The sequence below is a fragment of the Callorhinchus milii genome, unplaced genomic scaffold, assembly GCF_018977255.1.
Source record: "Callorhinchus milii isolate IMCB2004 unplaced genomic scaffold, IMCB_Cmil_1.0 Scaffold1, whole genome shotgun sequence".
In the NCBI taxonomy this organism is placed as follows: domain Eukaryota; kingdom Metazoa; phylum Chordata; class Chondrichthyes; order Chimaeriformes; family Callorhinchidae; genus Callorhinchus; species Callorhinchus milii.
The window spans coordinates 9705454-9777542 of record NW_024704742.1 but is presented as its reverse complement, the minus strand read 5'-3'; the positions used below and the strand labels follow the sequence as shown (position 1 = coordinate 9777542).

Here is a 72089-nt window from a genome sequence, read left to right as displayed (position 1 = left end):
AGACCCTGTTACACCCAGATGTTTTTTCTACAGTGCATCGATCATCAACTGAAACCTGTGGAAGAATGATAATAATTGCAATTAGAAGCACTCCATTGTATTCAGAACAAGTGTTTAACTGTACTTAATTGTCCAGAGGATCGGTGTGAGCGTGAGCGCCATTATTTTCATGGCAGATAATGATCTGACGCCATGTTCAGTGCGACAACTTCGTAACATGGATGGAGTGAGGAGGTGAAATGCACCTCTGGCAGCTTGTTTCAGTTCCTCTGTAGTCTCATGTTGCTGTAACAGGGGGTAACAGGACTTTGTGGACACCCTGTAGAACCTGATATTGTATGGAAGGCCTGATACATACATTGTTTCATTTAGAGCAACAATAGAACCAATTCGATGTCTAGAGACAAAAGCATGAAGTCCTGCAGCCTGAGGTAGGTGGACGATACAGTGGGTTTTTACTAGGAAGAGGAATAAATCTAGACCCAAATGGAATTTCAGTCGCAGTTTTGATGTGAATCACCTGTTCTCCCATATTAATGTGGAAGAAACTTCAAAGAATACAGCACTTTATCACGTTGTCAAAACAACTCAAAGCAAGGCAGCAAAAGGCAAAGTGGAACAAAAAATTGAAACACAAAAGCACTGGGAAAAATTGGGAAAAGGTATCACCCTTAGAAATCGTTTCACTTTCACTCACTTGTTACATCAAACATCAAACCCTGACTAATAGGATTGAAAATTCTCATAAAATAAACTCAAGAATAACTCCATTTTCCAAACTTACTTTACTTCGCTTGACCACTTTCTGAAGAGTCCAAACAAGAAAGCTCTAATGAACACAGATTCATATGAATGGACACATTGCGGCTGTTTGGACATGATTGATGGAACAAGAACAATATCCAGACAGCACTTTGCTCTGGTGCAGGAAGAAAAGAAGAAAGGGGGAACCAATAAAATGTGCCAAAAAGGAAAAATCTCAGGCAGCCTGAGATTATTTAATCCTCTGTCAAACGTTGATTATATCAATGTGTCTTCATCAAACTTCATCAGAAGTATGAAGGTCAAACAAAACAGAAATCTCCTGACTTATCTGTTTAGTTTGTTTACTTCAGGCAGAAATCACCAGTGTTACAGATTCTTGTGCATTAGGATACTATCAATGTTTTTCCTATGTGTTTCCTAAAAGTCTGTAAGCAATCCCAGAATTCTGAGTTGCTTGAGTTGACCAAACGAAAATCACGGAGATTCGTGGATTTGTTTCCTTCAGAAAAGCTGCAGGTGCATGAAGGCCAAGGACAGTTGAAGCATGTTTACAGAAGTTTTCTTCAACATCATTGTGGGCAAACAAAGACTTGTTTGAAACAAGCTGTTGGAATTTTCTGAAAGTTTGTCCTTAGTTTGCAGCTGGTGTTTCTAACAACACATTGAACATACTGGTGTATGTGACCATAAAGGTATAAATAACCAGAGTTGTTTTGGGTTATATCAGAGACGAGAGAATAGACCAGCTACCCACAACCAATCTCGAAGAAAGTGGGATACACTACAATCAACATGGATTGACGCATGTTAATAAGTCAATTCCTCATCAAAGCCGGTTTGATCAACTCATTGCAGTGAACTTTACTAACCTGTCATAAGCATTGATTTGATAAAACCATAACTTTGACATGCATCGCTTTACTAATCTTTTGCTACATTTTACTACTTAATAATGAAATTTGTGTCAGTTCATACTTCACCACAGGGTCATAAATTTATGAAAACCTCAGCACTGATAATTGGAACTGGATTTCACAAGGATGAACAGCTGGTATTATTAATAGTAAGTTTCATTACATCTGCTAGATTACTTTTTGTCACATTTTCACTGTGTATGTTGCTGTGCTTAGAGTAAGCACATTTCTTGGTTCTCTTACTTTGGAAAAAGTAGAATTTTTAAAAAAAGGAGAAAAATAAATCTAGGCAGAATTCCACCTGGGCCTAGAATCACACTCTTTATGTGGCATTTTATAAATTACCCTGAATGTGGCAAGTTGTTCAATTCAGGGTTAATGAACAGAAAATAGGCTCCAATGTTAAAGTTGTATTTATGAATTTGCCAGATTATGAATGTACCAAAATGCTAGGAAAATGGAATAAATCCAGACCCTGGTGGAATTTCTAAGGTGAATATTACGTTCAACATTAACCAGGCAATGTCTGCTTCTAGTGGGATTTCCCATTATAATAATAATCCTCCTTGCATTTGATATAGCACAATATCATATCATTGAGATGAATCAAAGCGCTTCACAGGATCTACTGTAAAGTGAATTAACTGTATTTTGTGGGTGAAATGTGGTAGCCAGTTGTCCTCAACAATGACCTGCAATTAGCCATGGAGTGAGTGACCAATTTTTATGTTGAGGGTATGTTGGCCAGAACATCAGGAAAGACTCCCTTCTCTTTTTGAATAGTGCCATGAGATGTTTAAAATCCACTTAAACAGGGCAGATGAGACCTCAGTCTAACATTTCATCTGAAAAACAGCACCTCCGACAATACAAACACCTCACTCCCCCCAACAGCACTTCATTGGAGGGTTAGCTTAGAATATGTTCTTCCATGTCCCGACATGAAGCTTGAACCCACAACCTTCTGACTCAGAGACAAGAGTGCTACCAATTGAGCTAGACTGACACACAAACTGTTTCTCCCAGAAAGCGATCCGCCAATCGACTAACCTAGCAGTAAGGGTTCCTACTTAGTGCTCGGTAAACAGAGCCATTTGGAGTAAGGAAACTTGCCACCTTAGCGATTTGAAGCCCAAAATAACTTTTGCTTCCAGGCCAATACAGACGATGTACTTTTTCTCAAGACTTTTTAAAGCCACATAAAATGGACTTGTGCGACTGATGAGAGCGTTGGTGCCTGTGTTTTGCAGCTAAATGTATTGAACCATTTAATAGCCTGCTGGACTACATTAACTAGCGTTTTAATCTGACATTTATGTGGCAGCTCAATATATTTGTAAGGATTATTTTAATGTTAAACCAGATGAAATGCCAGGATATATGTTATAAGCTGAGATATGTGTCATATAATAATTCTTGCATTTGATATAGCGCCTTATCATATCATTGAGACATCTCAAAGTCCTTGCTGGAGGTTACTGTGTGTTTTTGTGGGCAAAATGTGGCAGCCAGTTTGTGCACAGCAGTGTCCCACAAACAGCTGTGAAGTGGATGACTAATTTACTTGGCATTCACTTCAAAGTTCCAGAGTTCCATATATGTGGAATTTTCAATCTGCCTCGGATACTCTTAAGCATAGCAGTGGGGTTTCTGCATGCGTCAGATACCTGGTTGACCAAATAAACCCATTTGCATTACATTTTTAAAAAATCTTGAATGTTACCTTCATAGAAATTCTCAATACCTGCACGTGCTGATCATTATCGTGCAACAATTTGTTCGAAAGCTTTGGGTTTTTGTCACTTGTAGAAGTGACACGGATTTAGATTTAGAATAAGCTTTGTGTAAACAATGAAACACTACTGAGCAATAAATCTGCTTCTTTTTGCCAGCAAGTCTGTCAGTTTTCCCCAAATAAAATTGCTATTTTACATTTCTACCACAAACGTGCAGTGGACTCACTGTTTTTCAATGCCAATTAAGGAGCGTAATTCATCTCCATTTATTTCAGTCCACATAGCACAAGAAGAAAATTACATTGCTGGATCAATGTGCTGGAAATAGTGTGACAAGCAATTTGTTAGAGTAGGATTGATTTGCCCAGGGCTGTGAGAGACAACACAGTTGGTTTTATTGAGATATTCCCTCAATAGGACTGCTGATGGATGTTCAAAGTGGATGGGCAAAGTGCATCTTGCAGAAGTACAGAGCTAGGCGATTTCCACTTGGCAAGTACAGTGCATTAACTCTAACAAAGGAGGAGTGGGGATCAGTCATTTAATGTGTCATTGGGTTCGCAGCTACAAACTCAGCATGATAAGCCATTACTGAGAAAGTAATTTGAGATAGCAGACATGAAAAGCGTGTCTACAATAAATAATCTGCTCAACCAAATTTAAATTGTCTTTTAATCCAAATGACTGTTCAAAAGTCCATCTGACAGATAAATAAATGATAAATTTGACTAAACCCTACACCATTGTAAAGCGCCTCACAGATAATTACTGCCAAGTATAGTGACTGTGCATTTGAAGGCAAATGTGGCAGCTAATAAATGCGGTATATAAGAAAAAGTCTTTCGGACCAATGATCAATTTCAGCTGGAGGGTGGTTTACCAGGACACTGGAAGAAACTCCCTTCTCTTGTCGAATAGTGTCATAGGATTTTTTGTGGAACAGCCAGATGGGACTTCAGTTTTAACATCTCATCTGAATCTCCAACTATACAGTGCTTCCTCCAGCGAGAACTTGTACTCACAGGGTAAGCATTGACAGAACTGGTTATTAGCAACTGAATAACTTCCTTAACAAGCAGTTTTTTGCAAGAGCAAAGGGCTAAGCTGCCACTGACAGTAATCCATTCCCTCGGGTAAGTATGGTGCATTAATGGATGATGTTATGTATCACTGTGTAATACTGGCAGCTTCAGTCCCAGCATTGGACAGCTACCTGACACTCGTCCATGAACTGTTTTACAGTTCAATCCCTCTGGGCCACCAGTCTTTGAGAAAAATGCAGACACAATGCCTTTTAATACTTTCTAAAGTTGTTGGAAAATATCCAAATCTACTGCAGTTTGATCTTTTGCCTCTTACTGGGTAATAAAGGAGAGGTTTAAAAATTTAGGCTGTCCATCGTCTGAGATACAGCAATAGAATCTGTTTGCCTTTGAGTGCCTGAGACAAACAGTGTGTTATAGATAAAATACTTGATAATAATAATAATCCTTGCATTTGATATAGCGCTTTTCATGTCGGGAGGACGTCCCAAAGCACTTCACAGAATAGACTGTAAAGTGAATTGACTGTATATTTGTGGGCGAACGCGGCAGCCAATTGCGCACAGCAATGTCCCACAAACTGTCGTGGATTGAAAATGACCAATTTATTATTGTTTTTGTTTTTTGTGGAGGGATTATTATTAGGCGTGTAGAGTAAGGAAACTTGCCCAAGGTTTCGCCCTGCCTGGAATTGAACTCAGGTTTCTCACTTGCAAAGCGAGTGCTCTAACCACTGAGTTACAGGACTCCTGATGTGGTCTCTCTATTGGTGCAAGGGCATTTCACTGTCCATGGAATATCAGTGCATGTGATACATTATTATATTGCCTCAGAGGTATGGTATTTTTAAATTGCACACAAATGACTTGGGTTTTATATCAGTCCGATATAGTGAGGGGTGTGGTATATCAGTCTGATAAAGTGAGGGGTGTGCTATATCAGTCTAATATAGTGAGGGGTAAATATTAGACAAGTACAGTGAGAGACACGGCCAGGTCAGGAGGTAGGTTGCAGATTTGTGTGTGTGTGGGGGGGGGTGGGTGTAGGGGGGGAATTAGGGATGTAGAAACATTTTTTTACAAGGGAAAGAGGGAGTTTTCTGTGAGGAAACTGCATAGCATGTCGCTCGGACGAGGGAGACTCCAATCATCTGTCCTGACAGTGAACCACAAAACCCTACCTTCACTTCTCTCTCTCTCTGTCTGTCTTTCTCTCTTGTGTTCTGCTTCACAATCATTCTCCCTTCTCTCTCACACACTCTCTCTTGCGTACACTCTCTCTCCCTCTCTCACACACCTTTCTTTCCACTAATAATCTTCAAATAATGCTGTACTATTTCAGAATAATCAGCTGTTGAAATTCTGCTCCAGCCACAAATTGGATGCAGTTGTCATTAGGTGTCAGCCTGACTCATAGTGCCCTCTTGTTTTTGAGCCAGACGATTATAGGTTTAAGTCACCCATCGGGACTTTAAACTCAGTCTCCTTTGCACTGTATTGTCAGAGATGTTGCTAAATGTCCACCTTTAGATTAAAAAGAGAAGAGTTTTGCTTAGTGTTCTGGCCAATGATCCCCCACCTAAAATTGGTAACTTACCCTGTGGCTATTTGTGGGACATTACTGTGCACAAAATTAGTTGCTGCATTTGCCTACAAAATACGTCACTACACTTTACAGTGAATCCCATGAAGCACTTTGAAATATTCTCCTGACATGAAAATCGCTATATCAAATGTAAGGGCCATTATCGGATAAGGGACGTTTGGCGTCTCCAGGAATGCATCCATTAAGTGCTTGTGTTTGCATCATTTTTGGAGTTCAAACAATGCCTGAGCTTTTCTTTCTAAGGCAGCAATGATTACTACTGAGTTTAAAGTACAACTGACATATTGATTCACTACTTGGACAACTGAGGCTGTATCATCTGTGTGGTGAGCTGGAGTCGGGAAGAGGGGTATTGTCTCCAGGATCGATGGATTTGGCTGCAGGCAATAACATTGGATTCTTGAAGCCAAATATCTCTTCAGTTCACAGATAAAACCATCTCTCTCCACATCTCCATCACTTACCCCCTGCTCTATTTTGTGGAACAAGAAGTGAAATTAGCTCTATGTTTGGTGGTGCAAAGAAAGAATTGTGTATGGACATCAATCTAGCTCTTAACACCAATCAATTCAGTGAGAGAGTATTTGACAACATGGTTTGAAGGCATTCCTGACCTAAGTATTAAAGGTGAATGGCTCCAAAGTATCTGTGCTGTGGGACATTACTCTGTGCAAATTGTTACCTTTGCCTACAAATACATAGCCTTTCACTTCACTGTAAAATTCCTGTGAAGTTCTTTGAGATGTTTCAACAACATGAAAAGTTAAAATACTGCAGATGCTGGAAATCTGAAATAAAAACTGAAGTTGCTGGGAACACTTAGCAGGTCAGGCAGCATCTATGGAGAGAAGAAAGTCTCCATAGATGCTGCCTGATCCACTACAATGAAAAGGTACTATATCAAATACAGCATTATTTATTATTATATATTGTGTAATAGTCTCCCTTCTCTCTATGATGTAATAAAACCTTACAGCGCAACTTTATTTTAGTAATCAACAATTTCAGATAGACACAGAAAAAACACTTTTTCAAACAAAATGAATGGGAAGCAAGTTAAATCATGCAATATGCCTCGATAGATGGATCCTTCTTAATGCCTCTGTCCGTTTTCAGTCGATCCAGCTTTATTGTAATCTCTTCTGTTCTTGAATGCTAATGTTAAAGGCTGACTTCACATGATCTATGGTGGGTAATAACATTAAATAGGCTTGAAAACACTGCACTCTTATTTGTTTAAGATAACACCAAATTGTCTAAGACAACACGAATAGCTGATGTGCTTTCTCCAGTTCTTCTCAGAAATAAACTTTAGTTGATTCCACTGCAATGACAAGCTTCAGTCTGAGGTCTCAGCTGATAGCAGGTATTTTGTGTAAGTCTTATAAATCAATTATAATTTAAGTCCTATTTTTTTATAGCACAGTTAGTATCGATTGGACGCTGCTCTCATATTGAATTGATGCTTAAAGGCAGTATAAATCAGGATTAAAAAGCATTGATCCTGTTCTGAACCCCACTCCGTTGGAGTGCCTTTAAGTTTCCCAATGTTATTATAGAGCCAGTTATGTGACATAACATTTAAAAGCTAAGCAGAATTTGGTGCAGGTTCCAGCTGCACACAGAGCCCTCCTTAGCCCCAATGAGGTCGGATTTGGAGCAAGAAATCTACATGCTGCTTCCTGCTCTGAATCATTGAACCGCTGCCAGTAGTGAAACATCGCTCCAGCAATATAAATGAGGCATGAAAGTGCTGGCTTCGGAGGTCTTACTTGTGGAGACTTCTCAGATCTTTCTCACTGAGTTTTACCCTAAAGCTGTCTGGAAATAAGTTCATTTGATTAAAAGAAATCCTGCTGGGTTTGACCCAACATTGACCTTAACCTTGAGTCATCTGAAAAATACAATCCTGTATTTAACTTGTCTGTTTAAATTACCATTCACCCATACATTTTTCTGAATGTATTTATTTTGTTTTGGATTTCTCTATCAGAGCGATATATCTTAAAATCAAAGCGAGGACTATAAAGCATGAGATGAGAAAACACTGCTTCCTGTAGAGGCTTGTGGAGCACATTTGCACTCAGAAACCCATGGTGACTGCATCAATTGGGATGTTTGTAATAGAGGTAGATGGATACTGAAGTAAAGGTACAATCACTACACTTTACAATAAATCCTGTGAAATGCTTTGAGATATGAACACATGATAAGGTACTATACCTTATATACTTCAATCCACGACTGTTTGTGGGACACTGCTGTGCATAATTGGCTGCTGCATTTTGCCCACAAAATATACAGTCAATTCACTTTACAGTGTATTCTGTGAAATGCTTTGAAACATCTAGAAGATATGATAAGATGCTATATCAAATGCAAGGATTATAATTCTTATATCAAATACAAGGATTATTTATTATTATTACTTTTTGGGGCTATGAAGAAAAGGTTGGGAAATGAGATCAAAGAACTGCCATGATCTAATAAACTTGGTGGGACAGGCTTGATGGCTGAATGCCCTCCTGCTGTTCCTATGTTCCTAACTCTTTGCAAGGCCTCCTGATGAGGCAACCTTCCTGTTGCTTAGTGGCTGTGGCTGAAATGTGATGCTTCACTTTAGCTCCCAGGACCCTACACTGCTTGATGCTTGCACTGCTCTCCCACCTTCACCCGGCACCACTGGCTCCCCATCCCCAGAGGATAGAGTTCAAAATACTCATCCTTGCCTTCAAAGCCCTCCATGGCCTTGCTCCTTCCTACCTCTGAGACCTGCTGACCCCATGTCAATCTGTTCACCCTCTCCACTCAGCAGGCTATGACCTACTCCACGTCCCCTGCCTGGCCCGCCCCACCATCAGCGGTCGGGCCTTCAGCTTCTCCTTCCCTATGCTTTGGAACTCCATCCCACAATCCCTTTGCCTTGATCCCTCCCTTGCTTGATTCAAGGCCCATTTCAAAACGCTTCTCTTCGACCACGCCTTCAGCCACACTTCTACCCTCCTTGCCCAACACCCCGGGTTCAAATCCCTGATTGTCCAGCGCCTTGGGAAATCCTCCTGATGTGAAAGGCGCTTTACAAATGTCATTTTGTATTTCAATAGTGTTGTGATGGTCCATGTGTTTTTCTCCTCTTTTACTGTTTACTTTAGATACACAAAGGCAGGAGGACAAGATGGCATAGGTTCAGGTTTGCGAAGGGCAACTTTAGGACAGACACCAGGAAGTATTTATTTGCACCGAGTGTAATTAACAATAGGAATCGGTCACCAGGAAGAAAATTTGGGTCGGAACATTGGACTCATTTAAGACATCTGGATGCTGTTATAGGAAGCCAGTAGAGTAGGTATTCTGGAAAGATTAGATTAAATGGCCTGATGAACCTTCTTCATCCTAACCTCTCGTATAATGTTCTGTTTTCATCATCACTGATCTCAGAAATGGTGTGAAGAGATTGGCTCCCATTGGGAAGTTTGTCACCTTTGTGGATATTTTAAAAAGAACCACTTGCCACTAATGTGCTTTTCCTCTTTTACTGTTAAACGTGGGGCCACTTAGGCCATAACACCATTTAGAACATCATAATACCATTTTGTGGGCCTTTTGCCCACAAAATATAGGCAGTTCACTTTAAGTATATTCTGTGAAGTGCTTTGAGACATCTCAAAGACATGGTATATCAAATGCAAGGATTATTATTATTAGAACCCTGCTCTGGAGAATTCCCCTGCACAATGAAAGCTTCACACTATGAACAGAGACAGCCCTGATGCTTTTGTGAGTAAAGGTAGATCATTGCTTCCTTAGGCCGTGTATTAGGAAGGTAAATATCACTAAGGGGTCTTGTTTCTGGGAGCGAAATTCTATTTTGAAGCCGTTTTTCAGTAGTTATTTTAATAATCATGTCATGTTTATCAGATCTTGGCAGTTCTTCAATGCAAGATATTGTCCCTTCCCTTGCATCTTTCACGGTCCGTCTTAAGAACTTACTCTTTGACTATGACTTTGGTAAGCCTTGTGACACCTTCCTGACACAAAAGGCACTATATTAATATTATTGTTGTAATCCCAGTTCCGCCACCACCACCACCACCTCCACCCGTTTCTCCATAAGCCTGAATAATATTAAATTATAATCCTTGCATTGATATACCGCTTTATCACATCATCAAAACATCTCAAGCTGCTTCATAAGATCTAAAGTGCTTTGGAAACATCGCAAACTGCTTCACAGAATACTCTAAAGTGCAGTGACTGTATATTTTGTGGATGAAACATGGCAGCCAATTGCACTCAGCAGTATCTCAAAACAGTCATGGATTGAGTGACCAAATTTTTTTTAAGATGTTATTACTCCTGGAAAGCAATCCGCCAATCAACTAACAACCAGGTTCTTATTTACTGCTAGGTAAACAGAGGCGTGTAAAGTAAGGAAACTTGCCTAATGTTTCACCCTACTGGGAATCTAACTCGAGACCTCTTGCTTGTGAGGTGAGGGCTCTAACCACTAAGCTACAGGACACCACGTATTACAACAACAACAAAATTTTATTTGCTTAGCGCCTTTCATATTGGGAGGACGTCAGATAGCGCTGGACAATCAGTGTTTCAGACCCGAGCTGGTTGTTGGGATCGGGGAGAGGCCGAGCAGGGAGGGAAGGAGGGTGATCGAAGGCACAGTCGAAGAGAAGGGTTCTTGAGATGGGTCTTGAAGAAGACATGGGAAGTGGTGAGGCAGAGGGACTGTTTGATGAAGTTCCAGAGGGTGGGGGCAGAGTGGCTGAAGGGCTGCCCGCCAATGGTGGGGCGGGTGAGACGGGGGACATGAAGCAGGCCGGAGCCCACTGAGCGGAGGGAGAGGCAGGTTGGAAGGGGTTTAGGAGGTTGAAAAGATAGGGAGGAGTAAGGCTATGGAGGGCTTTGAAAGTAAGGACCAGGATTTTGAATTGTATTCTATGTGATGGGAAGCCAGAACTATGAAGAAAAAGTATGAAAATAACAATTTCAAAATTGAGACTGAATTTAAGAATTGTCCAATACTTGAACACTCTGAAGTGCACACTCAGTTCTAAGTCTAGACACAGGCAGGATGTCTCTCACAGATTGCTATCCAAAGCCCCCTCCTGGAAGAGTGTTGGAGCTGTTGTTGTTACAGGGCCATTTTTCCACTTACCAACAATAAACCGCTTGATTAGATTTGGATGACTGGACTTTGGGTCTGTAAATTAAATGATTGCCAATGGTATTGGGAGGACAAGAATTCGGACTGAATGACTTTGGCTGCACCAAAGGAAATTTGAATTGTGTTCCTCAGGCCTTTGAGAAGCCATTTAAACTCACAGCTGGAGTCCTATCCTTGGCAAGGACCCAGCCCCCATTAATATGACCTTCTGAGCCATGGAGATGGGCCATTGCAGGAAAAAGTAATTGATATGTATACAACGGACATTTCAAGACTTCGATCACTGGGAGATGGTTGGTCAAAACACCAACACCCTCCAGAATATTCAATTCTACCCCTTTGACAATGAACTTGTAAAAACAGTGCCAATGAAGGCAGGAATACGGTAATATCTGACAGTCACCGTTACCTGTCTGGAAAACTCTGGCAGCAATACAACTACCAAGAGGGAAATCAAAGCCCACAGCATGTTCCAATGCTAAAAGGCCTAATAGGAACTGTGGTTTACCTTGCTGTGCAGAGCAACATCTGGGCTTAAGGTTAGTATTAGCTTCATTATTTATTTTGTGGTCAGCCTGATGTCTGATACATATAGAAACCCATCACTGTGCTCAAGAGTATTTAGTCTAGTCTGAGAGTTTCTCCATGTACACGACCTACACATGGACATTTTCCTGTGTCTGGAATGAGATGCAGCTGGAGGGATATGCCCTGCCTACCCTACTTCTTCCTAACAAGCCAGCACAGACATGATGGGCCAAATGGCCTTGTTCTATGCCATAAATTTGTATGGTTGTACTGTAGTGCAGTAATTCTGGAGTGTGTTAGGTTCAGGTTGACAAGAGCCAAGGTTTGGGGACCCTAGAGTATATGTTGGGCGCTGCTGGAGTCTAACCAGCTAAAACCGCATAGCTTGCCATTGATAATACTGTCTGGCAAGCTTTCCCGCTAGGGACCCCCTACCCATTAGGGCTTTGGCTTGCAGCATAAACAGGAGCTGAGTGGGAGGATTTCCTGCCGCCATTGACTGGTCGGCCCTTCCAGGTCCTGCTGATGAGCCAGGCTGGGCTGCGCTATCATCAGCAGTGGCCTGGAATACTGTGATTCGACATTTTGCCGTCAATCATATCAACTTGGAGCTCAACTCTAAGAAGACCCTGCTTACCTCCCCCCCCAGATGGATAAATTCCATCATCACTCAATCCCTGGCTGACATTGGGGCAGCAGATATAAAAATCAGATCTCTATTTCTCTCAATAAGTCACAACTAAGATTATAATTGTCAATTCTCCACAAGTGGATCTGAGGGGATGAATAAACAGTGTTTGAAATGTGTTAACTGCAATACCTTACCATGAGATTCAGTCCACCTGTTTAGGTGGATATTAAAGATCCCTTGGGATTATTTGAAAGGAAAAGGGAGTTTCTCTTGGTGTCCTGGCCAGTGATCCCACCCCCCAAGATAAAATTGGTCTTTCATTTCATGGCTGTTTGTGGGACATTGCTCTACGCAAATTGGTAGTCGTGGTTACCTATAAGGACACAGTCATTAAACTTTAGTGCATACTGTAAAGAATGTTGAGACATTTTGACATTGTGAACAGGAGTTATATGAAGTGGAACAATTATTATATTATTTTATAAGGAATCACTGCTGCTTACCATACACTCGGTTTGTTCCATTGAAAGTGACAGGAGTTTTGGAAAATACAAGAGGGAGTTGGATAGAGATTTGGGGAAAGAAGTGGTTGAGGAATATAAAAGGGAGAGAATTGAATTGTACATTTTGAATTTTGAGACAGGCCAGATGGACTGTAATATTCTTTTCCGGACCTGTACATTCTTATGTTTCTGAAAGTGAAAGAAACATATTGTATTATTTTTCATATTACCAATTTACAATATGTTTCCAACAAAGTCCAATTTACTCAAATCTTGCTCTGCTCCCAGCGAGCACCAGGGTCACATCTGAAATACAAAACATCTGTGAAACATCTGTGCTTGCTTCAGTTCTCTCTGGCTGCATCCTGTTGTTATGTCACCTAATATACAAAAGGAAAAATAAACACATTTGCAGCTGGGGAAATCTGGCTCAACCTGAATTCAATTTGAGTGGACTGAAAGCATCTGCTTTGCAGTGATAGTCTTGTTCAGAGGAATACTTAATTGATGTGTACTTTGCAGTCTGAGCATTGTTGGCACACAAACAAACTAAAGTTACAGCATGATCTGAATAACTGATAGGTGGCCTTTGCATAGCTTCCTGATGCTTCAGATGATCAGCTATCTACCAGTGGATGTTGGAGTGATGGTGACACACTTCTGCTGCTCACTTGGATGGTCAGTACATCATAGAAGTCTTTTGTTTACCCCTAAGGACTTTTTCTAAATTCCGGGTACCTCACAGTGTGATCTAAATATTGAAGAACATATTCTGAAATGGTCATTTTTTTTACCTCTTCAATCCCAGTGGGTTCTTGACTCTTCCAGGCTCAGGTATAATCAGGCAGGCAACCAGACGTGCAACTCAAGGGACCCAGCCATGCTGTCCACATCAGAATAGAAAGCCAACTGTCACCTAAAAATATAGCACAGGATCAACACATATGTTCAGAATTGCTTATTTTAATGTACAACAACAACAAGATTCCATTTATTGAGCGCCTTTCACATCGGGAGGACGTCCCAAGGTGCTGTAAGAGTCATATTCTCTCAAATCCTTGGTCATTTCCATAATAATAAGAAGAAATAAGAACAATGCCTTGCATTTATATAGCACCCTTCCTGCAGGATGGCTTCTAGTAATTCTTAAAATAATAATCCTTGCACTTGAGATGGTGTCTTTCACATCAAGAAGATGTCTCAAAGAGTGCTACTGTAAAGTGTAGTAACTGTATTTTATGGCAGAGAATTTGTGCACTGCAAAGTCACACAAACAACGATGAAGTGAATGATCAATTTTATTAATAGTAAATTATTACTGCACCAGTTTAGCAAACTTGCAGCACATGCCCTTGTTCAATCTACGTGTATGATGATTGGATCTATAATATCATTCTGTCAACTGTTTTTAAATGAATAAGTTAAACCTGACATTTATTGAGGCTTTATTTGTACATTTTAAATCTGATTACTTTTATTTAAATCTATATTCAAACTGAAAGTGTACAGAATTGTTATAGATTTTTCCCAACTAAATCATTATTAACTGAGGGTCTCCCTCGAAGGTTTCCTCTTCGCATTTCCTAACAGCCGTAATCTGATCTGTAAAAGTTTAAATAACATCAATAAAAGTCAGGCTTTACTTTTCCTTTCTTTTTGGAGTTTTATTATTTATTATTGCATGTCTGCTTTATTATTTATTTATTATTATATTATTTTATGAATTCAGATTTTTTTTAGAAAATAATATCTAGGATCGAGCAGGAATGATAAGTTCTAAAATGTGACATGCAATGTGTCAATTACCACATTACATGTGGCATTTTTTTTACTCACATAATTGAAAGTTTTTTTTAATGCATGGATTTTTGCAAAGTACATTTGTCAATGGTTTTAAGATTGATTTATTTTTGACTAGAAAAGCTATGTTTTACTTCAATTTATCCACTCATCAGTAAAAATGCAGAATTTTTAATGATGGCACAAAGCTCTTCTACAAAGGAAAAAAAAGATACATTTCTGGAAATCTCTTTTCTTTGCAGAATGCCTGCTTAAATCCACACTAACCCTTTAACTATCAGCAGTGTATCAGAAGACCTCGGCAGAAGCCTTTATAGTCATGGATTCTTGTTGCTTAGTGGTAGAGCACTCACTTCGCAAGCGAGAGGATCTGGGTTGGATTCCCAGCAGAGCAAAACGTTGGGCAAGTTTCCTTACTCCACACTTGCTTGTTTACCTAGCAGTAAGTAGTAACTCGGTCGTTAGTCGATTGGCGGATTGCTTTTCTGGGGATAATAATCCCTCCAAATTAAATAAATAATAATGGTAATTTAATCACTCAATCCACGACTGTTGGTGGGATGCTGCTGTCTGCAATTGGCTACGAATTCAAGATCCTCATCCTCACCTACAAGGCCATTCACGGCCTTGCTCCCTCCTACCTCTCCGACCTACTATCCCCCTACCTACCTGCCCGTACCCTCCGTTCTTCTGGCTCCGGTCTGCTCCACATCCCCCGCCCCAACTGCCCTACCATCGGTGGCCGGGCCTTCAGCCTCTCAGCCCCGAGGCTCTGGAACTCTATCCGCCAATGCCTTCGCCGCCTCCTCCCTTTCCTCCTTCAAGGTCGGTCTCAAGACCTTTCTCTTTGACCGTGCCTTCAGCTCCCCTCTCGACTCTCTACCCCCTCCTCGCTCCCTCCCTTCCCTCCCCTCCCCTCACCATTTCCCCCCAAGGCTCGGGTACTGACCTAACTGTTCAGCGCCTTGGGACGTCCTCCCGACGTGAAAGGCGCTCTATAAATGGAATCTTGTTGTTATTGTTGTACTGTGATTCACCCACAAATATACAGTCAATTCACTTTTCAGTATATTCTATGAAGCGCTTTGAGACATCTCGAAGGGGTGATAAGGCGCTATATCAGATGCAATTATTATTATTATTATTATAGTCTGAGAGGCAAAAGTGAGGATTCTAGATCTCTTTCAGCCTAACTATTCAAAACCCTTTCTATTTCACTGAAAACATCTTGACAGCTGAATCAGGAATTAGTATATCCATTCCCATTTCTGTAATTATAATCTGTATCTATTTATACTCACACTCGCATACTATATTTTTTATTTTAAAAAAGTGATTGTTTTGGCTTTAACTCAGTTGATAGCACTCTTATATCTGAGTCAAAAGCTTGTGGGTTTGAGCTCCTTGTCGGGGCTTTGAAATCACATAGGCTAGGCTTAAATGACATTATAATGAAGTGCTGTGGGGAATTGGAAGTGATGTTCTTTGGATGAGATCATAGCATCATAGAATATTACAGCACAGAAGGAGGCCATTCGACCCATCGTGTCTGTGCTGGCTCTTTTGAAGAGCTACCTAATCAGTCCCACTCCCCCGCTCTTTCCCCATATCCCTGCTTATTTTTCCTTTTCAAGTACCTATCTAATAATCTTTTCAAAATTGTTATTGAATCTGGTTCCATTACCCTTTCAGGAAATGCATTCTAGACCGTAACAACTCTGTGTAAAAAAAATTCTCCTCAACTCCCCTCCGGTTCTTTTGCCAATTATCTTAAATCTATGTCCTCTGGTTATCAGCCCACCCACTAGTGGAAACAATTTCTCCCTATCTACTCTATCAAAACCCCTCGTAATTTTGAACAATTCTGTTAAATCTCCCCTTAATCTTCTCTGCTTTAGATGTTAGAACCAAGTCTGCCTGTTCAGGTGGACTTAAAGGTCCCATAGAACTATTTGAAAGGAAAGGAGGTTTCTCTTTGTGTCCTGGCCAACAATCCCACAGTAAATAATTATTTGTGGAGGACAAGTTTGTAGGGCTATGGGGAGAGCGCGGAGGAGTGGGATTGATTTGGAAGCTCTTTCAAAAGAGCTGGCTCAGACCCGATGGGCCGAATGGCCTCCTTCTTCGCTGTATAATTCTATTTTCTATGAATGGTCATTTACTTCATGACTGTTTCTAGGAGTTTGCTGTGCCCACATTGGATGCTGAGTTCACCTACAGTCACTACACTTCATACTAAACCCTGTGAGGTTCTCTGAGATGTCCTTCTGATGTGAAAAGCAAATGATTTTTAAAAAACTATTATTGACAATATTTTTGTGCTAGAGCTTCAGCAGTTAAGGTCACAGGAAAACTGAAGTAAACTAAATCTGTCAGTCATTCATCCACAAAAAGGGAAGAAGAGATATTAGGCAAACACAGAGGGCCTTTAAAACAGCACTTGAAGTATCCTTGGAGTGAATTAAAATTGTTGCGAAGGTAGAGTACGGCTAAGAACTGCATAAGGTTTATCTGGTTAATGAAATAAGATCAGTGAGTTGTGTCACTTTCTAAGGGATCACAACTACATTTCGCCCACAAAATATAGTCAACTCACTTTACAGTATATTCCTGTGAAGCGCTTTGAGATGTCTCAAAGACGCGATAAGACGCTATATCAAATACAAGAACTAGTATTATTATATAAAAGCAATCCAAAATCTTTTTCCACTGACTGAAATCTGTTGTCCATTATGGCTGGAAGAATCCCTCTGACCTGATTTCAATGTTGGATAAGTTTGGTACTCTTCAACTGACAATGTGAATACCTGAGCACCTGGGAGGACCAGAACAACAACAACAACTACAATAAATTACAGTTGTATAGCGCTCTCATGTCGGGAGGATGTACCAAGGCGCTGGATAATCAGGGATTTTTTACCCGAACAGGGGGTTGGGATCAGGAAAGGTGAGGAAGACGACCTGCTAGAGTGAGGATCCACAAACAGGCAGGGCGAAATGTTGGCCAGGTTTCCTTACTCCATACACCTCTGTTTACCTAGTAGTAAGTAGGAACCCAGTTGTTAGTCAATTGGCAGATTGCTTTTCCGGGAGTAATAATCTCTTCAAAATAATAATGATCTGGCCACTCAAACCACAACTGTTTGTGGAACACTGCTGTGTGCAATTGGCTGCTGCATTTTTGCCACAAAATATACAGTCACTACACGTTACAGTATATTCTGTGAAGCGCTTTGAAACGTCTCGAAGACATGATAAATCAAATGCAAGAATTGTTATTATTATTTAGTAAGTGGTCAATTAATCTGGAAGATTGTTGGCCAGGACACCAAAATAGCTCCCTTCAATTTTTGAATAGTGCCACAGTATCTATACCATCCACTTGAATAAGTATTAGAATCTTGCTTTAATGTCTCAATCGAAGTACAGAATCTCTGACAATTTAAAGCTACCCGCATTGCCCTGGAGAGTCAGCCTGGATTATAATGGTAATAATCCTTGGATTTGATATAGGGCCTTACCACGTCTTGGAGACCAAGTAAAACTTCTGCTCTTTTTTTTTCAGTTGCACATCTAAGAAATGAGCCAACTAAGCCCTTAATTTACCTCAGGGAGAATCCAGTTATTCACAGAAGCATTTAAATTCAGAGCTTATCTCCAGAAGCTTTCTTCCGATTGATTCCTCAGAATACTTGATTGGCTTCTCTTCCTGCAAGGAGCTCCTCTGGGTTCTCTAGATTGATGTTCAAGGCTTCACTACTGGAAACTCAAGGGTCAATGCTCTCCAAGGTCCCATATCACTACTCAAGGCTTCCTTGTTGGACTTCCAAAGTTTCTCTAGAGATCAGGTTGAGGTTTCCGGGAATGACAGCTCAAGGCAGCAAACACTCAATGTTCCCGAATTGTTGCAGGAGGTTTCTTGTGTTGGACAAAAAGATTTCCCACACCTGCCGTGACATTTAAAGTCTCCCTCTCATTACTGTGTGCTCAAAATAACACAAGGTGTAATCATGCATGATGTTTGTAGGGACAGACCGGTATGTGTCAGGCAGAGTTCAGGTTCTTTAGTTTGCAATTGGCAAAGCTCAGCTCCATAATCACGCTAATTGTATTTCTACAAAGTTTCTATTTGTATTTCTACTTGTTTATATTGTTTACCCAACCAGAGAAGATGAATACCTTTTCATTGAGATTTCTTATGACATTTGGAAGAACTAGTATTCTGTACATCACACCGAACAGAAAGATGCTGAAGTTCAAGATCTGTTTCAATTTGGTTTTAAATTTCACTCAATAAACGTCGATAATTATTGTGAAATCTCAACCATTTGGAGATGTGCTTGCACAGGATATGATCAGTGAAGTGGAACGGATGCATTTCACTGTAAATGCTTGTCTATGGCTGCCAAGGGTCGTCTGTTTGTGGACTGATTAACAGTGACTGCCAAACATGTCTAAAGCTCTGCTATCTCAATCCAGCAAGCCTTTTGCAAAAGAGGCTGAGTCTCAGAGAAACAGTTCTGATCCTCAAAAATCCTCGAGATGCTTCATTAAGTTCATATTTTTATATGTTCAAGACCAGTCAGAAAATGGAAAAGCCTTATCATTTAACAATCTGTTTACAGATTTCAAATTTGATTTTTTAAAAAAATATTATTTTTGTATTATTAGCGTGGAGTCCTGTAGCTTAGTGGTTAGAGCATTCACCTCACAAGCAAGAGGACCTGGGTTTGATTCCCTTCAGGGTAAAACATTGGGCCAGTTTCCTTACTCCACGCGCCTCTGTTTATCTAGCAGTAAGTAGAAACCCAATTGTTAGATGATTGGCAGATCATTTTTCTGGGGGTGATAATTCCTTCTAAAATAATAATAATAAATTGGTCACTTAATCCACGACTGTTTGTGGGACACTGATGTGTGCAATTGGCTGCCACATTTTGCCCACAAACTATACAGTCAATTCACTTTGCAGTAAATTCTGTGAAACGCTTTAAGATGTTTCGTTTGGGATCTTCAACATTCACCTGAACAGCCAGATGGGACCTCGGCTTAAGGTCTCATCCAAGGGACAGCACCTCCGACAATGCAGCCCCAACCCCAGCACTGCATTGGAGTGTCAGCTTAGTCTATGTGATTCCAAGTCCCGACCTGGGGCTGGAACCCACAACCTTCTGACTCAAAGATATGAGTGCTACCACTGCGCCAGGGTGCAGAATTTTGGAAAATCTTTAAGTTCAGTCTGAACTTTGAAGCTGGATTTTCACAGTTTGTAGTTGGAGCTCTTCGATATTTTTTATTCTGTTCTTTGGACAGCAAGATGTGGTGCAGCAGCATGAGACTGGATCCTAATGATTTGGAGGTCAGGGGACAGGGGAGGTGGAGGGGAGGTGGGGGGAGGGGGGAACAGGAGAGGTGTAATCAGGGTGGGAACCTGAACATGAGCTGCACTGTAGCACTCAGTCTGTAGGAGAAACCTCCTCACAACAGAGAGGTCCATGTTCAATTGCCCGCTGGAAGGATACAAGTGATGAATCCCAGTGGAGGAGTATAAAGTCTTGACTTGAACCCACTTCATTCCAGGAAAGGGAATCAGGTCAGAACTTCCTGATTGTCATCAATAATAATAATAATAATAATCCTTGCATTTGATATAGCGCTTTTCACGTCGGGAGGACGTCCCAAAGCGCTTCACAGAATAGACTGTAAAGTGAATTGATTGTATATTTGTGGGCGAACGCGGCAGCCAATTGCGCACAGCAAGTACACAATTTTCCTCGAGTGCTTACTAGCATTATGAAATAGAGTGATTGGAATCATATATGTACAGAGCAACTGTGGCACATACAAACACACAGAGACAGAGAGGGGAATGAGAACTGCTGCAGAATCCTCTCCCAACTGCAAGTGCGACAGGCTTTATGTTTATTAATTGCTTCCTGTCTGCTTAAACGTCTCTATATCAAAGGCAGTACTCATACACATGGGGAAAATTAGATAAATTAAAAAATAATTAACTCCATTTGTTGAAAAATCCTCTGGAGAAAAGCTCCATCTGTGAGTACACAATGCATTTCCAAGAGTGAAGGATGGCTGATCTTGAGAGCAAACTGTTTTTGGTTCTTGTAGGTACTCAATGAGGTACTCCAACAAAACCACAATAACCATTTTAAAGATCAATTGGCTCTGACTGAATGAGTAATAATAATAATCCTTGTATTTGATATAGCGCCTTAGCGTATCTTCGAGATGTCTCAAAGCGCTTCACAGAATATACTGTAAAGTGAATTGACTGTATATTTTGTGGGCGAAACACAGCAGACAATTGCCCACAGCAGTATCCTACAAACAATCGTGCATTGAGTGACCAAATTGTTATTGTTTTTTTTCTTGAGGGATTATTATCCCTGGAAAAGTGATCCGCCAATCAACTAACAACCGGGTTCCTAATTACTGCTAGGTAAACAGAGAAGTGTGGAGTAAGGAAACTTGCCCAACATTTCGCCCTGACCGGGAATCAAAGTCAAGTCCTCTCGCTTGCGAGGTAAATGCTCTAACCATTGAGCTACAGGACTCCACTGTATGCTAGAGATGAAGCTTGGGTATTCAGGAAGGATGAAAATTTTCCTAATTACAGTGGGGTGCCTCTTATGTTTGCTTCTCCACATGTTCCCTTACCTCGGGTGACCATATGTCTGTGGACAATCCCCAAATGAGATATTGTGTTCTTGGGGCCAAATTTGCCTTGTCTTGACTTCAGCAACAAACTGATCAAGAACAATAACAATCTTAAACTGATACACTGATGAGAGAAATACAACCATTAATCCAACACACTTCTCCAGTAACTGGAGATTTGTGGTGAGCTCATTTTTTACATATATGTACCTGGCTTTGGTTTGCAAAATACAGTCACCCTAGCCTTATCTGCATCCGGCTTGGAAAGGAAGAAATATACGAGCCATTTTTTAGTTATGCACATGCGTGCATTGTCATCAACGGCACAATTTTATTTGAGGGCTAACTGAAAGTACTGTATGAAGTAGTAGAGTGATTGGAATCAGATAGGTACAGGGTAACTGAGATGGAGGCAAGCTCAAACAAGGAGAGAGAGTCAATCCGGTCTGCCTCAGAGTCAGTTAGACAGACAACAACAACAACAACAACTCACGTAGAGTAGAATCCCAGAGCACTAAGCTTATTTGACAAATACATTATTTGGGGACTGTCCCCAGAAATTGGTGACAAATGGTCACCCGAGATAAGGGGACATGTGGATAAGCAAACATATGGATAACAGGCCACCCACTGTAATTAGAAGATGGGCGGATGGATGGACAGACTGACAAACCGGACGATGGACGGACTGACTGAAGGACTGATGATCCGATGGACAAACTGAAAATCAGACAGTCACCATGCTAGGGGAGAAAAAAGGGTTAGTCACTCTATGGTGTGTGAGAGACAGAGAGGCATATAAATGGGCTGGTACTGAGTGTATTACAGCAACAGCATAAATCTTAATAAAAAAAGCTTTAGCTGGTACTTTATATTCTATGTATGACTGATATCCACACTGTTTTCATATCCACAATTATTTGGTCCTCAATTGCATGTGGTCTGTATAATAGGCTCTTCACTCTCCGATATAATTGAGAACAAAATGATTTCAGAGCTATATCTTCTCAGTGAGACGGGAAAATATTTAACAATATAATAATCCTTACATTTGATATAGCACTTTTCACGTCTTCAAGACGTCTCAAAACGCTTCACAGAATAAACTGTAAAGTGAATTAATTGTATGTTTGTGGACGAAACGTGGCAACCAATTGCGCATAGCAGTGTCCCACAAACAATTGTGGATTGAGTGACCAAGTTATTGNTTTTTTTAGGGATTATTCATCTTGTGAAAACGCTGGATGCTACTGATTTTCAACAGAATAATAAATGATTAAATTGTTAGGTAAGAATGAAATGGTTCTCCTCCGCTTAATAATAATGAACAAGAAAACTCTTTGCATTTGCACCTTTTACATTGGAAGGACATTTCAATGCTTCACAGGATTTACTGTAAAGTATAGTGACTTTGTATGTTGTAGGTGATTTGCCACCTGACCTTATGTAGCACGTGCCTGAATAACCCAGTGTTGATTCAGCCTTATTTCCACTCTTCATTGTAATACGTAACCCAGGAAATAGTGAACTTATTCCATCCAGAACTATTAACGTGTTGGGCTGCAAAGTATAGGCATTCCGGTTTGAGTTTATTTGCAATAGATCACACGTATTGCATTGTACCAATCTACAATCTGTTATCAGATGGGACAGCAGGAGGGTCATGACACCCACATCTTTAGAATATATTAATTTCCCTTATCAGCAGTCCTCAGATGTATAGCAATTGGTGTAATTTTTCCCTCTGTAAGTCATTCATCCCAGCTGCTCAGTTTAAGGTCACATGAAACACTACCTTTATACACAGCAGTCTAAAATTACATTCTTTGATCTATGCGATACACTGATGATAAGAAAGGGTGGAACGAGAAATTGCTATTGGCACAGGAAATCCATAAAACATACATACATCTGCCTTATTGTGGGAGACACCCACTGACATTATCTCTTAAGGAAAGTATTTATATAAATATTGCTTAACCCCAATAGTTATGAAGCAACATATGCATCCATTCTTACATCTTCACTATTAAACCCTGGCTTCCTTCCCTCCCCAAATAACATTTTGGTCAAGTGATATAAAATACTCTAGCGTAAATTTGAAAGTGAGAAGATCCAGGTTTAATGCCTGGGCAGGGCGAAACCTTAGGCAAGATTCCTAGAGAAAATATCACTTGAAATAATAATCCTTGGATTTGATATAGCACTTTTCATGTCTTCTAGATGTGTCAAAGTGCTTCACAGAATATACTGTAAAAGTGAATTGTCTGTATATTTGTGGACGAAACGCAGCAGCCAATTGCACACAGCCGTGTCCCACGAACAGTCGTGGATTGAGTGACCAAATTATTCTTTTTTTTCTTGAGGGATTATTATCCCCAGAAAAACGATCCGCCAATCGACTAACAACTGGGTTCCTACTTACTGCTAGGTAAACAGAGGGGTGTGGAGTAAGAAAACTTGCCCAACATTTTGCCCTGCCTGGGAATCAAACCCAAGTCCTCTCGCTTGTGAGGCAAGTGCTCTCTCCCTTCCCAGGGAAGGAGATCAAGTTCTGGACAGGAATGTTACTGCGATCCCAAACCTGATTGATTCTTTGTCACAAACTGATGGGGAAGGGCGAAATGGTAATTACCGCTTGTAACATTAACATTTTTATTAAAAAGGAAATGTCTGAATTATCAATATAGGGAAAGAGATGACAAATTTTTGTTGATGGATGAAACTGTAACCATTCATTCACCTCCCCCATGCTTGCTGTATGAGCCACATATATAAATAATTAGTATGAAAAGGTCAGCTCTAAGACTAGTCATATCGGACTAGACATTTTTTAAATTAGCTGATAAGACATCCAGCTTTCCAGAGCAAACTGCAAATTAAAAAATCCTATGAGATGGTAGCACAGGGTAGAGCTCCAGCATACTGTGGTAGGGTGTACAACAACAACAACAAGATTACATTTGTACAGCGCCTTTCACGTCAGGAGGACGTCCCAAGACCCTGGACAGTGTACAGCATTTCAGACCTGAGCTGGGGTTGGGGGGTAAGGGAGGGCAGGGGAAGGGGGGTGGCCGATGGCATGGTCGAAGAGGAGGGTCTTGAGGCAGGACTTGAAGGAGGCTAAGGAGGGAGCGAGGCGGAGTGACTGGGGGATGGAATTCCAGAGGTTGGGGCCAGAGTGGCTGAAGGCTGGTGGCAGCGGGTAAGGTGTTCAAAGGAGGGGTGTACTGTAACTTGGGAATAATAATAATAATAATCATCCTTGCATTTGATGTACTGCCTTCTCATGTTGTTCAGACTTCTCAAAGCGCTTCACAAGATATACTGTAAAGTGGACTGACTGTGTGTTTTGTGGCAGCCAGTTGTGCACAGCAATAATAATAATATTGTGGAGTCCTGTAGCTCAGTAGTTAGAGCACTCACTTTGCAAGCGAGAGACAGGAGTTCAATTCCAGGCAGGGCGAAACCTTGCTGTGCGCAATTGGTTGCCGCGTTCGCCCACAAATATAGTCAATTCATTTTACAGTGTGTTCTGTGAAGCGCTTTGGGACGTCCTCCCGACGTGAAAAGCGCTATATCAAATGCAAGGATTATTATTATTATTATTAATATAATAATCCTTGCATTCATCCTCCTGCCTTGCTATGACTTGTTCTGGCAACATTAACGGAGCTTAATTTAGTGCTGCTCCTCCGATGTTTTCTGTGGGTGGCAAATAGGAATTCCGTGGTGGAAAATCACATTCATCAATTTTTTTTGAAGACGGGGAACATCAAAACACGTGTTAATGTTTTATGATCATCTAAAATCTACAAGACGTCAGGATTTAGTGAACGTCATTGTGGATTTTATTACATTATTTATGTTATTGGTGCTCCAAGGGTCCAAAAGCACAAACCGGTTGATGTTACAGTGAAGGAAGTGCTTGCAATTGTGTTTTGCTAACAAGGCTCAGAATTTGTTCACATGTTATTATGATGAGTTTATAAATGTGTTAAGTATTGAGAGTGAGATGATAGCACAGGGTAAAGCTCCAGCATACTGTGATAGGGTGTACTGTAACTGTGAATTCAGTGACCAATTTATTATTTTTTTTGAAGAAACTATTACCTCCAGAAAAGTGATCCGGCAATCAACTAACAACCGGGCTCCTACTTACTGCTAGGAAAACAGAGGTGTGTGGAGTAAGGAAACCTGTCCAACATTTCATTCTGCCAGGAATCAAATCCAGGTCTCTCGCTTGCAAGGCGAGTGCTCTAACCACTAACTACAGAACTCTACAAATTAGATTGAAATTGATGGGCAGCCCTGATAGCACCTTGTGGACCAGGAACTCAAATGGTTCAATTCTGACTGTTCATTTCTCTTTTAAGTCACTTTCTCTCCTCTGCCAATAACAACAAACCACACTTGTATAGCACCTTTCACGTTGGGAGGATATCCTAAAGCGCTGGACACTCAAGGATGTGCAACCGAGCTGGGGGTTGGGATCAGGAGGAGGGAGGGCAGAGAGAGGGTGGGGAGAGGACGGTGACCGCATGGTCGAAGAGGAAGGTCTTGAGACGGGCCTTGAAGGAAGCAAGGAAGGGAACGAGGCAAAGGGACTGCGGGATGGAATTCAAAAGATGGGGGCAGAAAGGCTGAAGGCCCGACTGCCGATGTGGGCGTGTCAGGCTGATGACTTGAGTCCACTGAGCTGAGGGATATTTTCAGCTAATAACCTACATTCATAGGCTTTCTTTACTTTCCACAGAGCTTCTGAAACCAAACGGTGCTCTCCTGTCAGAACAGACTAGGCTTTCTGGAATAAACCCTCTGACACTTTTTCTGTCACTTAAGGTTGTTCAGAAAACCACAGATTCTTTGCCAAGTGGCTAGTCTACAGGAACGATGGACAATCTAACCAAGGATCTCAGGTAGCACCAATTTATTATATACACAAGACCAAATGTCCCACAAACAGGTGTAGAGTGAGTGGCCAATATTATTTTTTGTTTTGGGGGGATTGTTGGCCAGGAAACTGGGAGAAACTCCCTTCTCTTTTTGAATAGTACCATGAGATCTTTAAGATCCACCTGAATGGGCAAATGGGACCTCAGATTAACATCCCATCCAAAGATCAGCACCTCCAACAATACAACACTACTGCAGTGTGTCAACTCCGACAATGTGATTCCAAGTCCCGACGTGGGGCTTGAACCCACAACCTTCTGACTCAAACTCAGATTCAAACATGAGGGTACTATCACTGCACCAGGCTGACAGACATAACTCACACTCATGTATTCCTCGTACCCTTTATGCCCCTTATTGTAGAATTAAATATGATGTAAGACAGCCTGCCCTCTTGTGTGGAACATTAACCTTCTAGCTCAGGTACAGAAACCTGTCTTGGTAATCATTGCTAAAGTGAGGAGCATAAATCACAACAAAATAATACAGTAGAGTATTTGATGTACCTGGTAACAGCCTGATCAGCTCTTGTGATCCTAGGTGAGAAGGTTGCAGATTCAAGTCCCACATTAGGACTTGCAATTCATTCTTTGGAATGTCAGTCTAGTCTGTGTTGGAGATGCGTTGAATTGTGGAGATGCCATCCTATGGATGAGACGTTAACCCAAGATCCTATCTGCCTGTTTAGGTAGGTAATAATGGCAGGTAAGGTAATAATACTACTTGAAAAGAGAAGGCGTCCTGGCCAATAATCCCCCAGCTAAAATTGGCCATTCACTTTATGGCTGTTTGTAGGGCATTTGCTGTGTGAAAATTGGCTTCCAGGTTCCCTTATAAATACACAGTCACTACACTTTTGTGGATTGACCTTTAAAGTGTTTTTAGACATTTCAATGTCATCGATGTTCAATGTTAATGCAAGAATTAGTATTATTATTATTATTATTATTATTATTTAGGCTGCAGGTCATGAGGGAATTAATATTAATAAAGAAATGGTTTTAGGTAAATTGTCAGGTCTTAAAACTGATAAATCTCCTAGACCCGATGGCCTACATCCTAGGGTTTTAAAAGAGGTGGCTACTGAGCTAGTGGATGGCTTGTCTTTGATCTTCCAAAATTGTCTGGATTCTGGAATGGTTCCCATTGATTGGAAGATTGCAAACGTAACACCACTATTTAAGAAGGGTGGGAGAGAAAAGATGGGGAACTATAGACCAGTTAGTCTGACTTCAGTGGTAGGGAAAATTCTTGAGTCCTTAATTAAAGATGTCGTTATGGGATTCCTGGAAGACCATAACAAGATTAGGCAGAGTCAACATGGCTTTACAAAAGGGAAGTCATGCTTAACTAATCTTTTAGAGTTTTTTGAAGATGTATCTAGCAGGTTAGATAGGGGGGAACCAGTAGATGTAGTATATTTAGATTTTAAAAAGGCATTTGACAAAGTGCCACACAAAAGGCTATTGCACAAGGTTAAGGCCCATGGGATTAATGGGAACATATTAGCATGGATTGAAGAGTGGCTAATGGGTAGAAAACAGAGAGTAGGGATAAACGGGTCATTCGCGAATTGGCAGGATGTGACGAGTGGAGTGCCACAAGTGCTTGGGTCTCAGCTATTTACAATTTATATCAATGATCTAGACAAGGACATTGAATGTAACGTATCTAAATTCGCGGATGACACTAAACTAGGTAGGAGAGTAAGCTCTGAGGATGATGCAAAAAGATTGCAATGGGATATAGATAGGCTAGGGGAGTGGGCGAGTAGGTGGCAGATGGAATTTAATGTGGGGAAGTGTGAAGTTATTCACCTAGGTAGCAAAAATAGAAACACAGGTTATTTTCTAGAAGGGGAGAGATTAGGTAGTATTAGTGTGCAGAGGGATTTGGGTGTCCTTGTACACCAGTCTCAAAAAGTTAGTTTGCAGGTGCAGCAAGCAACTAAGAAGGCGAACGGCATGTTAGCGTTCATTGCAAAAGGTTTAGAGTACAAGAGTAGGGAAGTCTTGCTGCAACTGTATAGGGCCTTGGTGAGACCGCACCTAGAGTATTGTGTGCAGTTTTGGTCTCCTTATTTAAAAAAGGACATACTTGCCCTAGAGGGGGTGCAGCGTAGATTCATTAGGTTAGTTCCTAGGATGAGGGGATTGACCTATGAGGATAGGCTGAATAAACTAGGGCTATATTCTCTAGAGTACAGAAGAATTAGGGGGATCTTATTGAAACATATAAGATTCTTAAAGGGCTGATAAAGTAGACACTGAGGGACTGTTTCCCCTGGTAGGAGAATCTATAACCAGGGGTCACAGTCTTAAAATTAAGTGTCAGCCTTTTAGAACAGAGTTGAGGAAACATTTCTTCACTCAGAGGGTGAAGAAGGCTGTAGATGCTCAGTCCTTGAACATCTTCAAGGCTGAGACTGAGAGATTTTTTAAAAACAGAGAGATTAGGGATATGGGGATAGGGCAGGTAATTAGAGTTAGGTCTGAAGATCAGCCATGATCTTATCGAATGGCGGGGCAGGCTCGAGGGGCCGAATGGCCTACTCCTGCTCCTAATTCTTATGTTCTTATGTTCTTATATGCAAGGATTGATAATCATGAATTATTAAGAACCAAAATACATTTGCTGAAAAAATGTAATTGATATCTTTAAGAAGCAACCTTTGTCTGACGATACAGCAGTCACTTTACACTGCCATCAGCTCTTCCTTTCCTTTTTCACTCAGAACTTGTAGAGGGGACAGACTTTCATCCCTTCAAGTGTGGGTTGAATTCAACCTCACATGCCTACAACAACAACAAAAACAGCAAATTACACTTGTATAACGCCTTTCACATCAGGAGGACGTCCCAAGGAGCTGAACAGTCAGGGATCCGCACTCGAGCTGGTGGTTGAGATCAGTAGGGGTGAAGGGCGGGAAGAGTAGGGATAGGAGGGTGACTGAAGGCATGATCGAAGAGGAGGGTCTTGCAATGGGTCTTGAAGAAGGCAAGGGCGGGGGTGATGTGGAGGGACTGTGAAATGGAGTTCCAGAGGGTGTGGGCAGAGAGGCTGTAGGCCAGTGGTGGGGTGGGCAAAGCGGGGGAGTGAAGCAAGCTGCAGCGCGCTGAGCGGCAGGAGCAGACAGGTCGGTAGGGAGTTAGGAGGTTACAGAGGTAGGGAGGAGCAAGCCCGTGGAGGACTTTGAAAGTGAGGACCAGGATCTTGAAAGTTAGAGAGAGAGGATAGTTGGGTTCATCGTGTACCAATCACTGTAAAAAACAATAGGAGATCCCATTGTATACACACAAGAAAAAGAACATGATTGTTAGCAGGGTGTGCCACAGACTCTCGTTACAGGGTAACCAAATATAGCAACTATTTGTTAAAGTAGTTCAGGACAAAGTCATGTTCACTGTAAAATTCCCCATCATCAAACTCATTGTCCTGGCTCATGTACGGTGGCTGTTGAGTGTAAAGTGACCGGTTGAGTGAAGGGCCAGATGATGGTTGACTGAAAACCTACACCAGCAAAAAATCTGGTGGGTAGCAATTCCATCTGGGTCTTAAATCTACTCTACTGCTCTGAAAATACAATAATAATAAAATAAATCTAGACCCGGTGGAATTTCTACCCATAAATCTTCTAACATCAGAAGTGGAGGAGTAAGAACAGAAAATTGCACAAGGGGGAAAAAAAAATTGACTGTCATTCTATAGTTCCTATAACCACAAGAAAGTACTGTATATCCCAGAAATGTTCTGTTCCTACAATCACAAGCACGGTATAATCACATGTACTGTATGTCCCCAGATATGTTCTGTTCCTAAAACCACAAGGAATACGACATACCCCCAGATATTCTGTATTCCTATAACCACAGGAAGTACTGTGTACCTCCGAATGTTCTGATAAAGTGTGTGTATACTCGGAAAGTTGTTTGTTCACAGTTTCTGTCCACCAGCAAGATTATACCTTCAAATTCAATCAGGCTATAAGCTCAATGCACTGAATGACCATATCTTTTGCAAGCAACTGCAATTTCAAATTACCTGAGACTTGTCCATCTTATCTGTCATTCAGACAAATAATTCCTCCAGCATCACAGCTCAAAATGAACAGAAAACAGTCATAAAAACAGGAGTAGGCCATTCAGCATCTCAAGCCTGTTCTATAAGATCATGGCTGATCTGTACCTCAAATCCACTTACCCACCCTTGCCACATATCCCTTAATACCCTGTTCTAACAAACATAACATAGAGACTTTCTTTGTGTTACCACCATTGGGGAATGGTGATGATTTTTCAGCACACCCAGAACTGAATATAAATCAGAAGTATGGAAACTGTATATGAACAGATTTATACACCAGATGAATGTATGTAGGCAAAATCCATAGTGTATAGAGAAAGAACATACTTTGATTGTCTTTCCAGGTGCACTCTGGCTACTGAGTCAACAGGTTGTGCGGTCAAGCCCTGCATTAGAACTTGATCTTACAGTTTAGGTTTGACACTCCAGAATACGATTGGGGCAGTTCTACATATTCATCCTTCAGATGATGCGTTAAATTGAGGTCCTCCTTGTTCAGGTGGACATTAAAGAGCTCATGAATGGTTGAAAAGAGAAAAGAGAGTCTCTGGTATCATGATAAACTGGTCATTTACTTTATAGCTGTTTGTGGTACATTGCGGTGTGCAATGGAAGACTGTGTTGGCTACAAAAGCACTTTGAGATGTTACAGTGATAAGAACACTGTTTGGCGAAACAAGACCAAGGTCCATCTGGTTCGCCTTCCACTGTCCTGGTAGTTGTTTGACATGTCATGTCCCAAACTATATATTGTATCCTGAGATATTATTTTCTAGCAGAAATCTATCTAATTTGTTCTTGAAACAAACAACATTTTCTGCTTCCATTGTCTCCTTAGGGAGCCTGTTCCATAAGTTTATTACTCGCTCAATGAAGTAATGTTTCCGCAGAATTGTTCTGATTTTACCCCCTTCAATCATAGGCCGTGCGTGTCCTCTGGTTCAACTGTTCAGTACAAGATAAAACAGCTTATAATGGTCTACATTATCTATTCCCTTCAGAATCTTAAAGACTGTAATCATATCAGCCCTCAACCTTCCCTTCTCTAGCGTGAACATGCCCAGTTTATCTGATCACTCCTGTAGACCAGTCACCTCATCCCCTCAATCATTTTGGTTGCCCTCCTCTGTATCCTCTCAATCACTGCAATATCCTTTTTATATTACGGTGACTACAACTGCACACAACTGCAGTCGCATCAGTGATTTATAAAGTGTCAGGATTGTGGAGTAGCTCAGTGGTTAGAGCACTCGCCTTGCAAGCGAGACACCTGGGTTCAATTCCAGGCAAGACGAAACCTTGGGCAAGTTTCCTTACTCCACACACCTAATAATAATCCCTCCAAAAAACAAAACAATAATAAATTGGTCATTTTCAATCCACGACTGTTTGTGGGACACTGCTGTGCGCAATTGGCTGCCACGTTTTGCCCACAAATATACAGTCAATTCACTTTACCGCATATTCTGTGAAACACTTTGAGACGTCTAGAAGACGTGAAAAGCGCTATATCAAATTCAAGGATTGTTATTATTATTACCCCACTATTTTGGCTCAATATTGCCCTTTTAATACAGCCCAGCATCTGGTTTGCCTTATCATAGAATCATAGAATCGCACAGCACAAAAAGAGGCCATTCAGCCCATCGAGTTTGTATAGAGCAATGTAATGTCAATCCCACTCCCCAGCCCTTTCCCTATAACCCGGCAAAGCGTCCTCCTCAAATACCCGTCCACCGCGTTTTTAAAAATAGTTATCGAATCGGCCTCGACCACCCTTTCAGGCAATGAGTTCTAGATTCGAACAACTCGTTGCGTGAAAAAAAATTCTTCTCACCTCCCCTCTGCTTCTTTTAGATACTATTTTGAATCTGTGACCTCGAGTCACCGACACTCCCACCAGTGGAAACAGTTTTTCCCTTTCTAACCTATCAAATCCCCTCATGATTTTGAAGACCTCTATTAGGTCTCATCGTAACCTTCTCTGCTCCAATGAGAATAATCCTCGCCTCTCAAGCCTTTCCTCATAATCAAGGTCCCTCATTCCTGGTACCATCCTCGTAAATCTCCTCTGCACCCTTTCCAATGCCTTAACGTCCTTCCTATAGTGTGGTGCCCAGAACTGGGTGCAGTATTCTAACTGAGGCCTAACCAGTGTTTTATTTGGTTAATCATAACCTCCTGACTCTTGTACTCTATGCCCCTATTAATAAAGCCTAATATCCTATATGCCCTTTTTACAGCTTTATCTACCTCACTGCTACAGAAGACTGTTGGGATAGCTTCAATTTATTATCAATCAGGATCGTTGGTCCTTTTCATTTTCCGTATCGATTATTTTCTTACCATTTAAATGATAGTTCCTTCCTTCCTTCCTTCCTTCCTTCCTTCCTGTATTTTTTGTCCGTATGTGAAGCACTTTGCATTTCTCTACATTAAAGTTTATCTGCCATCAGTTTGCCCAACCCCAAGAATGTTCAAGTCCTCCTGTAACCTATCCAGTCTACCACCTTCATTATCTTTGTGTCATCTGCAAATGTTTCCACTGTGTTTGTGACTCCTAGCTCCAGGTCATTTATGAAGATGTTAAATAAAAGGGGTCCCAAAACAGACTTCTGTGGATCTCCACTGGTAACATTTGCCCAGTCTGATGACAATCCCTGTACCACCACCTTCTATATCAAATGCACATCAAATGTAAGGATTACTTTTGCTTCAGAGGTCTCTTTCTCTGCTCCTAGTTTCTCTTTGTCTCGTCTGTGTTTTTATTTGGCGGGGTGGTGGCGGGGAGAAGGAGGGAGGGGATATCATTGTGAACAATGCAGTGGCAGAGAATGGAAAACTCTTGGACTTTGGAACCCAATGGTTATATCAAGGACTCCCAGTCCCACCACAGCCAGATACAATGGTGTATTGTGACTTTGGAAGAATGGCTGCCAATGTTGAATATTTCATTTCTTACCAACAATCCCCTTGTGCCTTTCTTTGCATTAGACCATTAGTCTATATGCACACGTCCATATGTTGAGTGGACATCTGGACGTCGCACAAAACAAAAGAACTCGTACAGATATGAGAACATTGCCATTTCCACATGAAGTAAATGCGTTGAACATGTGTAAATAGCTTGTACCCCTCATGAACCTGTCCTGGGGATTTATAAAAATGGCAGATCTCCATTTCTCATTAACTGGAATAGGAACTTGGCCAATTTCTGCTGCGTTCTGGATAATGTTCAATTGTGGACACGTACGTTTCCAGTCCATTGTTGGGCAGATATTATAGGGCATAGCTCACTCTTTTAAGGTGTGTAAAATAATGTGAATGTGTCATCCATTCATTTGAAAACCAACAAAACCATACAGAAGGGTTTGATTCTTCCTATTTTATGCAGAAAATAAAGTAATTTAGCTGAAGTCCTGTCTTTCTGCTCAGGTCAACTTTAAAGGTCCCACAATTCTATTCTAAAACAGAAGGGAGTTTTTCCTGATGTCTTGGCCATAAAACCCCAAATAAAATTGGCCATTGACTTCATTCTCTTTGAGGGACATTGTTATGCACAAATTATCCAGGCATTACATTTTACACTAATATCCTTTGAAGCACTTGGAGACATCTTCCTGACATGAAAGGCGTTCGATCAAATGTAAGGATTATCAAAGATTTGCCTGAAGAGATATTTTCCTCCAGCATGGTGTGTATCCTGTTTGAATATTTGGGCTTTCAGTGTTGATGACCACTTTTAATGCTTGAGTGGCTTTTTCATCAGATGGGGGATGAGGTAGGAAAGAGGAGTTGGAGGAGGTGGGGGGGGGGGAAGAAGAGAAGACAATAGAGAATGTGCCCATGGAATAAATATCGTGACCTCTTCTTTCTTTACACATCATAAGACAACTTTAGCCATTTGATTAGAGACTATGAGCAAAGTCAAGTAAAGCCATGCTGTGTTCAAACAGTGCATCGCTGACACTTTTGTGGTAATTCACCATCAGCAACAACAAGAACAACTTGCATTTATATAGCGTCCCTCCTGCAGGGTCACATCCCCGAAGATTGCAATATTAGTCAAGATTAAGCATCACAAATCGTCTTAAAGTCCACTCTCCCTCCCTTCCCTTGGGCATAACTGGGAGCAGGTGGTTTCAAGAGCAGTTCAATTTGCATCTACCCACACAGTATAAACATATTCCATGCAATAATCTTAACATATGATATGGCACTTTATTATAACATTGACATATTCACAGAATTTATTGCAGTGTACTGTAGCATAATGCCGGTGCATTTGTAGGTGAATGTAAGCCAATATAACGGGTGTGAGCTGAATTAGTCTCTGCTCCTCCATTGAAAACTTTCAGCCGGTCTAGCAGACATCCCAATTGAACTTTTGTGTTAAAGTTATTAAAAAAATTGGCTCTTTTGTAACCATGAAAAATAAACAGAGTTGAGTGTTCTATGCCCACGTGCTAAGCTGTAAATGCACATACAGCAAAAATCAAGTGTTGTTTATCAAAGGTTTGGTTTCGTCAATGAGGTGTAGGAAATACACATTAAGGTTTCTTTTTCACATCACTGTATTTGCTGGAAGCAACTTTCCTTCCCCTACATGCTCTATAAACACAGCATTAGTCTCAGAAAGAACTCTTAGCTGATGGTCAAAAATGTTTCCTGCTCTTAAAATTCTTAACTGAGTTACTACACAAATAATATGTGTTAATCAGTAAGTTCTCTGTGTGCACACACCCTGCCCTTTCCATTGTGCCCTTTCAAAACAGGTTATTAGCCTAAGGATGATTTCTCAAGCACAAGCCCCTGAGATCCACTTCCTCTAACCCAAATACAAGGATGTCAAGGGCCTGGCATGTCGATTACAATATTGATCTCGATACAGCCTGTTTTTGTGCTTACATAGAAAGGAAAAAGTGGAAAAGGGCCCAGAACTCCATTCAGAGACTCCAGAGATAACTCCCCCACTCGACGTCCCAGCCAATACTCCAATTTACTCTTCTCTCCTGTTGTTAGCAACTCGGTTGTTGTCATTCCCCAACCACCCTTCTGTGAAAAATAATGAGGAAAAAAAACAAGGCCGTTTCAGGGGGAAAAATGTCTCTCCTGACTCCTGAAATGTGATCCTATGAAATAACTGATTCGAGAGTTCATGAAAATCACGATATTAGCCATATCCACCCTTTGGATAGATGTTAGATCAAGACCACATTTGCCCATTCAGGTGGACCTTCAAAAAGAGAAGGAAGTTTATCCCAGTGTCTTGGCCAATAATTCCCCACATTCACTTCAAATGGCTGATTGTTGGACATTGCTTTGTGCCAATTGGCTGATATAAAGCGCTATATCAAATGTAAGGATTAAAATTAAAATTGTCAAGTCTTCTAGAGTGCTTCACAGTGCTTCACTGTAGAGTGAATTGACTGTATAGCGTATATCATACACTTTCTTATAACATTACGGTAATATCCTGTGAAATGCTTGAGGAGGCTCAAAGATGTGATAAGGTGCTTTTTCAAATGTAAGGAATATGATTATTAGACACTGATACCCTGAATAGCAGTGGATATCTACCAATCAACTCTATTGGACAACTTTGAAACTGAAAGGAATGTTAACAACACCGGCTATGCATAAATGGCACTCCTGTACCCAACATGGTCTTGATTTAGGACTTAAACGTCACACAAAAAATACTCTTCATTTGAAAACTGGTTATTTTCAAGAACTGTGGAAACTAGCTTCCAAATTAAGACTATTTTAAGCATTTTTTCCCAATTCTGCAGAATCTGGGAGTCTTTAAGCCCTGTGGTTAGAGCGCTCACCTCGCAAGCGAGAGGATCTGGGTTCGATTCCCAATCAGGGCGAAACCTTAGGCAAGTTTCCTTACGTCACACCTCTATTTACCTAGCAGTAAGTAGGAACCCGATTGTTAATCGATTGGCTGCGTCGCTTTTCTGGGGTAAAGATCCCTTCAAATTTTTTTAAAAAAATAATAATTTGATCACTTAATCCATGACTGTTTGTGGGACACTGCTGTGAGCAATTGCCAATTGGCTGCCACGTTTCGCCCACAAAATGCACTCTACAGTGTATTCTGTGAAGTGCTTTGAGACGTCTAGAAGACTTGATAATATTAATCCTTGCATTTGATATAGTGCTTTTCACATCTCTTAGACGTCTCAAAGCGCTTCACAGAATATACTGTAAAGTGAATTGACTGTATATTTGTGGGTGAAACGAGGCAGCCAATTGCGCACAAGTGTGCCACAAACAGTCGTGGATTGAGTGACCAAATTATTATTGTTTTTTTTTAGGGATTATTATCCCTAGAAAAGCGATCCGGTAATTGACTAACAACCAGGTTCCTACTTACTGCTCGGTAAACAGAGGTGTGGGAGGAAGGAAAGTTGCCCAACGTTTTGTCCTGCCAGAAATAGAACGCAGGTGTCTCTCACTTGCGAGGCGAGTGCTCTAACCACTGAGCTACAGAGTTCCAAAAGGCGCTATATCAAATGCAAGGATTATTATTATATCTTAAATTTTAAGACCAAATAGTGTTATCCATTAAAACCAGATGGAATTTCAGGCCTCTGTAAATCTCTCCGTGGGCACAGGAGGGCAGTGCTTGTCAGAGGTTCGCTTCGAGACACTGAGCAAACAAGGCACAGCAGAGTTTCCAATGGAGCAGAACACAGAAAATAATTGCCAGATAGAGGCACGTGGCCTCTAATGTGAAGCTGAAAAAAGGTAAATATTTTACATATCAATGACAAGATGAAACTAATCACTGTGTACTGCCAGTATCGCTTGTTTAACTGTATGCAAGATAAGGGAACATCTGTAGAGTAGGCACATCATATCTCTAACTTTTGTCCAGCATCTGAGGTGGGTAGATGTGAAGATCACATTTGTTTGCAGTATATGATTATACAGGAAATCTATTTACAACACCTCTGTTTACAAACCATACATGATCATTATATCTGCTTGTGTTCTGTACCCTGGATCCATGCCTGGATCTTTTCATTCTCAGATTCTTATCTACCTCAGACATGTTGGAACCTCCGTCAGTGTTTGACAGCTGGCTATTGGGTCATATCATATCTGAATTGCCCCGTGTGTCACTGTGGAATTCAGATACATAACAGAGCTTGCATTCAATCAAGCCGTCATTAAAGGAATGAGCTATGAGCAATAATTAGACAAGCTTGGGCTTTCCATTGTTGAAAAGAGATGTCTTGGAGGGGGCTTAGAAAGGTATCTAACATTTTAAATGGGTTTGAGAAAGTAACTTTGTAACAATACTTTGGATGCATCGAGATAGTAGAGCAAGAGGACATAGGTTTAGAGCTGCAGAGGACAATTTCAGAGCAGACAGCTATATTAAATGCAAGGATTATTACTATTATTGTCTTCCTTTCACCTCTTATTTTTGCATTTCATGTTTTGAGACACTACTCCAGGACATGACGTTGTTGTTATTCATACTGTTTGTCACAGACAACAACAACACGTCTTTCACGTCGGGAGGACCAGTTGGGTCGGGTCGGGACCTGGGCAGGGGGGAAATGGTCAGGGTGAGAGGAGGGAAGGGAGGAAGCGAGGAGGGGGTAGAGAGTCTAGAGGGGAGGTGAGGAGATGACATTTTAAAGAAATTTCTCCACTTTCATATACTATTCCCAGTTTTAACAGCTTTTCCATATGTGCATCCATGTTTGTGCGTCTTTCTCGCAAGCAGCGTGTGGAATGTGTTCAAACAGGGGAAGGTCGACGGGAATTTACTTCACTTAATGGCTAATTCACATCGAGTGGGACAGATTGTTTGAACTTTACAAAACGACACCGCAGACTTAATACAGATGTAGAGTCTGGAGGATCTGGTTGAAATATTGTCAAGAATTAGATCTGTAAGCAAGATTCAGCAGAGCAGCATTTTCTTTGGTCAGCCGGGTGTCTGACACCCATCACCATGCTTAAGAATATCCAAACCAAACTTGCGTCCCACCTATATTTGGAAATTCCTAAGATATTTATTGGAATGGAAGGCACATTCTGAACAACAACAAAATAATAGAGCGACCTTCACGAGGGGGGTTGGGGCAGGAGCTCATACGGGTGATGAGAGGGAGGAAGCACAACTGGTGCCAAAGGAGTGGTAGTGGTAGGAAAGAATGGGTGATGTGGAAGGCATTGGGGATTTGCTGGGGTACATGGTGGTGGGGGCGGAGGCGGAGGGGGCAGTCAGTCAGGTGTTGTCTATCTTAGAGATGAAGAAGTCCAGGTGCTTTTTACACTTAGCATTAGATGTGACATTCGAGGATGCTTGAAGGAGCACGTGGAGGAAGTGATGAGTAATGAAGATCAACGTCTGGGGATTATTTTTGATCTCCAGGATGGCCTTGGAGTAGAAAGCAATTTCATTGAGAGGGAGAGGCGATAGGTACGAAAATACTCAAGCCACACCTGGCAATGAACGATGAGACATGAGGTTTTGTATCAAAACCATGGGGTTTTGTGTCATCTACACTCGAACATGCTGGTTTAGGATATAGGGGAACAGAGGTGGCTGTTATACCAGGAGGAACAAGTGGGTTTGGAAATGTTCCTGGATTTCAGGAGGCAAGGAAACTGAGAGTGGAGAAAGATGATCATTTTGCAGCGACATGTCTCATCGGGATCCCTGCAGGTGTAAGGTTAGAAAGAGAGCAGCAATCTCTCCCTAGAGAGAGGCATTCTGGTTATATAATTCTGGAAAGTACTACTAATAATAATAATCCTTGCATTTAATATAGCGCTTTATCATGTCCTTGAGACATCTCAAAGCGCTTCACAGAATATACTGCAAAGTGAATTGACTATAGTTTGTGGGCGAAACGCGGCAGCCAATTGCGCACGGCAGTGTCGCACAAATGATCGTGGATTGAGTGACCAAATTATTATTAATATCCATACACCCTGTATACATTACATACTTGTTGCTTGTGCATTTTAAAAGATGTGAATTTTTCTTCGAGAGAGTTCAGGTACAACAAACCAGGACTCCTATGCTCAGGAGAACCATCTGTGTGTGATTTACTGGATAGCTTGCATCTCCAGTCCACCAAAGTCACATTTATCACCAGGAGATAATAAAATAGCCAAAAGCAGAGATGTGTTTTGTAATTTATAAGGACAGTAGGCTTATTTATATTTAATTCATATTTCCACTCTATTTCATGTGCTGAACAAAAGCGGGAGTATGAGCAAGTCTATTTTGATATCAGATAATACCGCATGTCTGGAGTGACTGCCAACGGCACTTCATGTCTTCTCTGGTATATATGTAAGATGATATTCCATCACTAAATTGTAACTCACCAATGCTCATTTTAGCATTCAATTCGGGGCACCTGTCAAACAATTGAACCAAGATGTTGCGATCAGCTTTCCACGGGGAATTAATTATTGCACCATGTAGCTTTTGAGACTGTGGTTTAACAACAAGCCAAGTGAATTATTTTGTATAAATTATCCTTTATATCTTCACAAGTGAAAGACAGGACACAAAATAGCAAAACCACAAGTGAGCCAGAGATAACCTAATGAGAAATGAACTTCATGGCTGGCCCTGACGTTGTCTAGTTATACTCTAATCCCAGGTCATTACTCTCCGGACCAACTGTCTGTCAGATATTAAGTCCTGGAAGAACTTTAACTTGCTATACTGAATGATAACAAAACTAAAGCAGCTGGTTTGGCTCTTACTGGTGTCTCTTGCTCCATCAATCTCATTGGTTGCTCTCTCCAGTTAACTGAGCCAAAGCATACCATTTGCATCTATTGAGGGCTCAAACTTCCTTTGTCATTTGTATAATGACCTGACTATCCTTTTTTGAGAGGGGGGATCTAAGTAGTCATTTTCAGGCTGACTTAACAAAGGAAGATTGGAATCAAGTCAATCCTCTTTGCTGTCTCAGTCGTCTGATATCCGAACATTTGTTTATTAAGATAAATAAATCCTCACTACTTAAATTTCTGGATTGATGTATTTAAGAGAAATTCCTGACAGAAAGAAACACACTTGCTTAGTGGAGATAAAGTTAATAATATAATATTAATCTTTGCAATTGATATAGCTCCTTACCATGTCTTCAAAACATCTCAAAGCGCTTCACAGCATATGATGTCTTATTTATGTATGCATTTATTTATTTTGAAGGTATTATTACCCCCGGAAAACAATTCGCCAATCGACTAACAACCGGGTTTCAACTTAGTGCTAGATAAAAGTTCAAAATTCAAGATACAATTGGCTGCTGAACTGAACGTACCTTGACTGAACTGCACAGATATTGTTACTTCTAGACTTCTCTTTCTTTAAGAGAATTTCCAGCTTCCTTTGTATACGTTTTGATATCCACGATCATTCCCACTACATATAATGTTAGAGCCAACCTCCCCACACCCCATTACTATCACCAGTTCCTGAGTCCTTAGCTCTGGGCTTGGACCAGATAGCTCTCAAACGATTCATAATAAGAAACACGTCCAATGAGCAGGACTAGATGGGAAACAGTTTCCATTGCAAGGTACCTCATGCGTATGATTTAATGAAATTGTGGTTTTACATTGAATGTGTTATAATCATATTCCTTGCATTTTGGATGAGTGCCTTTCCCTTTGGAAGTACTTCACAGTACATATTGTAAAATGTAGTGACTGTTTTTGTGGGCGAATGCAGTAGACAAATTTGCGTAGAGCAGTGTTGGCTAACATTTTTGGTCAGCCAACCATTTAAATGTTCTTGACTGAACATTTCCTCATTTATGGCTGAGCCAAGGGTATCACCGCTCGGTAGTTACTGGAACCAGCCATTGGTTTGGAACGGACTCACCTGGACCGAGGTGAATGTGCCGCGGGCCACTTCTTCATGGACCCACGGGCCACTTCCAGCCATGGCTTAGCTACCAGTGGCCGAGAGCAATGTCCCATAAACAGCCACGAAGTGAATGACCAATTTTATTTGGGGTTTGTTCACAAGGACACTGGAACAGAGAAGCTCCCTTCTCTTTTTGAATCGTGCCGTGGGATCTTATCATCCAACTGAACAAGAGGACTTTATTTTCTCGACTAATATAACATATTGCCTGAGACAGAAAGCAACACCGTACGACTTATCTACCACTGAATCAACATGAACATAAAGAACACTTGATGACTCACCTTTGTCTCAGTGAGTTTGCCAGCACAACACAAACATATTTACCAGTCACACACACTTGCCAACATTTCAAGTGGTTAAAGCGGGCAGCAGCGATAAGAGTACGTTGCTGATGAGTACGGGCGGCGGCCGGGCTGTGTGCTCACGCGGGCCATAAAAACAAATAATAATAATAAATTGGTCACTCAATCCATGGCTGTCTGTGGGAGGCTGCGGTGCTCAGTTGGCCGCCGGGTTTCACCGCCAAAACATACAGTCAATTCACTTTGCAGTGTATCCCATGAAGCGCTTTGAACCGTCTCAGCGACGTGTTGAGGCGCGATAGCGAGCGCAAGAATGACTTTTTTTTTGTTATCGTTTCTCAAACTAAAACCGCAGTTGCCTTCCCGGTGAGAAGTGAACAATTTCCAAACATGAGTCAAATCGCCGCCAGGAGTCAGGTTCTTGGTGGTTTTTGTGGGGGGAGTCCACCCATTACAGTGCCGCCTCGTGTGCAGAGGACAAGGGGCGGGAAGGAAACGCCCACCGGGTCCGACCACCCGCACCTGGAGTGGTTGATAGTTTGATTGATTGACATCCGCGCCGGCCAATAGCGGATCGCTTAACGCCGCGCGGATTGATCGACGGCCGAGCCGACCAATAGCAGCTCGGCTCACAGCGGGCGACGGCCGGCCGCGGGTGGATTGATAGCTCGGCTGGCCAATGGAAGGCCGCGACGGGTGATGGCGTCACAGAGGGAGCGGGCGGGCGGGGGCGGGACGGGGGAATCCCCATTGCTGCAGTGACACTGTGACAATGTACCGGAGTCCCAGGAGAGAGCTGAGCGGAGGCTCGCGGCCCGGGTTCGGGTCCGGGCCCCGCGGGCTGGGCCTGGGCCTGGGGCTGGGGCTGGGGCTGTGCTGTCTGGTTTGCTCCGCTCTGCTTTTCTTCTTTGTAACTTTGCAGGTTGGAATATTTTAAATCACCGCCTCTCTCCTTGTTGCATTTGTTCAATGTCTCCCCCCCCCCACCCCCCCGTGTGTTAATACCTGTGTGTGTGTGTGTGTGTGTGTGTGTCCTGTCTAATGGTTGATCAGCTGTCATCTGGATACAGTCGGTATGTGGGGTGAGGGCACCTTCCGTCATCACTCTCATCCAGTTTATGGTTTTGGGTTGGGGGGGGGGGGTGGGGGTGAGGGGGGTTGGGGGGGGTTGGGGTGGGGGTTGGGGGTGGGGGGGGTGAGGGTTAGGGTTAGGGTGCACTCGATTGCACCCAACATCAATTTGCAAAGTTAGGCCACGATTTGCAAAACTTTGCAAAGTACCTCTGTGAACTCGAGAGCAGTACCAGTACTGCATCACTGCATTTAACCCTTTCTTTTAAAAAATAATAATAATAGCGCTAATCCTCGAAAGTTTTCCACTAACCAACGCGGACTTGATCTTTTGGCTGTTGTTATGATATTTTTCTGATGTAATGTAAAATCACATAAATTCACATGTTTTCTAGTTATAGAGTTGTTAACTTTATTTCCCATATTATTTATAATAATAGTGATAATCTTTGCATTTGATATAGCGCCTTATCACTCCACTCCGTTCAGGCATCTCAAATCACTTCACAGAATATACTGTGAAACAAATTGACTGTATATTTTGTGGCGCGAAACGCGGCAGCCAATTGTGCACAGCAGTGACCCACAAACAGTCATAGATTGAGTGACCAAATTATTATTATTTATTTTAAATAATTATCCCTGGAAAAGCGATCCACAAATCGACTAACAACCGTGTTCCTTCTCACTGTGAGGTAAGAGGCGTGAGGGGTAAGCAAACTTGCCCAACGACTCACCCTGCCCAGGAATCGAACCAGGGTCCTCTCACTTGCGAGGCGAGTGCTGTAACCAGTAAGTTACAGGAATCCACGCCTAGGCGGTGATTTAGTGCCCGATATAACGCCTTATCACCCCGTTGAGACATCTCAAAGCGCTTCACGGGATATATTGTAAAGTGAATCGATTGTATATTTTGTGGGCAAAATTAATTAATGAATCCGTCTTCGGCGAAAGGCAAGGGGAGAAATCACGAAAAATAAGCAGACGGCTGGAAGACAATTCATTCTTAGCAGTCACGATAAAGAGTAGTGTAACACAGCGTACAATGAAGAACGCAAGCATTCCACACACAGAGGGCCCCTGGGCCCCATAGATTAACATTCACTTCTAGATTCCTGACCTTCAGTATCTGTGAAACCAAGTCTACACCATCGCAACCTTGCGATCAACTCCTAGCAATTGTAGACTCACCGACTGACTGAAAAGTCAAGCGCTCTGGAACCCCACCCTATGCAAGGGCTCCACATAAATGCAAATTGTTGTTGCAGGTGGTGGCGTTGACTCTACTAACCTCTAAGGCTTTGCTGCCACAAAGTCTCAAATTGACTCTTGTTATACACATGGCTTGTTCCTCTTTCTCAATGGGAATTATAATATAAATTCTTTCATATTTATCTGCCTGCCCTTGACGTACAACTAGAATAATATTGCCAGTGTCACCTCAAGCAATATCAAAGTGTAGAAATTCAACCTGGGTTTAAATTGAGACATCTTGAAGACGTGATAAGGCACTATGTCAAAAGCAAGGACTATTATTATTTGTCAAATAACATAGAATATCAAATTTGCCAAATTGGAATTCAGTTGTAAATTTGAAGCTGTTTTTCCATGGTTCTTAAAATATCTTGCAGAAAACCAGATTTAACATAAAAGATTATTGACAAATTTGACCAATTTTGTTTGGTTGCTCTGAAATGCTATGTTTTTAGAGTAAATCTGGAGAAGGTTGAATTTCTACAGACAAGATGTGTGTATTGAGAAGATAAATAAAAGTAATTTGGTCACTAAATCCACAACTGTTTGTGGGACACTGCTGTGTGCAATTGGCTGCCGCGTTTTGTCCAAAAAATAAACAGTGAATTCACTTTACAATATATTCTGTGAAGCGCTTTGAGGTGTCTCAAAGACGTGATTAGGCACTATATCAACTTGCACTGACTAACGTGGAATCTTCTAAGCAAATAGACTAACTTGTGAAGTGAGAAAAACATCAAGGTGGCTGGCACATTCCAAACTGCCCTTTATAGGTCCTCCCACCACACTGAAGACACATTGTCTTTCAATTAGCTGATGAGGAAACTTTGAGGCTTGGGATGACGGCTGCTGGAAGAGATTTCCTAAAATACAGGTTAGAACCATAGAAATTTACGACACCAAAGAAGGCCATTTGGCCCATTGTGTTTGTTCCCTCAAAAGCATTCCTTTCAATCCCGTTTCCCTGCCCTTTCCCATAGCCCTTGAGCTGACTCTTTTGAAAGTATTTGTCTAGTTCCTTCTTGAAGGCCAATTTGGATTCTGCCTTAAATACTGTGTCCAGCAGGGCATTCCATATCCAAACTACTCTGTGCATGCACATTTTTTCCATTTGCTTATTTACTAACTATCTTAAATTGATTCCCTCTAGTTACTGACTCACTGACCAGTGAAAAACTCTACTCCCTGCTGACTATCAAATTTCCTCATAATTTTAAAGACCTTTATCAGGTCATCCCACAACCTTCAGGGAGGAAATGTCCCAGTTCCTCCAGTTCATAGGCCAAACCACTCATCCCTGGTATCATCCTAATAAATCTCCTCTCTATTCCTCTGTTGCCTTGATATCTTTCCTAAAGTGGGGTGACCGTACACAGTATTCTACAGTATTCTAACTGCAGTTCTTACTAATGATTTATATAAGTTTAGCATTACTTCTTTGCTTTTTATATTCTATAATCCTATTCATAAAACCTACGATTCTGTTTTTTGACAGCTTTTTCCACCAACCATCCCACCTTTAAGGATTTATGTACATTAAACCCCATGTCCCTTTGTTCTTCCACTCCTTTTAATATTTTACCACCAAGCATATACTTGTTCTCTTCATTCTTTTTCCCATATACATCTGGAGCTTATTAGTGCCTGCCTTTAACAACAACAACTTACACTTGATTAGCCCCCTTCCAGTCGGAAAGATGTCCCAGGGAGCTAGACAATCAGGGCTTTTTGGACCCGAGCTGGGAGTTGGAGTCAGGAGGGGTGAGGGCAGAGAGGATGGGAGTGTGCATGGTCGAAGAGGAAGGTGTTCAGAGGTAAGCAGATGTTGCTGAAAGTTTGCACTGGTAGAACTACAGTAATATGAATCTGGGCTGTGGCCAGGAAAATGGGGGCACAGCAATGTTCCACAAACAGCCATGAAGTGAATTTTTATTTAGGGCAATTTTTGGCCAAGACACCAGGAGAAACTTCCTTCTCTTTTCAAATAGTATCATGAGATCTTTAACATCCACCTGAACAGGCAGACAGGGCCTCGGGTTAACATATCATCCAAAGGACGGCACCTCCCAACAATGCAGCACTCCCTCAGCACTGCATTGGAGTGTCACCTTAGACAATGTCAGTTCCAAGTCCTGATGTGAGGTTGAACGCACAAGCTTTTGACTCAGCGGTGAGAGTGCTACCATCTGAGCCTGGCTGACACACAAATTACACATTGCTATCTACGAACAACCTTCTGTCTAATGTGTGACATTTAGTTTTGAGAATGTTTATGTATTACTTTTACTCTAATGCAACTCTAGTTTTATTAACTTGCAGCTGTATTGGATTTTAAATCTAATGGTGTATTTTAGGAAATGTAAGTTCACTGTTATTTCATGTCCTTGGTTTTGCAATTCCTACTTGCTTATTTGAGAGTACACTTCCTCTATCCCTCCGCCTTGCCCCTTCCTTCAGGTCGCACTTGAAGATCTTCCTCTTCGACTATGCCTACTGTCACCAATGTCAAGCGCTCTGGGACGTTACCCTGCGTGAGGTGAGGGGCGCTATATAAATGGAAGTTGTTGTACAGTATTCCTGTTTCTGCATTGCAGAGCGGATTATAGAAGATTTGCTAGGGGTCATGTTTAGTGGTGATTTCCACGTATAGTACTATTAACATCTACTGTTATTTCAGTTTCCCTAGGGTCAGTTTTATATCTTATAAGCAGTTGCTTCAATGAATGAATGAATGGATGCATTGAGAAAAATAATTCAGACAGTTTTATAGTAAACCCAGCTCTTCCCTTGAGCTCAATTTCCATAAGAATGATGGGGAAGAATAGGATTGCTTTAGATGCTTAACTAGAGAAGGTTAGTATACTGTTAGTCAATAATATTGAGTCTTGTTATATAACCAATCATTTTGTAGAAAATAATTAAAAGTGGCTGCTGTGCTTACTTTGCTGATGCATATTGGTTACATTTTGCTCTCTTGTTGCAGGCTATATCAATTTAGGATTCCTCCCCTCCTCAAATCCCACCTAAAAAAGATCTCCCTTTTTGATCGTGCTTCCAGTCACCTCCCCCATCCCTCTCCTCCTAGCTTGTTGTAAGACTCCACCACTGTGAAGCACTCCAGGACACTACCCTGCATGAAGGGCGCTATATAAATGCAAGTTGTTGTTGTAGTTGTTATTCCTTCTTCGCTTTCCTTCCTCTATTGATCAGATTCTTTCAGTTCCTGTCTCTTGATGCAAGTCCTGTAGTTTACAGCCAATGGACCACGTATTATCCCCCTCCATTGTTCCTGGTATACGTCTAAGGTTTCATTAACCTTTTATTATGCCTACTATGTTACTTTTACGCTGCACCATTTGGCAAGGCATACATTGAAAAACAGCAAATTTTACCAATGCTGCAATTTTAATGCTGTGATGGGCTGGGTGTTGAGGGACGAAAGCGGTTGAGAGACACATTAATAATTTATTTTCTTGAAAATACTTGTCATTGAACAACACAAAATGGCATCATTTTTTACTGACTGGATAAGAATTGGTCTTTAACCCTGAGACTTAGGTGTTGGCTTGGCTCAGCGAAGTAGGCTGGGTGTAGTGCTTGGCTGGTGATGGGGGTGCTATTTTAATAAGTGAGACTATCAGGCAAAATGCATGAAGAAAAATTTTTGGTTGTATCCAGCAGAAGAGATGCATTTCATAACTGTGTGGATTAGGTACTCACACAACTGAACTCTTGTCTGTACACTTACTGCTCCACCTCTGATACACTAGAATGTGGAAGGGTGAGGAGGAAGAGAGAAATCAAATAAACTTTATATCTGAATTGGGTGAGCTTATAACTATCTTTTTATTCATTCCTGAACTAAGTTTGAGAGGTTGGGCAACAAAACTCCCCTACAGTTTGGGAAATATCTCTGTAATCTGATTGAGTGCATTGGTAAGAGCATTGGAGAATTTAACACTACCACTCACGGGACCATATTTGATATCCAATTATTCCTTCTTTGAAAGAACTCCCTTGTCTTATTTTATGGAAATGCCATATCTCTGAGATGGCCGTGTTAGGACATTTGAGAATCCAGAACAGTTATAAGCTAGGCCAATGGAAAAGTGTGGAAATATTTGTCACAAATTGTAGGGAAATTTGGAAATTCTGCGAAGGGTTGCGAGGTGTTGATTAGTGCTATTGAAGTACATGTTACTGCCAACCTACATTTTTTCACTTTATTGATAAAAACTAAACGTGAGGAAATAATGCTATATAGCAGAGTGTGGTGTTTATAGCGGAGGGCTGTTTTTATAACAGAGAGCGGTGTTTATAGCGGAGGGCGGTGTTTATAGCGGAGGGCGGTGTTTATAGCGGAGGGCGGTGTTTATATAGCGGAGGAAGCTGTTTATAGCGGAGGGCGGTGTTTATAGCGGAGGGTGGTGTTTATAGCGGATTCCGCGGAAAAGTTGCAGCTGCACTTTTCTATTGACCCAGGTTACTTATATGCTAGGAATGTGCAAAACCAGATGAAACCACTGCAGCCTGATGGCTGGTTTTGTATCCAAATGCTATCTTCCTATCTTACATCTCCTATCCCCCTTCACTGACAAAAAGGTTGTCCAATTGCCTCTTGAAATTGACTGCACTATCTCCCTCCATGGCATCTTTGAGAAACAGTTCTATATGTTAACCACTTTTTACATAAACTAGTTAAATCTAAACAGTCTATTCACCCAACTAAAATAAAACAGAAGTTGCTGGGAACACTCAGCAGGTCAGGCAGCATCTATTGGAGAGAGGAAAGTGAGTTAATGTTTCAGGTTGATGACCTTTCGTCAGTGATCTTTCATCACCTATTCACCCAAATTCTTTCGGAGTTTGAAACAATCACCCATTTTTGACCTCTAGACAATACATTTTTAACCTTTTTACGTACTGAATAGGGGAAAAGTTGGGAGCATTGATCTCCAAGGGATTGGGTTCAAAGCATTGAAAGGCAGTTGAGTTGGGCATCCTTCAGCAAGAGAGTGGGGGAGAAAATGTGGTCACTCAATCCACAACTGTTTGTGGGTCACCGCTGTGCACAATTAGCTGCCGTGTTTTGTCCACAAAATACAGTCATTGCACTTTACAATGTATTCTGTGTAGTGCTTTGAGATGTCTCAATGACGTGATCGGGAGCTATATAAATTGCAAGTATTATTATAATTATGAAGGTTTTGATGACTATAGAATGCTAACCCTGTTTTTTTTCAATTCCATCCCTGTAGCAAAATTTCATAAGCATCTTTCACTGTTCACACTATAAGTGCACATTCTGAAGAGTGAAAGCTTTTTAAACGCAGGTGGTTTATGGAGGTGGTTTAACAACCACTTATCAGATGACTCATCTATAGTTAACACTGCTTTCAATTATTGTGTACATGTAAAATAAGAGCTGGTCTAAATCCCAAAAGCAATCCTTCTGGTTTTCCCTTTGTCAGCAAAATAGAAAAGTCATTTCATTTTCCTGTACAAGTGGATAATGTTGGAGGTATAAGGCGCTCTATCAAATGCAAGTATTATTATTATAGTGTATTTCCTTTGTGCTAGGTATTTGTTGGAAACCATTAAACTTGTCACAATCTCTAACATACACACACACATACCAACCAATATATAACTGCAGGGTTTATGTGCTGTTAAAATATACATTTTGTGTTTTCTTCCAAATTATTGTTTTAAAAGTGTTACAAACTCTTGTATGGGAAGGGCTTTTTATTCTGAACGTTGGTTTCTAATTAAAGACCTGGAATGATGCCTGTATTTCAGTGCTCCTGCACTGACTGATATTGATAACTCTCTTAAGTGCCACCTGCTTATCATAAAGCTTTCCCTCATTGCTGTAGAAATGTATTTTTGTGGGAACGCTTTCCCTATTTGATGAACAGCTCAACCTATTCACTACATATCTCCCAACTGGATGACTAGATTGTGAAGGAGACAGATCGGGTAATGCAGCAACCTTGCCACTTGATGTTTCCTTGTAAATAAACTGATAACACATCTCGTACCAAGAGGAAGATTTGTGCAGCTGCTGGAATACATGTCTTTAGAAGTTTCTGTTCTAAACTGCACTTGTTAATGTAGAAAGCGATGCCATTCTAGTTGCATTGCCCCAAATATTAATTTTAATCCTTGAATACAATACCTTGTCCACGTACTTTCATAAATAACCAGTAGGGTGAGCAGTTGGAACAACAGTAATATAGGCTGGAAGGATTTTCCAGTGGGGATTATTTAGTTATATTGACTTTTATTGCAAACAACTGATTTTCCAACTCTCCCCGGTTCTTTAGAATTCAAGAGTATTGCATGCAATTTAAATTATTGTGTTGGACTCCGTGGGAGAGATTTATTCTACTTAGCATTTCAGAACATACTATGGTAATGAAGCATGGTAAAGAATTTGGCAATTTTTGAAAGAACAATTTTAAATATTTTAAATAATATAATAATAATAATCCTTGCATTTGATACAACGTCTTACCATGTCTTCGAGATGTCTCAAAGCACTTCACAGAACACAGTGTAAAGTGAATTGACTACATTTGTGGGCGAACGCGGCAGCCAATTGCGCACAGCAATGTCCCACAAACAGTCGTAGATTGAAAATGACCAATTTATTATTGTTTTGTTTTTTTGGAGGGATTATTATTAGGCGTGAAATTTTGTGGGTGAAACGTGGCAGCCAATTATCCCACAAACAGCCGTGGATTGAATGACCAATTTTGTTTAAGGAATTATTATCCCCGGAAAAGCGATCCGCCAATTGACTAACAACCTACTTACTGCTTGGTAAAAAGAGGTAAATGTTTCGGCCTTGACGGGAATCAAATCCAGGTCTCTCGTTTGTGAGGTGAGTTCTCTAACCACTGAGCTACAGGACTCCATAATAAGAATTACAGAAAACTGACTCCAAAGTAAAGACCGAATTCAAAAAATAATTCTGGACTCTCTTGAAGTGCTAAGAGATAAGAGTAAAATCTAGACCCTGGGGGAATTTCTCCCTCATCGTACCATTGTATGACCAAACCTTTGTCTTTGCAGGTGGTGGTTGAACTGGGACAGTTTGAGCAAAAGAAAGTACTAAATGCACATTTACTGAGCGATGGACTGGCGATTGAAAAGCAGCAATCCTGGAGCCATGAGAATGAAACAAAGCATTTACTAAACAGATTGAAAAGGTTTTCTGATCTCAGCATTCAAGATCCCATTATTGTGTGGTGGTCTTTGTTGACTGGAGAACCTGGGCGATTGAGCCAGTGTGGGGCAGACACTTGCTTCTTTACTATGAAAAGGAACTACCAGAATCATGAGATGACGAAAGCATTCCTGTTTTACGGTGAGCTTTTGCCATTGTTAAATCATTGGTCAGTTTGAATAGATTATCACAAGTATGAATAATGAATATAATAATCCTTGCATTTGATACTGCGCCTTATCACATCTTCTAGAGTCTCAAAGCGCTTCACAGAATATACTGTAAAGTGCATTGTCTGTTTTGTGGACGAAACTTGGCACACAGCAGTGTCCCACAAACAGTCGTGGATTAAGTGAGCAATTTTTTTTCTTTTAAGGGATTATTATCCCCGGAAAAACGATCCACCAATCGACTAACAACCAGGTTCCTACTTACTGCTAGGTAAACAGAGGCGTGTGGAGTAAGGAAACTTGTCCAACGTTTTGCCCTGACTGGGAATCGAACCCAGGTCCTCTCGCTTGCAGGTTCTTTAACCACTGAGTTACAGGACTCCACAAGTACGGTGTGATGCTGTAGTTAAGGTTAGTTGAGTTTTGGTATAATGTCTAATCTTCTGCTGCTGACAGACAGTAATTCATTGCAACAATGGACAAATTTTAATTATTGTCAGTAACATAAGCAGACATCGAAACTCCTACTGCATAGCTAGAAACAACCTGGCAAGTCAATATAGTCCAGACTGACACTACAATGCAGTACTGCGGGAACTGTCATTGTTGGAGGTGTCGTCCTTCGAATGAGATCTTAAAATTCAAGTTCTGTTTGCCTTTTTAGATGGATGTTAAAGGTCTGTTGGCACTATTCAAATAGAGAAGACAGTTTCTCCCAGTTTTCTAAACAACAATTCCCCAGATAGAATAAAATGTAAATTTTAGTCATTTACTTCATTGCTGTTTGTGGGACATTATTGTGTGCAAATTGGCTGCCATGCTAAACAAATACGCAATCATTACACTTCATAGAAAACTTTTATTTGGGGGCTTGTTACCCAGGACACTGAGAGATACTCCCTTTTTTTGAATTGTGTGATGAAATATTTTAATATCTATGTGAAAAGATAGACAGGACTTTGGTTTAATATCTCATCTGAAGGATGGCACCATCCCAGCAGTGAGCTCAAAGTCCTGATGTGGGGCTGGAAGCCCAGTATTGCGCCATCTTAATATCTGGATATTTCTGGCCACTTAATCACAGAGCCATAGTTTTACACTATCATGTCATATACTTGAGAAGAAGATTGCTATAAGAGTCTAAACTGATGCAAGTTTTCCTGATGCAAAGCTTTATAAAGTGGGTAAACTAAATGCTTTTTATTGGAGCATTACATCAAATTATGGAGGATCCATTTTCTCGGCTAATTGAATGGAACAGCAGAGACCTAAAATTCCACCTTGTCTTAGCCTATAAAACAATCTTGTTTTAAGATTTAACTTTGTACAGAATTTGGGGAAATTGTTTAATCTTAACCTTGTTTGGAAGCCAGTTCTTTTAAAAGACCTGTTATAAATCGTGAAATCCAATAGCTCAGGTGTGAAGTCCTATAGCTCAGTGGTGAGAGCACTCGCCTCGCAAGCAAGAGACCTGGTTTGATTCCCAGCAGGGTAAAACCTTGGGCAAGTTTCCTTACTCTACATGCCTGATAGTACTTTCTCAAGGAAAATATATAGTCAATTCTCTTTACAGTACATTTTGTGAAGCGCTTTGAGATGTCTAGAAGATGTGAAAAGTGCTATATCAAATGCAAGGATTATTTATTATTATAAACCATTTTCGAATACTAAAAGTGAATTGAATTTTCCACCAATCTGTGTGATTGTAAATTTTAGGACAAAATGCAGGCTCAGTGGATTTTGGGGGCTTTGGGTACCTTTCTGACAAGCCAAGGGGGTAACTAACTGTCAGGAATGAACAAGAATAACTTGTTTACATAGTGTAAATTACAAGAATTTACATAGTGTTCTTCAAATAGGCTGGAAGCCCTGTGGACACCTGTAGACAGTTGGTCTTGTGTATATAATAAATTGGTGCTACCTACCTGAGATCCTTGCTTAGATTGTCCATCGTTCCTGTAGACTAGCCACTTGGCAAAGAATCTGTGGTTTTCTGAACAACCTTAAGTGACAGAGAAAGTGTCACAGGGTTTATTCCAGAAAGCCTAGTCTGTTCTGATAGGAGAGCACCGTTTGGTTTCAGAAAGCTCTGTGGAAAGTAAAGAAGGCCTATAAATGTAGGTTATTAGCTGAAAATATCCCTCAGCTCAGTGGACTCAAGTCATCAGCCTGACACGCCCACATCGGCGGTCGGGCCTTCAGCTTTCTGCCCCAATCTTTTGAACTCCATCCCGCAGTCCCTTTGCCTCGTTCCCTTCCTTGCTTCCTTCAAGGCCCGTCTCAAGACTTTCCTCTTCGACCATGCGGTCACCGTCCTCTCCCCACCCTCTCTCTGCCCTCCACTCCTCCTGATCCCAACCCCCAGCTCGGTTGCACATCCTTGAGTGTCCAGCGCTTAAGGATATCCCGACGTGAAAGGTGCTATACAAGTGTGGTTTGTTGTTATTGGCAGAGGAGAGAAAGTGACTTAAAAGAGAAATGAACAGTCAGAATTGAACCATTTGAATTCCTGGTCCACAAGGTGCTATCAGGGCTGCCCATCAATTTAAATCTAATTTGTAGAGTTCTGTAGTTAGTGGTTAGAGCACTCGCCTTGCAAGCGAGAGACCTGGATTTGATTCCCGGCAGGATGAAATGTTGGACAGGTTTCCTTACTCCACACACCTCTGTTTTCCTAGCAGTAAGTTGGAATCAGGTTGTTAGTCGATTGGTGGATCACTTTTCTGGGGGTAATAGTTTCTTCAAAAAAAAATTGGTCACTGAATTCACGGCTGTTTGTGGGACACTGCTGTGTTCAATTGGTTGCCGTGTTTTGCCCACAAAATGTACAGTCAATTCACTTTAGAGTATATTCTGTGAAGTGCTTTGAGAAGTCTCGAAGACATGATAAGGCACTATATGAAATGCAAGGATTATTATTATTAAATTCAAAAGCATTGCTTTTAAATCCCCTAACCCAGAAATACCCACATTATAAGCACAAGAAAAGTAACATGCACAGAAGTACAGTACCCGCACAATTTGAATGAAAATTTATCCAAATTTTCTCCTTTTACGACATAGAAAGCAAATCAAATCCATTTGAGGCCGATTGGCAACACTCTTTCCCAATGATGGTGTTACAAATGCCAGCTTTGTGTCCACTATGAAAGACGTATCTTAGCAATACAAAATTGGAAGATGGGCCAACTGTGTCTGCATAAAGACAATAAATAAGAAGCCTTTTGAATTGAACAGCTATTGAACAGCTGGGTGATGCAAATCAGGATTGGCACTTCCTGCTGTGGCCTTCTTTCTGTTACCCTAATCTGCAGTCTAAGCACTTTATAAATGGATTGCATCTCTGAAGAACTGCCCTTGGAAAATAAATAATTAAAGAACACTTAAAATGCATCCTACATCGGCCTAGTCCTACGTAAATAAGTAATTAATTGTTGGGAATCAGCAAAATGTAATTCATTCGAATTGCTATAATCAATAATAAGTTAGGATATATAAAAGATACAAGCTGTTTTGTTTGTATTTGTTTGAAACATTTAGTACCAAGCTTGCCTTTTCATATTATCAAAATAGAATACTTATCCTTTTAGTTTAGATTTATTTTAAGATTAGCATAAAATCTTTTCTATCGTCATTAATTGATCCAACATTTTCTCTATTTTCACCATCATTTTGTTATGAATTTTGGACAAGATAACAACAACAACTTGCATTTATATAGTGCCCTTCACTCGGGATAGCGTCCCTGAGTTCTTCACAGTGGCAGAGTCAGGGGAGAGGGAGGGAGGAGGCAGAGGGATTGTGGGAGAGAGTTCCAGAGATTAGGGGTGTAGTGGCTGAAGGCACGGCCACCGATGATGGAGCAGAGGGGACAAGGGACAAATAGGAGGCTGGAGCCAGCAGAGCGGAGGTGGTGGAGTGGGGGTAAGCAGGCTGGATAGACAGGGAGGTGTGAGGGCATGAAGGGAATTGAAAATGAGTGAGAAGATCTTGAAGTTGATCTGTTTGGTGATTGGGAGCAATGGAGCCTGTAAGGACTGTGTGATGGGGACTTACATCAGAAGATGAGGCTCTTATGCTTTGCTCCCGTCAGTGCCTTCTCACCTCAGGGGTTGATTATATCAACCAGCATGGATTCACACTCCCCCCTCACAAAGCGAACCTTAGTGTCTTGTTTGACTTCCAATTTTCAAACCCTACATTCAGGCTCCCACTCTTTCACATTTCCCTTGCCTCCATAACATTATCTGCCTTATAATAATAATAAAAATATCAATAATATTAAGCACGGTGATGGAATCCCCATGTGTCAGACATCCGGCTGACCCAAAAAAGAAACAGAGGCAGACAGAGTATGCACACACACACAGATCTGATATCTGCACTGTTTTGATATCCATTAGTGTAAATATTGGACTCTGTACTGTTTCTCTCTTTAAACCTTTGAAAAACATTGTTCTTTTATGAAACAATTATTCTCCAATATACACAGTGCAATAATCTCCTGTAAATTATTAATGGATCACTGTAATGAATGGATTTCGGCTGCTGGGTAATAGCACTGGTCGCAGTTAAACTGTGCTTGTGATCCATTAATCAGTTTCAAGTAGTTGGATTTATGCGGCAAGGAAAGGAAAGTACACTGTGAGACATCATCAAACTCAATAAAAGCATAATTTCAGTAACATGCATGCAAGAAGTTGCAGAATAAATCATAGAATCATAGAATTATATAGCACAGAAGGAGGCCATTCAGCCCATCGTGTCTGTGCCGGCTCTTTGAAAAGAGCTTCCAATTCATTCCCACTCCCCCTCTCCCCATAGCCCTGTAAACTTGTCCTCGCCAATGTTCTTACATATCTGCAGAGTCGCTATTTAACAATGGGTTATCATCTCCTTTCAAATCCTGTCCTGTCCTCGTGAGCAAAGTAAAAAAGTAAGTCAGGCCCGAAACTCCATCTTGTCTTAAAATGTAAGATTGTGCAGAATTGTGGAAAAGTTCCAAATTAACATTGCATTTCAGAATGTTCTGCAATTCTGCCTGATATTAAGCTTTTAAGACATAACAACAATCCTTGCATTTGATATAGCGCCGTTGTTGAGACGATTCAAAGTACTTCACAAGATACACTGTAAAGTTGATTTTTTAACAGTAATTTGTGGCAGCCTGTGACACGGAGTAATGTCCTACAAACAGCCATGGATTTATAAGGGGATTGTTGGCCAGGAAACGGGAGGAGCTCTCTTCTCAAGATAAGGTTGGATTTTGGGGGCCTTGGATGTCCAAAGGCGCCTGGAATTGATAAAACCAGGGTGAAACCTTGGGCAAGTTTCCTTACTCCACACGCCTGATAATAAACCCTCAAGAAAAAAACAATAATAAATTGGTCACTTCAATCCACGACTGTTTGTGGGATACTGCTGTGTGCAATTGGCTGCCGAGTTTTGCCCACAAATATACAGTCAATTCACTTTACAGTATATTCTGTGAAGCGCTTTCAGACGTCCAGAAGACATGAAAAGCGCTTTATCAAATGCAAGGATTATTATTATTATTGAATTGTACAAGTCATCTACAGCAGGCACAAAAAACAATGTGCTTCATTCACTCTGCCACTACCTTTCCTGCTCTGCTAATGAACACTTTAGGTTTCAGGCTCTTGCCCCAGGTGTCTCTCTACGTTACACCTGAAACCTGCTGTAAGTGATCAGAAGTAACTTTAGAGGAAATTTACTGAAGCACAAATGCATTTTGACCTTATTTTGTTTTGTCAGTCAGGTGTTTGTATATTCTGTGAAGTGCTTTGAGGCGTCTCAAATATATGATATCAAATACAAGGATTATTATTATCTTTCAGTAAAACAAACTTCATGGCCATTGCATTCTATGTAAAGGGGTAAGTTATTTGAGGATGGCATGCCATCCATTCTCTGATTATTTTGGAGGAAGGGGGCCAGTATTTTAAAGTTTTGTTTCTGACATTGTTGAAATGACATTACAGTATTTCAGTGCATGGTGCATCAGATTTTATACTTTTCCAGTGAAAAGCTAGCTGGAAATATCATGGTTTCCAGTTAATGGAACTTCTTGATTGTTAGTGCAGCTCAACTGGTCTTAAATTCATCTATTACACAGGTCTGAAGATTGAACTCAGAATTAGTCCATCAGTCATTCCAGTTGCTGCTGATTTTGTTGGTCTGTTTCTTTCAGGGTTGACTATATTGGGTGTTCGCATACTCTCCTTTTAGTCAGAAGATTTGATTTAAGAATAGTATGATCTGAAAAGTCTTGTGGCTGGTGTGCTTATGACCCTGTGGAACATATGATAGATAATATCACATTTTTTTGGTCAAACTATTTTGCTTCAATCCTTAAATTTTAATAGCTCTGCAATGGCCTCAGTTTATTCTTCATTCTACTGAAATATAGTCAACTATTTGATCGGGTTCATTGTTCCGTAACATGCAGCTGTTGTGAACTTAAGGGCTGTTTTTTTCCCCCAATAATAAATCGCTTTACAGTTTTGCTGACCTTGCTGTTTTGTTTAATTTCGCACTGTGCTCTCCCCGCCCCCCCTGAAGAATTGGTTAGAGTTCCCTGGAGTACAGTTGAAACTTATATCTCAGGTTGTATTGGTTAAAATGGAAAACTTTCATCTCAGTTGTTGAGACAGGTCCACAGCTGGTGGTACGTGAAGCTAGTTAGTAGTAGAATAATAGTTATGTGAATCTAGTTAGTAGTGGAGTAAAAGTTATGGTTTTTTTCTGATTTATGGGGACATAACTCCATATGGACTGGGAGAGAAAGTTAAACAAGGCAGCTGCTGACTGTGATGTCAGAACCAGCTGTTAGAGTAAATTGTTTAGCCACCAGAGGGTGACATTGAAGCTAATGTTCATTTTGGGACGAGATTCTGATATGAACAAGCCACGCACAAGTATAGAATTTATTTTAAATCGTATACTGCATAGAGCTAGAAAACAATTTTTAGAAAGTTCTATATATAATATATATATATATACAGAAGAGAATTGCCTGTTTCTTTCAAATATAAAGTCCTGAAGACCTTAGTGTTTGTAGTATTTTACCACCAAAAATGCATTTTTTCTGTATATTTTTGTTTATTTTTGGTGGAGTCCTGTAGCTCAGTTGTTAGAGCACTCGCTTTGCAAGCGAGAGACCTGAGTTCAATTCCAGGCAGGGCGAAACCTTGGGCAAGTTTCCTTACTCCACACGCCTAATAATAATCCCTCCAAAAAAACAAAACAATAATAAATTGGTCATTTTGAATCTACGACTGTTTGTGGGACATTGCTGTGCGCAATTGGCTGCCGCGTTCGCCCACAAATATACAGTCAATTCACTTCAGTGTGTTATGTGAAGCGCTTTGGGACGTCCTCCCGACGTGAAAAGCGCTATATCAAATGCAAGGATTATTATTATATATATATCTACATTAACTACTATGTCCTGTGAAGTGCTTTGTGATGTCACCCTGATGTGAAAGGCAGAGGCTCTGTATCAGTTGTAAGGATTATTTTATTATTATAATGCATGATTGAATGGGCTGTGATTTTTTTTATTTGGTAAATTTACATTTCACTTCATCCAAGAGCATAAAGAGGAAGCAGGAAATAAAATTCACCTGTTTATGTTCCCAACAAAGTGAACGTGTCATTTTCTTCCTCCTATGTTAAGTCCTTGAAACAAGGAAGAAACGTTTTCAATTTTCAACGAATCTTGCTTGTGAAGTAGTTCTTTGTCACCTAGGAGATTCTCGGCAGCACTAGACCCATTTCAAGGAAGGTTATCTGATCTGGAAGTGACATCGTCACCTATGAAAACATATAGGCCAATCCTGCCAATCCACCAGTGTCTGCTTGAGAAGATCTGGTTCATCAGTAGAAAGTTCCCTTTGCAAGGACCTTGGCCTGGAAAAAAACCCGAATTGCTGGATCCGAATTTGAAATGTATTTGTTTTCCAATCACTTAATTTCATTGCAGCTCCCTACCTATCCGATCTGCTTACCCCATCCACTCCCTTATGCCGTTCGTTCCACCATCAGTGGCCATGTCTTCCACTGCACCCCAAAACTCTCTCCCTCAATCCGTCTGCCTCCCTCTCTTCCCCACCTTCAAAGCCCACCTGAAGACCTTCCTTTTTGATTGTGCTTATGGTCACCACCCCCTCCCTCTCCCACTGGCTCGTTATCAGACTCTGCCACTGTGAAGCACTACGGGAAGCTACCCCACGTGAAGGGCGCTATATAAATGTAAGTTGATGTTATTGACCGATCAACTTGGTTTCCACTTCAGTCTGCAGGGAATGGATGAGCTACACAACTAAGGCTGATTTATTTCTGAAATAAGACTTGCTCTTTCACGTCGGGACGTCCTCCCGATGTGAAAGGTGCTCAATAAATGGAATCTTGTTGTTGTTGTCGTTGCTCTAATGATGAAGCACTATATCAGATGAATCATTGCAATGTGAAACTTTTTGGTGCATATTTCCTCTCTCCCCCTCCGGTAGAAGATGACTCTTACCTCTTTGGAATGATTAATAATTGGGAGCAACAGCTTTGCTTTATTCATGATTAGGTTGTTTGCCATACCCCCTCCTTTCCCACCTCCCCCGGCTCAGTGCTGTGCTTCCCCACTGTCAATGCTCTGGATGTGCTACCCTGGGTGAGAAGCTCTATATACATGTAAGTTGTTCTTGATCTGGTTGTACGGCCACAGGAGACCAAGAGACAGTTAGAGCAATATGAATCGCAAAGTATCCAACATGATATATGCTCTTCGATTTGGTGCCTGTAAAACTCTGAGCTGTAATGAGCACCAATGATGGCAAAGACCATTTATAAAGCAAAATTCTATTTTTAAGCTACACTCAACTGTGGAGACTGGGTGCCGTCCAGTAAATTTATTTGAAAGAATACTTATTCAATTGATAATTGTCATGTCCTTCACTGGCACACCGGGTCATTTGGGGGAGGTTACACCTGGAGGACATAGAGTGATAAAGTAGCCTAGTTGTGTGAGATGACATCCACTCACAGCTGGAATACCAAAAGGCCGAGGGAGAATATTTTATTTTGAAAGAAATACTGTAACATATTGGCTGCTCCAAAGTTTAAGTAAGCTCACTCACCTTTATAATTATCTATTGGAAAACATTTTACACTCACTTCCTAGGTATAAAAGACTAATTGCTTGTAGGTATAAAAGATTAGTTGGTTGTTCACTGTGTGGCTATTTGCAGAACATTGCTGTGCGCAAATTGGCTACCACATTAACCAACACTGCAGTTTATAGTAAATCACCTGTTGCACTTTGAGATGTCCTCATGTCAGTTGGAAAGATTATTAATCTTTCATCTGTTATATCAATCTTAAATTAATCTTGTGTTTTAATATTAGCACCAACAAGCTTCTTGCCTGAGATTCCTGCTTCATCATCTCACATTGTTCCTGCCTGTTGCACATATAATTAATTTTTTTTTAAAAAAACGATCTAAACAGTACCAAGAATTCACAAGCTCACCATTCAACTTTACCGAAATCCCAGTGAAAACTACTATATTATTTCTTAAATCACTCTTCTATTTTATAGAGGTAGGTGCCAGTTGTTAAGCACCTTATCAACAATAAGGACAGGATAACACCAAAGTCACCACTGAAGGGGGAAAAATACCTCAAGTGTCCCAGAGGAAGAACATTTCAATTTGAGACGTGATTGAGTAGATTAACCGATTATTTCTTAAGTGGGTAAAAATCATACATGAAATATCAAATGCCAAATTTTAGTTTTGTGTAATGATGAGGGTAACCATGCAGAGACACTGAAAAATTGCTGTACAGTGCTGCATCTATTTGTGTTTGCTCCCACCTTCGTGAGAGGCTGCCGATTGTGAGCAGTCGGGAATTGAGCAGGCGAGAGTAGTTTCAATATTACGCCTGGACCTACCATTTGACTGATTGCTGTGGTGCTGAATGCAGCAACCAAACAGTAAGAGCTCTCCCCTCTGATTGTCCTTTACTCTGCCTCCACCTGAATCTGTCTGTGTCTCAAGCTTTCCGGGAAACAGAAACCTTTGCTGTCAGCTCAGGTCATTTTCACAAAAGCTGCAGTGTGACTGTGCTTCCAATGAATACCTCTGCACACCAGGATCCTTGGCTTTTGCTTTGTCGGCCTTTTTGTTCGTTGTTACCCTCCGAAATCTGAAGTCTATTTGATTGAAGACCATTTTGCAGAGAGTTTAGGCACTCGCATTAAAGAACATGGTTGGGCAGTTTAAATGCTGAGTACCTGAATCCCATAGTTGAGCTTACGTCTCAGCAAACTTGTTATTTGTGCCCATTTCTATGTCACGCTTGATGTTAAATAGTAATAGAGTTACGGCATCTTGCCTAAAGACTGCAGTGAAACTGAGACCCCTGCTGATCAATTCCAGCCATGCAAACTAATGCTGTGTGTTTGGCAGAAGTGAAATGCTGGTTGAATGACCACCAGCAAAACATTCTTCTTTGCCCACCAGCACTGCCTATTGCTGCGGTTACTCAGCACAGCTTTTAAATTTGAAAGCAAACGCAATTTAGGAGATCTACCTGCATGACCGTTCACTTTCTATTGATTGGAAAGAAGTAGCGTATCACTTCTTAAGTGCTCATCTACACATTCATCACATCCAGGTTCGACTACACAAACTCCCTGCTTGTCGGCCTCCCCAACTCCTCCCTCCACAGGCTGCAGATCATCCAGAACTCTGCAGTTCGTGTTCTCTTCCGCACCAGGCTCCGGGAATCTATCACCCCCATCCTCGCCCGACTCTACTGGTTTCCAATTACTCAGAGGATACAGTTCAAGATCTTGGTCCTCACCTGGAAAGCCCTCCATGACCTCACTCCTCCCTACTTCTGTGACCTCCTAACCCCCTACCAGTCTGTCCGTTCCCTCCACTCAGTGGGCTCCAGCCTGTTTCATGTCCCCTGCTTTACCCGTCTCACCACTCTGTCCCCACACTCTGAAACTCCATCCCATAGTTTCTCTGCCTCGCCCATTCACTTGCCTCTTTCAAGATTCGTTTCAAGACTGTCCTCTTCGACTGTGCCTTCGGTCACCCTCCTACCCGTATCCTCCCTGCCCTCCACCCTTCCTGATCCCAACCACCAGCTCGGGTCCGGAACCCTGACTGTCCAGTGCCTTGGGGCATCTTCCTGACATGAAAGACGCTATACAAATGTAATTTGTTGTTCTTATTTCTCCACTTCTCCTCTTTGAGAGCATATCTCAAAATGCATCTTCTTGACTGCGCTTTCGGTCATAATAATAATAATAATTCTTGCATTTGATATAGCGCTTTTCACGTTGGGAGGACGTCCCAAAGCGCTTCACAGAACACACTGTAAAGTGAATTGACTGTATATTTGTGGGCGAACGTGGCAGCCAATTGCACACAGCAATGTCCCACAAACAGTCGTAGATTGAAAATGACCAATTTATTATTGTTTTTGGTTTTTTGGAGGGATTATTATTAGGCTCTGTGTGGAGTAAGGAAACTTGCCCAAGGTTTCGCCCTCTGCCTGGAATTGAACTCAGGTCTCTCACTTTCAAAGCGAGTGCTCTAACCACTGAGCTACAGGACTCCACGGAGGACTCATCTGTCCTCTTTCCGCTAACCCCAGCTTGGGTACTCATCCACAACCTCAACTAATTATATTTGTACACTGTAGTACCTTTCACATTTGGAGGACGTGCCAAGGTGCTGAAATATCACATAGAAATATCCAGGACTATGAATGTGCTTTGGGGCATTCTCCCGCTGTGAAAGGCACTATATAAATATATATTGTATTAAGTGTTGTGGTTCAGTAGGCTCAACTGGTAGCACTCTTATATCTGCGTCAGACTGTGGGTTCAAGCCCCATGGTTGGACTTTGAGCTCATTGTATTTTAGACTGGCATTCCAATGCAGTGCTGGGGGAGCTGACTTTTGATAATCTGTACTTAATGTCGCTAGGTGTTTATTTATATTTCAGAGCTGCCGTTCATCAGATGAGACGTTAAACCGAGGTCCCGTCTGCATGCTCGGGTGGACATTAAAGATCAACCGGCACTATTCAAAAAGAGAAGGCAGTTTTTCTCTCCCCGAGTCCTGACCAACAATCCTCCAGATATAAATGGTCATTCTCTTCGTGGCTGTTGGTGGGACATTGCTGTATGCAAATTACCTGCAGTGTTCACCTCCAAATACAGAACGAAATACATTTTACAGTAAAGCATTTTCGTGAGGTTTTCATGATTTGATAAGGCATAATTTCAAAAACAGGTATTATTATCTTTAACCATACGAGCTCTCACTGGTGATCCGGCACTGCTTCATGTGCTGGAGGAGGCGTTGTCAAGCTCTGAACACCCCAACGACAGTACAAATCGGTAATATAATAGTTGGATCCATTTACATTGTCAAGACTGAAGTGGTTAGCTATTTATTGGGTCAGGGTGTTAAGGAATACAATACAATACAAAATGACATTTGTATAGCGCCTTTCACATCGGGAGGACATCCCAAGGTGCTGGGCTGTGGGGTATGGGGGTGGTAATTGGACTTGAGGTACAGATCAGCCATGATCTTATAGAATGACGGAACATGCTTGAGGGGCTGAATGGCCTTCTCCCGTTTCTATGTTTTTAAGTGCAACTGTATTAGTGTTAAAACAAAGCCAATAATGTACCATGTTTACTGGAACAACAAACACTTTGAACTTGCAGCACTGCACCTTCTCTCAATGGGAAAGCTTGCTGGATAGCAATATCAATGGAAAGTTATGTGGTTTTAGCTGGTTAGACTCCAGCAGTTACCCCAACGCACACTCTGGGCTCCCCAAGCCTTGGCTCTTGCCAACCTGCGACTAATACTTTCCGGAATTAGGTAAGTAGGATACATCCCTCCAGGGAGAGAGTGCACATTCCATTCCAACAATCTATCTCTGGGATTTCCAGTGAAGGTGGGATGCATGGAAATCTCAGCTTGGTTTGGATACTCTGTAAGCATGGTGATGGGTAACAAAAAAAAATCAATGTGAAATTGCAAACCAATGAGAATGTGTAAGTCAGGTTATTTATGTAAAGTTAGCACACAAGAGACCAGCAGTAGAAACATCCTGCCAAGAGACTGCAGTATAAACTGAGATACAACTGAAGCCAAACAACAGTTTAATTTCTGAATCCAAGTTAAATAGCTAGTGTTAATTCAAAGCCTTAACAGCGTCTGAATCGGCCCCTTAACATCGCCCCAATTGTTAGTGGGGCTGTTATGTTTGTCGAAATGTATTGTATTTTGCTTTGTTAATCTGGCAGGAAACGTATCCGGTCACAGAATCATTGTATTTAATGGGTTGACTGTTGAACTTCATATTTGGTTAATATAGTTTGTGATGATGATGTATAATGAGGGACGGGGGTGGGGGAGGAATCGAGCCTGATGCCAACAAGACTAATTTACAACAAATGGAAAAGTGAAGGTTATTCCCTAATCGTAGATAGCAATTACGTACACACAACTGTGTAATTTAGGCTTGTGCAAAATCAAAGTTAATGTGAACAGGACTTAATTTGCTATTGTCAAGGAGAGGAGAGAGTGCCAAATGCTGTCGTTTAAAAATGTTGTCGTTTAGTATGGAGGAGGAACAGTCTTTCAAATAATGTTAAACTGGGAGTCCGTCTGCCTGTCGAGAAGGAAATTAAAGATCGCATGTCACTGTCTGTGAAACATCAGTTTTTTTGGGGGGGGTCATCCGGGTGTCTGACACATGCGGAAACCCATCACTGTGCTTAAGAGTATCCAAACCAAGCTGAGAATTCCATGCATCCCATCTACACATGGAAATCCCAGAGATAGATTGCCTGAATGGAATGCGCACTTTCTCCCTTGATGGACGCATCCTGCTTACCTAATTCCGGAAAGTATTAGGTGCTGGTTTGGGACCCCAATCAGATTGTGTAGCTAGATTAAGTCTCTCCTGCTTGGCTCTTAACCACAATTATTTGAAAAGTGCTTTGAGATGTTTTAATTTAATAAAACAGTGATTGTACAGATTTAGTGTATCTGGTATTTGTAACTCCTCTCCTGTCCCCAAACTACTGATCTCTGGAGTACTTGTGGTGTTACAAATGAAGCTTTTGATATCATGTAGTTTACTTTTTACATTAAGGAATCAATCGTTCTCTTGAAATGTGAATTGTACACCTGATAGCTTTGTACTTTTAGTTCAGGTATCCATCACTCCTCCAAACTGGTCTACTGGGAAGTGAAATTATTGTCTGGTATTAAACTTATGGTGTAGAAAACTTGTGGTGGAGTGAGTAGTAAAGGTTTGGAGCAGGCTCCCTAGGTAGACAATGGAAGCAGAAAATATGGTTTGTTTCAAGAACAAATTGGATAGATTTCTATTAGAAAATAATATCTCAGGATACAGTACATAGTTTGGGACACGACTTATCAAGCGACTGCCAGGATGGTGGAAAGTGAACTAGTTGGACCTCGGTCTTCTTTTGTCTAGCAAATTCTTATGTTCTTATGTATCTTTTTTTCCGTTATGCACACTGCAAATTTTATGTGGTTTAAATTTAGCATTTGAGAAATAATTTTTCACATTACTACCAATCCGTGTCAATCCACGCTGAAGCCACAGAGAGTTATTGATACTGCTAATATTTGGGATATGATTTCTGCAAGTTTGTTCCAGTGTTCAGAAGCTGTTGCTGGAAATTATGATACCTGGTGTACTAATTCTAATTGATGATTCTGTCACCAAAAAATGCCAGATGAAACATTCAGCTGCTTTTTAGAATCATAGAATATTTCAGCACAGAAGGAGGCCATTTGGCCCATCGTGCCTGTGCCAGCTCTTTAGAAGAGCTACTCAATCAGTCACACACCCGCGCTCTTTCCCCATATCCTTGCAATTTTTTCCTTTTCAAGAACCTATCAAATTCCCTTTTGAAAGTTGCTGTTGAATCTGTTTCCACCACCCCTTCAGGGAGTGCATTCCAGACTGTAACAACTCCCTGTGTAAAAAAAATTCTGCTCATCTCCCCTCTGGTTCTTTTGCCAATTATCTTAAATCTATGTGCCCTGGTTACTGACCCACCTGCCAGTGGAAACATTTTCTCCCTATCGCCTCATAATTTTGAACCCCTCTATTAAATCGCCCCTCAACCTTCTCCGCTCTAAGGAGAACAATCCCAGATTCTCTTCGATAAGGATCTCACCATCAAGCGACAGCAGCCTTCTGACTACAGCTCTTGTTTTTGTCCCATCTGTTCACTGCCTGGAAAAGTAACCAATTCACAGCAGTTTGATTCAATAATAAATGAATAAATAAATGACCTTTACATTTGATATAGCGCCTTATCACATCATCGAGGCGTCTTAAAGCACTTCACAGAATATGCTAAAGTGGTTTTGACTGCGTGTATTTTGTTGGTGAAATTTAAACAAGTTAGTTTTGTGTCATTTGAATCTATGAATTTTGTCCCTACTCGTGCTATGTTTGTGGATGGAGGGTGGGGGTTTGGGGGTTAGTTTGAAATTAGGGCTTTAAACACTTTTAATGAATGTTTTATTTGCTTTTTATTTTTTCCCTTTCCGAACAGGCACAGACTTTCCTATAAACAGCTTACCACTGCCCAGGCAAGCCCAACATGAATGGGCCCTCTTCCATGAAGAGTCCCCGAAAAATAATTACAAACTCTTCCACGAGCCTACCATTACGCTGTTTAATTACACAGCCACGTTCAGTCGTAATTCTCACATGCCCTTGACCACCCAGTATCTTGAGAGCATTGAGGCATTGAAATCGCAACAGTACTTGACCCCACTGTCCGAGAAGAACCGTTTGAGAGACAAACTGGCCCCATTGGTGTATGTTCAGTCAGACTGTGACCCACCGTCAGACCGGGACAGCTACATTCGGGAACTGATGAAATATATCCAGGTTGACTCTTATGGAGAATGTTTACACAACAAGGACCTTCCTGCACACCTCAGGGATCCCACCACCATGGATAACGATGGCTTCCACAAGATCCTGGCTCAGTACAAATTCATTCTTGCTTTTGAGAATGCGGTCTGTGATGATTACATCACCGAAAAGTTCTGGAGGCCTTTGAAACTGGGGGTTGTCCCGGTCTACTATGGCTCCTCAAACATAGCCGATTGGCTTCCCAGCAATAGAAGTGCAATACTCGTCAGGAACTTTTCACACCCAAAAGATCTGGCTGAGTACATAATGCGATTGGATCGAGACGATCGAGACTACGAGGCTTTCCTCGAGTGGAAATGGAAAGGAACAATCTCCAATGATGACCTGCTGACAGCGATGAGAGAACGCAAGTGGGGAGTCCAGGATATCACCCAGGACAACTACATCGATGCCTTCGAATGCATGGTGTGTAACCATGTTTGGCAGAACATCAGAAGAAAACAAAAGGTGTGTTGTGTCCTCATGTATGTATGTCTAAAAGACAATACATAAAATAAAAAGAATTAAAAAATAAAATACATACATAAAAGACGTGAAAAGCGCTATATCAAATGCAAGGATTATTATTATTATGTTTTAAAAGAAATTGCTTCTGAGGTTGTCTTGCATCTTATTTGAGACAGCGTTGTTTCTAAGTTGTAAATTGAGGAATAATGAACCAATTCGACCTCCTTAGTTTAAGGCAACTCTCTTGGACATTGTGGCAAAGTGCTGTTAGCCTTGAATTGTTCCAGAATCATAGAATCAGAATATTACAGCACAGAAAGAGGCCATTCGGCCCATCATGCCTGTGCCGGCTCTTTGGAAGAGCTACCCAATCAGTTCCTTTCCCCGCTCTTTCCCCATATTCTTGCTAATTTTTCCCTTTCAAGTACTTATCTAATTCCTTATTGAAAGTTGTTATTGAATCTGTTTCCACCCTCCTTTCAGGCAGTGCATTCCAGACCGTAACAACTCTCTGCGTAAAAAATAATTCTCCTTATCTCCCCTCTGGTAAGTTAGGGTAAGTCTAACAATGGAAATTGTGCAGTAAAGGTGGCCGAAACTGTGAGGTGGGCTAACAACCCATTTAATGGGGTTTTCGGACATAATATTTCCTTCAAAAAAATAAAAATTTGTCACTCAATCCACGACTGTTTGTAGGACACTGCTGTGCGCAATTGGCTGCCATGTTTCGCCCACAAAATATACAGTCAATTCAATTTACAGTATATTCTGTAATTGTTTGTACTTTAAGGTGAGATGCATGCCGAGACGTAAACGTTTTCCTGTCTTATGTTAACAGATGCTGCCGCCAGTCCTGTGGCGGGCAGAAGCCAATCACCTGAGCTGTCCAGCACCAGAAGCCTTCACCTTCTCACCACCCTTGGCCGGGTGGGACGCCCTGAGAGACCTCTGGGTACCGAGTTTCCAGCAGTCCAGAAGAGAAGCCACAGCTTTGAGAAGCTTAGTGGACCGCAATCAAAACTTCACCACGGAAATGTTTTGGAAAATGGTGTTTAAACACTAATGTTGCTGGGCTCAATAATTTATTTCTATTCAACGAGAACAATGGGGAGTGAGTGGGGGGGAGGGGAGAAGGTAAGCGGGGTCTTCTCAGAACTGGACTTGCCTTATCAGAATCACCCCTGTGATGGTCTCTAGTCTGCAGAATTCCGGGGCACGGCTGATGACAGCACAGCCCTGCCTGGCTCATCTGCAGGACTTCAAGAGGCAGATCATCTTAGTGGTGGGCAGGAGTGGACTCAGCTCCTGTTAGTCCTGTAAGTGAAAACCCTGATGGCTTGGGTGGTCCTACTTGGACAAGCATTGGGAAAGCTCATCAGTGATTGAAATGACAAGCTATGGAGTTTTAGCCGCTTAAACTCCAGCAATTACCCCAACACGCATTCTGGAGTTTCCAAGGCTTGGGTCTTGCCAACCTGTGCCTCATACACTCCAGGATTAGGTAAGTGGGATGCATCCCTTCAGGGAGAAAGTATACATTCCGTTGAAGATGTAGGGACATTTTCACACTCAGGTGGCATTTGTGGATCTCTGTCTGGTTTGAATACTCTTAAATGTGGTGATGGGTTTCCACCTGTGCCAGACTCCCGACTGATCCAACTCTCTGCTCCATCCCCAACCCCCTCAATTTTTTCTTTTTTAATTTCATCTGTGAATGTTACTATGTGACCGTTCCTTAAACACTTCCAAACAATGTTGTGATCCAGAAAGCGAGCATCAGTGGGAATATTATTGAATGTTTTCTGCAGTACTAAAAGAACTGGATTCCTGACCAGATCAAATGAAATCTTAAGATTTCTTACAAGTGGTGAAAGCATTAAATGACACTGTGCACCTGCCTGCTCTTGTAGAGCGACTTCTGCCGCTGTGTGATGTTGCAGTGGGAATATAACTGCCCTCTTGCTGGTAGCTGAATGCAATTTGGAACTAGTAATCTTTTCTCATGCACAGGAGGTTTGTTTCCTCATTAGGCTGCTTATTTAATACGAGGTTTAAATGGATGAAAATAATTTTATATCATTCATTTGGGATCAAAACATTAATGTATGGTTGGGACATAGTAAATCCTTATTTCAACAGTGGAAAGATAGGATGGGGGTAGGAGAGAGAGAGAGGATGGGTGATGTTTTCACCACTGAATTAATGTAAGGTTTTTGAAGTTTAATGCCCACAAAATACACTTCCTGTAAAAATCCTTCCTGTGAAGCATTTTGGGACATCTCAATGATGTGATGAGGTGCTATATCAAATGCAAGGATTATTATTACTAATATTCAAGAGCTTTTCTTCATCATGGGGGTGAGTTGAATGTTCAGTTTAGTGCCTACAACAACAACAACTTGCATTTATATAGAGCCCATCACTTGGGATAATGTCTCTGGTGCGCTTCACAGTGCTAGGATTGAATGCTGAGCTAGGATAAGAAGAGAGGAAGGTTGAAGAACTATAGGTACTAATTTGTACTGAAGTTAGCTCTGGTTTTGATATTGTACTATACAGTCACACTTGGCAGACTTGTAGACTGCGGCACTATATGTTTACCTCTTGGATTTAAGTTTGGTTACAACTTCTACTCCTTGTGGGATGCAAACCTATCTCTGCCGATTGTAGGGTTTCTAAACTATTTGAGTGTGGACAACCTCAATCAATTTCTAACGGCCCATTTTTCACCAGGTAGAACTAAATTGGTATGAAAAATGCTGCGTTTGCATTTTCTATTTATTGTGTTTTTGAAAAGCTACCCAACTATTACATAGAAACAGGCATAGGCCATTCAGCCCCTCGAGCCCGTTCTTTAAGATCATGGGTGATCTGTACCTCAAGTCCAATTTTCTGCCCTTGCCCCGTATCCCTTAATACCCTGACCTAACAAATATTAATCCATGTTTAAATTGTTCTTAAGGATAACCATACTAACGTCCAAATAGACTGACCATTTAACTTCTGGTGAAAGTATGCAATATTGGGAGTGAAAATGTGTAGCGTTAATTACATATTCCAAATGCTGGTTCATTACAGCACAAGTCCTGTTTGGAGCAGCATCCTAAAAGTCAATCACACAACCTAAACTTGGAACTGCAAATACGCAATGGCAACACAAATAAATCAAAGGCAGTGATGAATTGCTGACCTATCTTATCAATTCACTTAAATCCTTGTCACTTTTCAGGTTGAATTGGAAGGAGAAAAATTCTCCTCCTGTAACACAATATAATGAAGTGCTTTAATATTACTAGCTATAATAATAGTTCTAACTGAGGCTTTCACAGATGAGAGACCTTACCACAGTGTAATAAATGATTAATATTAAGCAAGCTGCTGTATTTATCGGTAATGTTTGATGGAGGTTAGATTTTGTAATTAGTGTAGGTCAAAAATCAAAGTCTATTCAATCAGATCTTCAGTTACGTTCAAGCATAACATCAATCAAGGAGCATCCGATTTTGATTTGGTTTCCTCTCCATTTACTTTTTGAGAACAGAATTGCTTGCAGTAAGAATGCACAGACGTGGCCTACTTTCTGCTACAACTCCTTTAGACTGTTTTTATTATAATGTGAACAATTACTGACATTTACAAAGTAGCTTGTGCACAAGCCAGTGAAATGGTCGACTGGATGTCAAATAAGATCAGCATGTTTGTAATTTAAGTGCGAATGTCTTGGCACTTTAGTTTCCTAGCAATATTTACACTACCGCACTTGAAATAGTTCATGATTATGTAATACAAAATGCCATTGATCTCCCGTAGTTTGTGTGATGTTCAAACCAGGTATAATAATAATAATCTTCGTGTTTATCGCCTTATCACATCCTCGCGACGTCTCAAAGCGCTTCACAGAACATACTGTAAAGTGCAACCAGTGTGATAATCTCAAAAAACCTATCCTCGATTCCTCTATTCTCTCGCACTACCATTCCATTTCCAACCTACCCTTACTTGCCAACACATTGTTGCAGGTCCACTTCGGTCACACCTCTCCCTCCACTCCCTCTTCAAGACCCTCGGAAGCCGATTCAAGAACAACGTTTAAGAAAAAGCAGATAATTATTTGGGGAGGACAGGTTTGCAGGCTAATGGGGAGAAAGTGGGGATTGGGATTGAATTGGAAACTCTTTTCAAAGAGCCGGCACAGGCATGATGGGCCAAATGGCCT

General features: G+C 41.2%; 1 protein-coding gene across 1 annotated transcript; it reads left to right on the top strand.

Annotated features, from left to right (window-relative positions):
- The first annotated feature begins 45766 nt into the window (after positions 1-45766).
- Positions 45767-69307, top strand: fut10 (fucosyltransferase 10). The gene is made up of 5 exons (XM_042338734.1): positions 45767-45792; positions 46436-46514; positions 51056-51350; positions 67038-67873; positions 68712-69307. Exons 1-5 carry the CDS (start codon positions 45767-45769, stop codon positions 68934-68936), a joined length of 1461 nt encoding a protein of 486 aa, XP_042194668.1. The 3' UTR covers positions 68937-69307.
- The last annotated feature ends 2782 nt before the right edge of the window (positions 69308-72089 follow it).

Coding starts and splice junctions, on each gene's coding strand:
- fut10 (XM_042338734.1), top strand. CDS start 45,767: ATGGTCGAAGAGGAAGGTGTTCAGAG. Junction 51,351..67,037: donor GAAAGCATTCCTGTTTTACG/GTGAGCTTTTGC, acceptor CTTTCCGAACAG/GCACAGACTTTCCTATAAAC. Junction 67,874..68,711: donor ACATCAGAAGAAAACAAAAG/GTGTGTTGTGTC, acceptor TTATGTTAACAG/ATGCTGCCGCCAGTCCTGTG.